The following is a 72089-nucleotide window of genomic DNA, read 5'->3' on the forward strand; positions in this document are numbered from 1 at the left end:
AAACATCAAACTCACCAACATTGCAGCTGTACGAAAAGCTTGAATTATCCTCTTTCTATATGCAAGTGTTTGTTTTATAAAAATCCACCGTAGATATGTTATGAGCTACTTCCTGTCAAGAAATTCCTTGCAGGTGATTTTTGGAGTTTGGAAGTGCTCGTTGGATATCACTCAAAGGCCCTGCGTACCACCTGTTTTGAAATTCCTTAGGCTTCGTACACACATAAAGAACAACTGTGCTGTGCTCTGCCTGTGTTTCATGGCCGCCCCAATGCTTTTCCAATGGAAGTCACGTGGTTTGACCAAACACTTGTGTTTGATTGCCCCCCTCCCCATCACACACAACTGTTTGGTCAAACCAAGTGACTTCCATTGGAAAAGCATTGAGGCGGCCATGAAACACGGACAGCACAGAGCATGTTCGTCTGATATGTCTGTACGAAGCCACATAATGCAGGAGGCAGCAGGAGGTTGCTTTACTGATAACGAGCACTTCCAAACTCTGACACAGAAAAATAATCATCTGCAAGGAATTTCTTGACAGGAAGTAGCTCATAACATGCCTATGGTGGATTTTTATGAAACAAACACTTTGCAGATAGGAAGAGGATAATTTAAGCTTTCCGTACAGCTGCAATCTTGGTGAGTTTGACATACAATCAGATAGGACTATTCTGAAACCACCTTGCTGCCAAGATGGACGCGGTCTGCATATGGTCAATTATTCAGTGATTTCAAAGATGTGATCATTCGAGGAAAATAGCCGATCCACATGCTCACAATTCACTGCATTGCAATGCGTTAATTCAATTGTGAGCTTGTAGATCGGCTATTTTCCGCAAAGTTTTTTGGTGTAGACACAAAAAAGAGGGGACCAAGTACAGGGACCCTGGCCAACGAAGTACATTTACGTTTAAGAGGTTAAATGCAATGTCCTGGCAAACTCTCTATGAAGTCATGTAGAAATACAGTATATAAATATTACGTGTTGTATATTGACAGATGTATAGCTTGAATTGATGTGTAGACTATTGTTTACTTTGATCCACAATGAAAGTGAACCGTAGACAGCTCGCAATGATGATGATGATGATGAAGAAGGGCCCGTGAGGTGAAGACGCTGACAGAAGTATTAGGTTAAGAGGCCGATCACAGTGACTTAAGAGGGTGCTCCACTAGTAGCTTTAAGGAGACTAGCAGGGGTAAGAGGGTGCTCCGCTAGTAGCTTTAAGGAGACTAGCAGGGGTAAGAGGGTGCTCCGCTAGTAGCTTTAAGGAGACTATAGCATGGGTTTGGTACTCATGTTGGGATCAATGATCCAAGCTTCTCAGCCTTAAATCCTAATTGTGTCTATACTCTATACAAACACACTGCAGATCTGCTACGCTACTATACCCCACAGTTCCACCGGTCTGCTGCAGAGGTGTGTAATTATGACTTAAAAACAGACATCCTTTTATGTCTTGGAGGGATTGGGACCCACAGCCAGCTCTATTAGACCTGTTTCTTGGGTCAACTGTATAGCTCGAAAGACAACTGTTTTGAGTGTTGTCCCCCATATAGGTCTAATAGTTCACAATATTTTTCCCTCCAAATCTCCTGACCAAAGAACAGCAGATAGCTAGGATACATTATGTTATAACTTATGGGCCTTTGCTTTTTCCTTAAAATGTGCACCTCTTCCATAATTTAATAAAAATGAATTAAACTCAAAAAGTAATCTGTGTGTGTCTGAAAACATAGTGTGCATTCTGCATAATTATGGCCATGCATACTGTCTCTCTCTATGTGTGTGGGTGTGTGTGAGTGTGTGTGTGTGTGTGTGTGTGTGTGTGTGTGTGTGTGTGTGTGTGTGTGTGTGTGTGTGTGTGTGTGTGTGTGTGTGTGTGTGTGCGCGTGTGTGTGTGTGTGTGTGTGTGTGTGTAAGTCTGCCAGGTGACACTGTAATTGAATGAGACAGTGATCCTCTGTCCAGATTGGTCGGTCATTGTGATGGAAACTAAGAGATGACACCGCGCACACACACACACTGACAGCACACACACACACACACACACACACACACACACACACTGACAGCACAGACACAAACAGACGCAGAGTGGTTGTCCTGCAGTCCCAGTGGTTTTCAACCAGTGGTCTTTGAGGGGATTCCCATTGGTAACCCAATGGACCCTTTTTAAATCTTTAACTCTTGAGAGCGTCAAATGAAACCAAATGGACCCTTATGGGTCCATATTATTTCATTTTACGCTCTCAAGAGTTAAATTATTGTTAAACATCCGCTACTTAATTTACAAGAAGTCTACACAATTAGAGAATGTAGAATAATAATTCTTTTGATCAACGTTTGCCTGTTATCTCTCCTAGGCTACAACATCAATACAGCATGGAATTGTCGACAAAACTTAACCAACGATATTAAACAACATTCTTTAGTGTGGGGTATGCAAAGCTACATCTCATTAAATGGTGGTCCATGAAAAAGGTTGAAAACCACTGTCCTATCCTTTCACGGTAGACCTCCTTCATGCCTGAGGAAGGTCCCTAGTGACCGAAACGTTGCTTCATTAAATAAGACAATACTCTTGTTCCGAGCAGATACACAGTGTGCGGTGTACCTTATTGCTTTCTTTTACGGTAGACCTCCTTCAAATGAATGACACTTCCAAACTGAACCATATTAGACAAGAATCAACACTGCCATCTAATGGTCATATAAAGTAGGCCTACTGTGGGACCTTACCATTGCTCTCGTAGGCAGCAGGCCTGCAGCTATGATGTCCAGGTTAGTATGCCATATTAGATATTTTATCTGTCACCTCTCCGTTAAAAACTATTTTAAATTGTGTTATTTATTTTAGTATTTAGGTATTTTGTTCCAATTTTGTGTAACACTTTGTAACTTATTTTTAAAAAGGGGATGAGTCATGGGTGAGTCACGTCACTCAATCATAATAATTAGGCACAGGTGTGCCCTCAGTGATTTTTGGAGTAGCACCACAGGAGATGTCATTGTTCAAGGTAGGCTACCACGTGCGAAGACAAAGAAAATATATAATACAGAAATCAACAGAAAAGCTAACACTGCCAAGGAACCATTCTACTATTACAACAACAGAAAAGGCAAACAACCAAGGACTATTCAAAAGGTATGAAACTATAGTGTCCATTCACCACTGGTATGTTTGTGGAAAGTGTAGGCCTACTGTATATTGTTCTGGAAATTGTATGTGTATGTTTGTCTTTAAAGGTAGTGTAAGTGATTTTCTTTGGTTAAGTGTTAAAGTCTCCATGTCTCTCTAGCTTTTAAGAAGAAAATGCATTTTCAGAAACTGAAACTGGGCTATCAATTTTGTCCAATCAGGATAAAATACGTAGTACGTAGTCAGGATGAGGATACAGATTAAACAAGTGGAATTGTAAGTGATAACACAAAGAAATGAGCAGACACAATTTGAACTGGAACACTATAACATTTTAAGCTCAAACCTACTCTCTCCTGATTGGCTGACATTTTGTCACCTACCTGAAAATTAGCCTCGGCGGCTCGGCCCCAGCCTTACTCGTAGTCCGGCAGCCGGGGTTGTGGGACCATGGGAAATTTGGTATATAGTCTTTTTTTATGACCTAAAATGTTGTCTACAGTATACATTCATGAATCCACTTGCTGACTGGCTGTCAGTATTGAGCAATGTTTTATAGGGGTTTATATGTGACTATATACACCATTGACCTCCTATATAAGGCAAAAATGTCATTATGCTTTAAGTAGCATGTGACATGACAAACTACTAGGGCTTTCATGATTCTGAATCCATTCCAAGCATTAGTTTTGCACAAAAAAATGTGCATTAGTTTTGCACATTTGGGCAAGTGGCTATGGCTGTTTTTAGCCCAAGGAGTGTTTTTTGTGCAAAACTAATGCTTGAAATGGATTCAGAATCATAAAACCCCCCTAGTTTGATATGTCACATGCTACATAAAGCATAATGAAAATAATCTTAATATAGGATGTTAATGGTGTGGTCACATAAAAAAACCCTATTAAAAAACTTGCTCAAACTGCTCAAAACAGAGTCCGATGATGTGATTGCGGCCCTATGCTCCACCTAGGAGCCTACAGGAATAAGTCAAGTAAGTCAAGTCAAAAAACTTGCTCAATGCCGACAGCCGGTCAGCAAGTGGGTTCATGAATGTATGTATATAGACAATATTTTAGGCCAATAAAAAAAGACTATATACCAAATTTCCCACTTTAAACAAAAGAAGGTATTTAACCTTTAAGAAATACCTTTTTGTATTTACCAAAATTATCACTTAAGTTGACCAGTGTGTTGGTGTTATATATTTTATTTCCGTTTAGTCTACAGAATGACAGCACTGCTTGTATTAGTCAACTGAAGTGCCTTAGTTTAATAGTTTTTCCCTTCAGCTGTTTCTTTTTGTTTGTTTTGCAAGATTTATTGTATTCCCAAGAGAATAAATGAATAAACACAATGTTCCTTTATAAATATTGGGGAGGGTTGGATTGAGAACACACCATTTGGATGCTTCCACATGATAATGGATATTAACAATTGCAACTTCCAAGTCATGTCTTGAAGTTGCCTTTTTTATGGAGCGGTTGTATATTATACAACCGCTCCATAAAAAAGGCAATTCAGATTTACAATGATTCTACCCACCCTCTTCACTCGCTTAGATCAAAATTTGCTAAAAATATGGTTTACAGGACTTTGTTTGTGCCAACTGCTGTGGACATTTTAAATAAGAAAATGTTTAAATATTTCCACCACCTAATCCCCACAGCCCATGATCACTGTTGCTGTGTTAGTATTTTAATGCATCTGTGTACTATTTTGTGTCATGTTTTATTGTAAGTGTAAACTGATTGCAAGACAAATTACCATTTGTATGTGAATGTAATGGACAATAAAGTTTTCTTTATCTTTTATCCCACACCTCACACTTATGTCACACTGCATGATACTGGAGACCCTGGTTGACACGGTCTGCAGGTGCACGTGCACCCACCTCCACCAGTTACCAAAATTGCTGATCTACAAGCTCACAATGCGTTGCATTGCAAGCATGTAGATCAGCTGCTCATTGAAATCACTGATGTGCATGGATTACAAAAATAATAATCTGTACATACAGATCAGTTCAGCTATTGATTTGTTCCACATTACTGTGTTTGATATTTCTGTGTTCTCATGTCTCTCCTCTCTCTCTCACAGGCAACTCATTGTCTTCTGCCAGTCACTATTATCTGGTCCAACTTTAACTTCCATTCGCGGGTCCTCCTTGCTCCATCCCTATGCTGGATTGCTGGCAGATAAAAGCAAATAATTTATCATGGCCAAGTTGGCCAACCCCATGCCTTGCCCGGAGCGGATCACCCAACCATTCCTGAGACCGCATGGAGATGGTCTCGGATACGGATTGCTGCAATGTGAAAGCATTGAATTCAGTTGAATGAAGTGTACTCGGGTGAGGGAAGAATCCAGGCCAATGTGAATGGCCAGTGCCAGCGGAGACCAGTGAACAGTTGTGAACAGTTTGAAACTCAAGCCCTTGTACACTGTAAGTGCGTTCGGAAATACCCTCTAAGAGCACTGGAGCGCACCCCAGGTCCTTCAGATCGTTCAGAAATACAGAGTGGTCGGAGCATCAGCGTTACATACTCGGTTTGTAGTGTTTGTAAGACCCTTAACAAGTACCTTGTAATTCTTCTGCCTGACACTATATGCCCAGCCCTAGGACAGGTAAGAGTAAGAGTCCTCTATGCATAGTAAAGAGTTATTGTTAAAACACACCAGGTGTGTTGCCCCATATTTATTTTGGCCACTTGATAGAGTAGCTAGACTGCTAAGATGGGCAGGCATTTGGTTTGGAAACTATGACTTGGTTAGTCTTATTTTCCAGCTCCTTGCTTCTTGGCTTGTGGCCTGTTTTGTGTCTCTACAGCAAGAGTGCACATGTTACAATAATCAGTATGATGGAATACCAAGCATGAGTGAGAAAATATAGCAGTAAAGAGATTGATACTACTAGCAGTACACTGCCAAAGACATCAAGAGCTGCCAACCTGCAAATTGGTGCTGTCAGAACCAACACACGGTCACGAGACCGTCCCACATTAACGTGATAGGCCTACGTGGATGTACTCAAGAAAGATGCAAGAAGGCACCAATGAGCTGACCAGGTGTATGGAAAAACGGGATAACTGGAGGGCTTGTCAGAGGACCACCAGAGAGAGAGACAGTGACAGCTCGTTTTGCATGTGGAATCTGGGGTTGGGTTCCGCATCATTTACACGTCATATGTCGATACCTTTTTACCCATGCAGACACTTAAATTATTAATTATATTTAATTAATTCATTAATTATTTTATATATATATATATTATATACTTTAATTATATTAATTGCACTTAATAGGCCCTTAGTCGTAGCATACTTTGGGGGCTCAGCCGGGAATGAAATGTTCAGCTTCATTTTGTTACAACTTACGGAGAGAAGTATCATAATTAGGAGCTCAGCTGGGACTTAATTGTCCTGGGAATGCTTAATCAGAAGATTCACCGGTCACCTTTCAGTGCACCGTAACTGATTTAATGAGCCTTTTGCTGTTTCACTGTACAAATATACCCCTAGACCCTGAGCAGTAGCATAATTCTGGGCTTTTGGCTGGGACAGAAATGTTCAGCAGTTTCATTACAAGATTCACAGAATCAGAATTGTCTTTAATGTCACATCACAGGTTTACTGTGTAAAGTGTGTGAAATTTGTTTTTGTGCAAGGTCCATCGTTTTTGAGTGGTGTAAACCACTCCTACAACTGGCTTTTGTGTGCATAAAAAAATGACCATGGTTGCTATGTTCAAAATAATTTCTGACGTAATGAAATCACACCCGGGTGAACTGGATGACCGTAGCAACCGTGGTCATTTTCTCTGCGCAAAAAAAGCCAGTTGTGAAATCACATCCAGGTGTGATACATACATTTATCAAAAATGATAGCTTTTTTTACTTAACATATTTTGTGTGATTTCATTACGTCAGACATTACGTCAGACCACAGCTGATCATGCTATATAAAACCTTACACCACTCAGTTCACACGGGTGTGATTTTTTATATACAGTACACTATATGGTATGTCAGTGGGCCATATCTGAGTTTCACTGTACAAGCTGTTTGTACATGAACAGATGGACGGACACAAAATATTCATGTCAGTCTTGTGATTGTGAAGTAAACGGAGTACGTACCAGTGGAAAATGATTTATTATGTAATTTCGTGTTTGTATATTTTGCATGCTTTAGAATACGATTATTGTCAAGATTATTGCTTAATATTTTCTTGTGTTTGAGTTTCATTATAGTGTGATTTTGTGTTACCTTTATTGACTGAGTTGCATGCATTCATTATTCTTCCATGACTGGCACAACATGAGCTGATGACCTGCACCTGGGTTGGGTGTGGCCCACTAATCAGCAGCCCTATATGTGAGAGAGGTGTGTTTGGATGCAGAGAGAGAACTGCAGAAATGAGGAGAAGGTTGTTTGGGGAGGAACAAGGGGCAGCTACCACGGCTGGGGGCCAGGACGCAGCCGAGGGCCAGTGGTAGCCATGCCGTCGACGCTCGAAGGGCTGTAAGGGTTGAGTCGCCACGACCCCCATGGGGGGCTAGTGGTAGCCACTAGCCATGTCCTCTACGCTATAAGTGCCACGACCACAACCCCCCCCCCCCCCCCCCCCCCCCCCCAGAGTGTGTGCCCTTGCCGGGGGGAGGAGGGCTCCACGAGAGGAGACGGACAGAGAGCAGAGAGCCTACAGCACTACACGCAGTGCCATTATCAGAGGGGCTCAGCGTAAAACCTGGGCTTGCCTGTAGGTGCACGTTTTGTAGTGTTGCCATTTTGGGACCTATCTGTTGAAGTACCGTCGCTAGAGTTAATTTGTGTGGAAGAGATGAACTGGTGTCCTGCCTTTGTGTTACAGTGTCAACGAATGAAGTAGAAGCCTGGTTGTCTCCACATACTGACCCTCTGAAGCTAATTCCCCCTTGCTACCTTTGCACATGCATGTGACCGTAAATCAATGTTTTAACAGTCATTGATTGTTTTGTTTGTTAATTGTTTTGTTTGGTGAGGGTTTAGTTATTTTAGGATTTTATTAGGGTTTGAGTTTTGTTACTATTTTATTTTGGCTTATAGATGCCCCCCTGTATTTTAGCTAATAAAGTATTGTTTGCCCCCCTTAAATAAGCCTCTGTTTCAGTCTTTCCCTAATTTAAATTTTTGTTTCTTTTGCCTGGTAAAATCAATTTGAAGAATTTAAATTAGTGTTTAAGACGACCAGACTTCGATCTTAAAAAGGTGGTGTGGTCTGTTAATTGAGTTTTAAGCTAAGCTTTACCTTGATCACTTATATTTGATTTAATTTATAAGTATAGTGTTGGGTGTTTTAGCAGTGCCACATACGACTACACAAACCTTAAAAGACATGCATGGCTTAATCTTAAGGGCAAGCAAAAGGTAAACTAAGCAAGCACGATATCTTTTAGATTCGATCCCAGGAGAGCGGCACAGTCAAAATGAAATATGCTAGTGGTCCAGAGCTCAAAAGGTTGAGAAACACTGATCTGACTAAGCATACATGCATATGCATTTCTTAGTGTTACTCCCTTCTTGAGAAACACTGATCTGACTAAGCATATATGCATTTCTTAGTGTTATACTCCCTTCTTTCTGTGGAATTTCTTGACCTCCAACTTACACTGACATGTCGTCATATGTCAGCAGGTCTGTGATAATGCTGGCCGTTGGCCGGAGGCTCCAGGAAGTTGACAGGTCCACAAGTATAGGCCTACAGGATTAGGCATTTTATTTACCTTAAAGTGCAGTGCAAGTCGGCGACAAAGTACAAAAAATAAATAATACTTTAATGAAACATAACAGGAACAAACACCCCTCCTGTCAATACAAATATAAAAACTCTTTCAATCATTGTGTCTATAGGGCACGGGCTGGCCTGGCCTGTGACGAGGTCATTTAGTGCAGGGGTTCACAAACATACATTTTTAGCTTGTGACCTAAAAGAGAAATTAGATATTTGCCCGGGACTTAAACTAGTGAAAATGGCAGATCTACAAGCTCACTATGTGGCGCAAAGCGACAGGTTGTTAGCTTGTAGATCGGCTATATGGGGTGTTGCAGGCGCTTGTCGCCTTTCTCTCTGCAGGCCCGGCGGCAGGAGACAACGGTGCAGCCCATTGAGTCTTTGACTAGGGGTTCAAGGTGGACCCCTCCCCGGGCCATTGTCATGATTTGTCACAACAAGAGTTGGCTTTGTCCGTGGCGTAAACGTCTTTAAACAAATACTTTTTGAAAAGTCTATGGGGAAAATGAACAGGGAATTATTTCCTGGGCCCTCGTTGGGGGCGGGGCTGCGACGCTCTATTGTCAACCTGTATTAGCTACAGTGCTACATGCATGATGAATGGCAGACACACAGATCCGTTAACTATATTATTTATAGCCTAGTGCCCTGCAAAAGCCCCGTGTCATCCCGCACAATGACATTAGCCTATTAAGACGTAACTCGATTCGAATTTGTGTGCATGTAATATTGCAATAAATACTCTAACCGACTTAAAGGACAACTTTAGTTTTTTCCAACCAAGGTTCATGTTTTAGGTTGTTATTAGACAAAGTAAAAGATGAGTGTTATTATTTTTCCATTTGCTGCTTTCTTTCGTTTTATGGATTTTAGCTGTTTTTGACAGGGGGGCGGGGGCATGTATTTTCTTTTATAAAATGCGATTTTTTTTTTTTATTATTTTCTGGCCACAAAAGATAGCAGGATCTACTGAATGTGAAGGTATCCTACTGGGGGGAAGCCACACTGTGTGTCATAGGCTCAATATCTCAGTTTGACACATTCGATAGATTTCTTGGGGTCAATAATAATAAAAAAAGAAATCGCTATAAAATGTTGTGAAAAAATACATATTTAGCCCCATGTTCGAATGCCCCCGCCCCCCTGTCAAAAACACCTAAAATCCCTAAAACGAAAGAAAGCAGCAAATGGAAAAAAATTAACACTCATTTTTTACTTTGTCTAATAATAACCTAAAACATGAACCTTGGTTAAAAAAAACTAAAGTTGTCCTTAATATTTGTATATTTGTACGTCTAAATATTCTGATGAATTGAAAATGGTGGACCCTGTTGAAAACAAGTGATGCTTAATCATGGTCATGGATCGTAGTAGCCAGTTTTTGTATTGACTTGTGCTTTCGTTTGAAATGTACCCGGCATACTGTAAAATAAAAAAATCAATCAATCAATAAATCAATCAATCAAAGGACGTACGTGCTTGTTCCTGGAGCCACCCGACGGTTTATCTATTCTTTGATGCATTTTATTTTTGGTGGCAACACTGGCAACAACACGATAACGAGATAACGACATGCCTTATACTGAACATTAATAACCAGGACTCTGGTCGACTGTAGCTGAACTTACCAGATCGTTTATTTTACTTTCTTTTTCTATTTGTGATGAACCGTATAACTATAAATGACTGACTGGGGCTTATTTGTATAAGATCCGATTCCGATTGCAGCCAATAAGGAAGTCAAGTGACTTGACTATAGTTAGACAACTTTGAACTTACCCAATTTTACCTGAACGTGAAGGCTTAGTCAGGTTTTCCCTTTAGACAGTCTGAGGTGGTCTTCACTTCACTCAGAAGATCGGATACGAGAAGATTATAGACCCCCCCCCCCCCCCCCATCTCTCTCTCTCTCTCTCTCTCTGTGTCTCTCTCCCTCTCTCTCTCTCTCTCTCTCTCTCAACCAGCAGCACACTGACTGCGCTACTGTAGGCTATCTGTAGCAGCGGGTGGTCCAAATGTCAGGTCGCAGGGTGGGCTTCTACCTCAGCGAGAGGAAACGGCGGAGGATGAACCTGGATGCCTTTGCTGAGCTCTGTGCGTAAGTTTTAAACGGGGTCTTTCTTGTGTGTTCATTTAGCTTAAAAAATAACTTTTAACACAGCCGAACAAACTAACAACAATACGGTAGGTCTTGAAGCAACATAAGGATTGTGGTTCAGTAAATTGACACTAGCCTGGGGGAAGGTCGGGCAGGAAATACAGAAGGTTTTGTCAATAAATATTGTACCAGAACCAAAGTTCTTCCTGCTCGGTCTATATCCAGAGGGACACAAGATAAAGCGTAATGAACAAATGTTTATAGATATATGTCTTTTACAAGCTAAGAGAGTGATAGCATTGACCTGGAAGAGGCCAGACAAACCAAGTATTACACAGTGGTTCAGGGAATTGTCTTTATGTTTACCTTTGGAAAAGATTACATACATTCTTAAGGACAAACAAGAAATGTTTCAGGAGGTGTGGAGCCGTCTTATAAGATATATTAAGAACAATAATTTGTCACATTTAATGGATGGAGCTGAAGAGGAGTATAGTGCTGTTGTCGTTTTTCTTTTTTGGTCATTGTTGTTTTATTTTCTTTGTATGAGTAATTGTCTTGTTTTGTGTATATTTGTATTGTCATTTGTGTGGAAAAAGGAAAATCAATAAATACATTGTTGGAAGAAAAAAATTGACACTATAGCCAATTAACTGTGAATAGACTAATTATTGAATTGTGTACATTTGTTTATTTTTCCACAGATGCCATGGGGTGGAGATGGTTGAGGTAAGATGTATTTTTATGGCTGGGCTTCCAAACACATGGGCTGATTGTGAATACTATGAACCACCATTAAAATATAATTATTTGATGAGGCTGTGATTGTATAGTGTTGTTGAACAACACTATAAAATCACAACTGAATCATTTTCTAAGTGTAAACCTATATCTAGAGTTATTTAAAAAAACAGAATAATACACACACACACACACACACACACACGCACACACACACACACGCACACGCACATGCAGACATAGTGTGTCATGTACAGCTGACCACTGTGTCAGGGCCACCTGCCTGTAGCCACCATTTCTTTCTCCTCTGCAATTGCATGCAAGAGGCGCCTGGTGGGCGGTGGCTCAACCAGTTAGAGCACTTGCTTGCCACACTTGTACTGCCAACTTGACTATGGCACAATACTTACATAATCGCAATAACTTTGCATAATCGCCATAATCGTTACCACGCTAGATCACATGTCATAGGTTTGGTATTTGCTGTGCGCCCAGCCCGCCCGCCCATTTCTTTGGACGCAGTCCAAAGAAAGACAAAAGAAGACATATAGGACAAGGCAAAGAAGACTAGACTATAGGTCAACACTGTCTGTCAGTCACAACAGAAGGGAGTAGTAGAAACTAAACGCATGAACGCACGCACGCACGCACGCACGCACGCACGCACGCACGCACGCACTCTGTTATGATTAAACTGACTTTTATCTGACTGACCCAGTACATCCATACCTGTTTTTCATTGTGCATTTTTTGGTCAAAGTTGATCCCATGCCATATATGAGCATTTCCAGACGATGCGCTAATACAATGACTGAAGGGAAATGCACGATTTCATAGTAAATGCGACCTGCAGTCGCAATAACATAGCCTACTCGTTTTAATTGTATCTGTCAAGACGTGAGAATGTATGTGCGTTTCGTTGTCCCCAAAGAATAATGAATGATGATATGAATGCATAAATAATATATTCTACTGTATCCTACAAATGAGGAACACACCATGTCATTTCAATGGCATTTGATTACAAATACGGCCGGAATGCCCACTAGGAGTTTTTATCGCCCAGAGTCGGGTTAGGCAATCAGGCTGGAATATGAAAAGTCTGACTGATCTGTCTTGATCACATGACTATAGAGATAATGTGTAACGATTTGTGTGAAAAACAGCCTAACATCGGCCTGCATGCGGAGACTAACAACTTTGGGTGGGTGGAGTTACAATGTCACTGCTATAATCTAACTGCAGACTGTATTGAGAAACCAACCCCCTTGTCCCTCCTTGATTTTTGTTGAATGACTATGAATGGGTTTTGTGAAGTGTGAACTTAAGAAGCATGTTGTACCTTGTACTTCACTCAATAAAAATATAAAATGTCCCTAGGGTGGGGGCAGCTTTGAGGAACAGAGGATTGTTCCACAACTTCAGTTAAAAAAGTGATGTATATGGTTATGGTAAAAGCACAAGTGATGTATATGGTAAAAGCAGTTATGGTAAAATCACCAGTAATGAATGGGTATGGTACCAGTGTTGTATATGTTAGTATATGGTACCAGTGTTGTATATGTTGTACAGTATATGGTACCAGTGTTGTATATGTTGTACAGTATATGGTACCAGTGTTGTATATGTTGTACAGTATATGGTACCAGTGTTGTATATGTTGTACAGTATATGGTACCAGTGTTGTGTCAGGCACACGTGGAAAGGACTCAGGATGCAGACACAAAAAGTCACTGAAAACGGGTTTTAATCCACAAACTTCAAAAACAGGCAAAAAATCTAAACAGTAGAATGCAAAGGTCAATATCCAAAGGCAGTCAGCGAGGGCAGAAGTACCGGCAAGGGCTTGGCAAAAATCGTGGTCTAGAAAAAGCAAAACAGATATCAGTAAGGCAAAGGCAAGGCTTGAATAGGGCTTGGGTGCTTGGAAAGTCACAAGACAATCTGGCAAGGATTGCAGAGAGACTGAGACTTAAATACTGTGGGCATGATTGCAGGGGATAGAATGCAGGTGGTTCAGACACACCCACACTCCCACTCAGACTGTGACAGTGTTGTATATGTTGTACAGTATATGGTACCAGTGTTGTATATGTTGTACAGTATATGGTACCAGTGTTGTATATGTTGTACAGTATATGGTACCAGTGTTGTATATGTTGTACAGTATATGGTACCAGTGTTGTATATGTTGTGCAGTATATGGTACCAGTGTTGTATATGTTGTACAGTATATGGTACCAGTGTTGTATATGTTGTACAGTATATGGTACCAGTGTTGTATATGTTGTAGCCTATATGGTACCAGTGTTGTATATGTTGTACAGTATATGGTACCAGTGTTGTATATGTTGTACAGTATATGGTACCAGTGTTGTATATGTTGTACAGTATATGGTACCAGTGTTGTATATGTTGTACAGTATATGGTACCAGTGTTGTATATGTTGTACAGTATATGGTACCAGTGTTGTATATGTTGTACAGTATATGGTACCAGTGTTGTATATGTTGTACAGTATATGGTACCAGTGTTGTATATGTTGTACAGTATATGGTACCAGTGTTGTATATGTTGTACAGTATATGGTACCAGTGTTGTATATGTTGTACAGTATATGGTACCAGTGTTGTATATGTTGTACAGTATATGGTACCAGTGTTGTATATGTTGTACAGTATATGGTACCTGCAGTGTTGTATATGGTTGGTTATGGTAAAAGAACCAGTGATGAATGGGTATGTCTTTTGTCCCGTTCTGCAGATTGACCTCAGCCAGCCCCTGGTTTCCCAGGGACCCTTCGATGTCATCGTCCACAAGCTCTCTGATGTCATAATGGAGGCGGAGCATGACAGCCAATCACAGCGGCTCCTTGCCAACTTCCAGGTTGAAACAAGACAAACAAACAAACTAGTACATTTAAAAAATAATAATAATTGGGATGGTGGGAAATTGTTGTTTCGATTTCTTTTTTAATGGTTGGTACTGGTAGTAATGTATTTGATTCTGTTTCTGAAAAGTGCTAATCACAAGTGGTTTCTTACATTTCTTGTTGTTGAGGCCAAATCTAAAAACACCTAGAACAGCTGTCTGAAAAGCGTATATTATTTATAGCCTATATGGTCTCTGTCGGGTGGCAAACTGTTACCTTTCAGGATTCAAAAGTAGCAGAACTACAAGCTCAAGCTTTCAGGCTTGTAGATCTGCTACTTTTGAGGCTTTTGTGTGATAAAGTATAGGGCATTAATTTACAAAAACAAAACACACAAACATTTTCAATATGGTGTTAAGAGGTCTCTACCCAACAGCAACGATATGTAGTTTACATAACTATAAATTTAACTCTTAACCCATTTTGTGCGGGAACCCCTTTTGGTATGCTACCCATTCAGCTGCAGCCCTCACCCCCCAAAAAGTATTTGGAGAATGCGGGCATCGATCCCGCTACTTCTCGCATGCTAAGCGAGCGCTCTACCATTTGAGCTAATTCCCCTTGTACTGTCTTTGTGCTGCAGTGTGCTCACTAAGTGCGGGGCTGGCCGAATTCCCTCCCAACCCCCCCAAAAAACAAATGAAAAAACTCCACTCTTGGGGGCTATTATTAATGTAGTAGCCAGGGAGAAGATGGGGTTAAGCGTCTTGCTCAGGGACACTTTGACACGTAGACGTTGGACCTGCTGATTACCACCCACTCAGCTACTGCTATACCCTCCCCGTAGAAAATTTGTGGACAATGCAGGAATCGATCCCACTACCTCCCGCTAGTTACTCCCATGTAGCCTTGTTGGCGCAGTAGGCAGCGCGTCAGTCTCATAATCTGAAGGTCGTGAGTTCGAGCCTCACACGGGGCAGCTTTGTTTTGTCCTCAACAGTTTAATAATTATGTAATAACAGTGTAATAACCTACTATTGTAGTAATAATACAATAATAGTGTAGTAATAGGCTACTAACTCTACTAATAATCAATTTCTACTGAAATGTATTCATGTAAAATGGAAAATAGAGAGGCCCTATTATATCAATATAAAATGCCTTAGAACGAGTATACTCGTCTTGAGTACATGTTTTCATTTGATAGAATGAGTATACTTAGCATCAAATGTTTTAATAGCTAATAATGTGAAATATAGCATTCATGACTGTCAGAGTACCCATTGTATTGATTGAATAGCGTACTTTATTTACACATTTATTAACAGTATGGCAGTATAAAACAACCCCTGCTGAAAACGATAACAAATCCCAGGGAGCTTGTTTCCATCGTGGTCCATTATACTCAATTAATCAACAACACAGGATAGATAAAACCTTTTGGATATAACCTTATACAGTACATGGGTAGCATTATGTTATGCTTTAGCTATTGAAAACTAGCAGATCTACAAGCTCATAGCGCGCCACCGAGTGGCGCGCTATGAGCTTGTAGGTCTGCTATTTTTTTTAAATCGAAGAACGACTGACATAGAAACATAGCTTTTTCAGAAAACTGTCAGGATGTAGAAGACATTTTTAGAATCTGATCTCAGGTCAAAATGAGTTAATTTAACTCATGTAACTTGACATTTTTTAATTTTAACCACTGTTTTCTGTCTCTTTATACGTTGCAGAGCTATGTGTCAGCCCATCCCAGCACTGTTCTTCTGGACCCCCTGCCTGCTATGAGCCAGCTACTAGACCGGTTTACCTCCTACCGGATTATGAGCATGCTGCAGAACTCCCTTATAGGTACAGCTGATATGCCTTCTATTGTCTGCTAGGTATGTGCATACTGCATACAAGGAATTTGTCTTGGTGGGGTTAGTGCACTGCATGGAAAGACAGCAGTATGAAATATTTACACGATAAGTTAACCCCATTTTGACCTGAGATCAGGTTCTACAAATGTCTTCTACATCCTGACAGTTTTCTGAAAAAGCTATGTTTCTATGTCAGTCGTTCTTCGATTTTTCAAAAATAGCAGACCTACAAGCTATGAGCTTGTAGATCTGCTATTTTTCAATAGCTAAAGCATGACATAATGCTATATATTATATATTTGAAGCATGGAGGAAAAAAACCCTGAATTGATTTCAAAAGAGCAAAAAAAAAGAGCATTGACTATAGCAAAAATACAACATAAGGATTTCTCCTTTACTCAATGTTTTTTTATCCAGCAATGTTAATGGATTCCATGTGAGGGGATTTATTTAGTCTTTCTCTGTCTTTACGTGTGTGTGTGTGTGTGTGTGTGTGTGTGTGTGTGTGTGTGTGTGTGTGTGTGTGTGTGTGTGTGTGTGTGTGTGTGTGTGTGTGTGTGTGTGTGTGTGCGTGCGTACGCATAATGTTGCTGTATCGGGGGTGTGTGAGGCAGGGTGTCATAAATGCGGTATCATGTGAATGTGTGGGTGGGTGGAGTTGTTAAATGATTTATTGTGGGGTGTGTTACTGTACTTTGTATACAGTACACAGTATATTTGTCCAAAACCGTTCAGGAAATGGAAGATGATATACTGGATCATTTAAATACGAGAGATCCTGCAGAAATACACAACGATGTTTTAATGGTGTTTACTGTGTATGTCAGACTGGCGTGTCTGCTGTCCACCATACCTGGAGATCAACAGTGTTGGGGACATTTCATCTATCCAGGACGCCATGGACAGCAAAGGCCTCAGCTTCCCTCTCAGTCAGTAGCACACCTTCAGATGTTTATCAGGGCAACACTCGAACTTAGTACTGTAGCTTTGCAGGTTCCACCTATTAGTGCCATTAGATGTACGTACACATATAGCATTAACGATAAGGCTTGTAATCTCACTGGCACAGCCCGCTGTTAAGTTGTATTTGAATGTATGAAGTCATTCAATAGTCTCAGTATGTTTATTCTTTTTTTAGCGCGTGCCCACTTTGTGAGATTAAGCCACACCCTCTAAGAACTATGTTCTCTTTGTCTTCTTTCAGTCTGTAAAACCAGAGTGGCCCATGGCTCCCTTTCCCACGAGGTGAGTGCTGTGCACTTCTTTCCCTTACTAAGAGCAAGGAGGAGAATATCTCTGCTGTCGGCCAGAAACAAGCCATAGATATTTTTTTTAAATCGATGCCTCATTGGCCGCTGCAGTTCATTGGAGCGGCGTGTCTCCATTGAAGGCAGGAAGTCGAGCGGTAGTGCTGAAGGCATTTGCTGAAGGCACGCTGCGTCGCTGCCCATGTGACGTCACTCATGCGACTCCTCCATGTCTCTTGCTGCCACTCAAGTGACTACTGGCCAATCACAACGTGTCTTTTCCGGGACTTCTGCAACGCACGCGGAAGCTTGACTAGCTTTTAGCGGATCTGCTATTTTCAAAAGATTTGTATAGGCCTACATTTGAAAACTTGAAATTAGACATCCTACTATAAATGCACCACGTCTCTGTATGTGTGTATGTACTGTACGTACGTTTGTAATCCATGTAACTCCAGAACCATAAGTATCAAATCTACAAGCTCAAAGCGTGTCGCTTCGCGCCGCGTTTTGAGCTTGCGGATGATCTGCTACTTTTTTATTTTTTCAATTTACGTTTTATTGAATTTGAATCGAACATACATGTAAACGAAACGACTGACAATTGACAATACATACAACCCAAAACAAAACAAGACAAGACAATATACGTACAATACACACAAGGGGAGATATCTGCCGCTCTTCTCTATTGATGATCATAATACAAGTACCTCAAACAGGTGCATATACAGGTTAAACAGGTTTAACTGAATTTATACAAAATCAGGTCTTATGGTAGAAACATGAGTATAATCCATCTAGATCTGCTACCTTTGATGCTTTTGTGTGACGCCATCGATAATTCTGCCCGACAGCAACACAACTTCTTTTCAATGAATGTATTGAAGGTGTTTTCTTTGCCGTCACTGTGCCGTGCTGTAGATGTGTCTGATCTTCGGTGCAGGGAGCCTGGACGACGTGCGGCCGCCCTGTGTGCTGCAGAGCTTCGTCAACCACGGCGCCGTGCTCCACAAGGTGTTTGTGGTGGGAGACAAACACTACTGTGTGGACAGACCCTCGCTGAAGAACTTCCCCCCTGGACCCTGTGGTCAGTCCACCCACGTCTAAGCAGACACATGACTTATTTTTCTTATTTTCTTTCCTTTCCTCCTCCCCCCCTAAGGCATGTTCACACTGCAAATGGGAAGCTGTCACCTCTTTACATGAGCCCATTACTTGCTTTAAATTGATTGATCAAACGATAAGCCCTGGTTAATACGACATCCCCGCTATTTGTTTTATGTGTCTAAATCGCCGTATTTTAATAATTAAAAAGAAACTCCGTCTCTACCACGGAGCAGGGGGAGAGAGCTTCATCTTATGATGTCGAAACCGGAAATCGACACATTCGCTGGGCTGCTAGGGCTTCTGGGAAATTGAGTCCAATGCAAGTGAACGGGGGTTTTGTCTGACTACAATCGCCTCACACCACCCGCCATGTTGCGTAGTAAGATGGCGATTGGTGCGATGGAATGTAAACACACGGTGCAAGCTATCTTCGGCGGATTTTCGCCGATCAAAAGCCCAGATACTTCAGCGTATGATCTAAAGGTAATAAAACAATCTCGGCAGCGTAGAATATTTGATTAAAATGCTGGTAAATCGTATTATGGAGTCAAACCTGAGGCCAATTAGTTCTCAAACTATTTCGTCATTCAAAATTATTCAACACTTTTCAAACACCTTCAAGTTTTTCAGAAATAGCAGATGTGCAAGCTCGCTGCGTGGCACAAAGTGACGCGGTGTGAGCTTTTACACCTGCTGTTTTTGAATAGCCAACGCAGGAACGCAGAAAATCGAAAATGGCACAGATGCTTTCCCAGTTTGAATGGGTAAAACAAGAAATTAGAAATGACCGGTTAAAATGAGATTTGGCGGACGTTGCCACATGTTTCATTTTCTGCATCTTATGTTTCCAGACAGGATGACTATCTTCTTCAACAGCCATGAAGTGTCTAAGCCAGAGTCCAGCTCTCACCTCAACGCAGTCAGTATAGCATCAACCTGCAGTGTCATCTAACTCTAACCACATATAGTCGAGTCTGTAACATGCTACGTGCAACTATCAGTAGTAATGACCCAAACGGTTCCCAAACGTTTTAGCTCGAGACCCATGACATTTTTAATTCATGAAAAAACAGTCTGTCCTCCTCTCCTCCGCAGCTGGATGAGCGCATGCCCTGCCTGCCTCCTCCTAGCTCCGAAGCCGTGGCTGCTCTGGTCGGAGAGCTGCGGGCGCAGCTGGGCATGGCTCTGTTTGGAGTGGACATCATCGTCAACATCCACACGCACACCCTCACCATCATCGATATCAACTTCTTCCCAGGTAGGCACACACACCACCATCAACACAACACAACGTCACCATGCTGCAATGGACCACTCCTTCACTCTGTCTCCCACATACGCACGCACGCACGCACGCACGCACGTACGCACGCACGCACGCACGCACGCACGCACGCACGCACGCACGCACGCACGCACGCACGCACACACACACACACACACACACACACACACACACACACACTGACTACCTCTGTGCTCTCTCTTTAGGTTATGAGGGAGTCCCTCAGTTCTTCTCATCTCTGCTCGGTCACATTGAGTCGGTGCTGGACAGACAGACTGCTGATGGGCTCCAGGCAGCAACATGCTCTGAATAACATACATACTTTGAATACTACATTATTTTGCCATCATATCTATTGTTAAGTAACTTTGACACTCTCATGGCCAGCTGTCATTGTCAAGTCTTCACGCCGAAGTGCTCGGACACTACATTATGTGAAAAATGCGGTTGACGCGCACATTCTTCCTAGCCCCGCCCCCCAGCGTATCAGGTACGCTCATTCTTGTGCTTACAGAGGGTGTACAACTTATTTAAAACATTTGGTTTTAGTATACTGCGTTTATAGCGTATACTGGTAGACTACACCAGGGGTTCTCAACTCGTGGGTCGCGCCCCCCAGGGGGTTGCCAAATTATTTTGGGGGGTCCCCAAATTATTTAAAAAAAAATATATATATATATATATATTTTTGCAACTGAATGGCTGGGAAATGGTAATTAAGATTTTACATATAATACACATAGTACATGCTTAAACTGAACGGAAGTAAGCCTCCCCCCACTCACTCACACACACACACTTCTGTTTGCTGCTGAATCAGCAGAAAACTTATTTTTATGCAGAACCCATTCTGGACGGAAACCCCTTTTGGTGTTTTAAGCATTAGCCTATTTAAAACTTTAACTATTGAAAAAATAGCAGATAGCAGGAGTGAGTATATGGTGGAAACTAAAGCCAATAAAAAAGCTTTTACACACACACACACACACACACACACACACACACACACACACACACACACACACACACACACACACACACACACACACACATAGCCCAACTGTCACTGTTTGTTGTTAGTTGTATATTAAATTATTAAAATCTTTATTCATACAAGATATATTAGTGAACGAAAACCTGAACCTGTGAACCATGAATTAAATAGCTAATAAATAGCTCACATGTCATTGGAATGAGTTTGGATGCGCACAGCCCGTGACAGCCGCACATTTGCGGCTGTCACGGGCACAATAATAGACTCCCCTTCTTTGCTCTCCTAATGTAAATCCAAATAATCAAAGCCTGCTCGCTGCTTGTCAGAAATGAAAGTTTTTACAAATAAAATGTAAAGATATACATATTTTTGTGAACGGAAATGGCGAACAGAACAGATGACAGCTTCCCTTTCTCTGCCTTTTCTCGGCACATAGCATCCGGAGATTGTGGAATAGTTGTCTGGCTACGCGAGCCCATAGGCACTGTCAGACACAGAGCTTTGCATAGCTGTCATTCTGGGGACTAGAAACAACACTCAGCAGCAGATTTTGCAGGCAGATTATTGTGCCTTTTATTATGAAAATACTGAACCACTTATAAACCCTATTGTATTGTGGGTTCTATACTAGGGTCTTTTCAGATATATTTATTAATGTGGGGAAAGCTTTCGTTGTAGGAAACTTAAATTAACTATCATACAGGAGTATTCCAAACCTTTCTCTTGTGTGTATTATTTCAGAAAAGGGAAGTTTGATAGGGGTGTGCCGCCATTTATTTTGTTCCCCCTTTTTGGCCCATTGTTTTTGTTTAGTCAGGGAGTTCAGCCTTGTCATTTTTGTTTGTCGTAGTTTTAGTCTTATATCCACACAAAAGTATCAAAAATAGCAGACTTATATTTTTATATTTTTGAATTTGAATCCTGAAAAGTAACAGTTTTGAGAGGTTTCCACCCGTCAGAGTTTACTGGAGGCTAGGGTTCAAAGGGCCGCCATTTCAAATGGCCAAACCATTTTCACAACTTTTCAGCATTTTGACCTTTGACATTTTCGAGAGAGAGAGAGAGAGAAAGGTGAGAGTTGTTCAGTACATTTTATGTTTATTGATGAACAGGTAGCATAGAAGATTACAGCAGGCACAAAATACAGCACTCATGGTTGGCCAAGAATATTACAAATGATGTGTTGTTTTTGTTTACCTTTTACCCTTTTGTTCCTGTTTGGTTTTAATGTCCCCGTAGCCCACTAGTCCCCTGACGGCTAATACTCCTTCTTGCTGGTTTGGTTAAGATACATTTTGTTGATACATTTTATACCTCTATAGAAAAACAAATTACAAGTACATTCATTCTTCAGTTAATCTCAAGTGAACAAACATTCTATATTTTTTGGAAAATAACACGATGATGACCTACTGATTGTGTGTGTGTGTGTGTGTGTGTGTGTGTGTGTGTGTGTGTGTGTGTGTGCGTGTGTGTGCGTGTACTGTGTATGCGTGCATGCGTGCGCACTACGTGTGTGTCTGTGTGCGTGTGCCTGCGTGTTTGTCACTGGCCAGCGTTCCAACACTCAACTAGTGTTGTAAATAAGTATTTGTATAGAAGAAAAAAAACAAGATTATTTACTATTTAATGGATTTTGATTACATATTAAAATGCACGAATAAATCCATTGTAATGCATTGGGCTGGTTATTGCATACTACCATATGGTTATTTATGTGTAGTCTTATTGCAGTTTACTGAGCCTCCCATGGCATAACCCTGTTTATCTCTGGCACCTGTGACCAATTCTAACTACTGACCACTCGGGGGCACTGCTTTCTTTTTCTTGGCTTATACACACACACACACACACACACACAATGATCTGAAAATGTACATAAACCAACAACAACAACAGCCATGACAATGGTGACATAAACATGGTCATTAGGATAATTATAAATAATTATTACCAAACGACAGGAAATGGCTTTAAGTGTTTCCCTCATCCTTCTAGTAGTCCTCCTTGGCTTTGTTAAGATAAGAGTGCAAAACAGGCTGAAGATCTGAGGTGACACTTTCACACCTGTGGCAAACTATTGTTACATACTGTTACAACAGTGGTTCCCAAAGTTGGGTCCGGGGACCCCTGGGGGTCCTTGAGGGAGTTCCAGGGGGTCCCCAGCTAAATGATTGTTAGGCACCAAATGGACTGTGGGTCTGTTACCATCTGTAACTCAGTTTGTACACTCAGAATTACATTAACATTGATTTTACAATATAAATTGGGTGTCCCAGAGATAGAAATGCCATTAAATGGGGGTCCGTAGACTAATGCATGTCAAACTGGGGGTCCTTGAAATTAAACCGGTTGAGAATCACTGATAGAGCCGTGAAAATCTTCTCTTATGAGAGGTCCTGGCATATATTTTTCAAATGGGTGGTCCACGGGTTAATTAGTGTCTGTCAATTTGGGGGTCCTTGACAGTTTGGGAACCACTGTTACAAAACCCGGAAGAATCACTTTTTTACCCATTACGCATTGTGGGGAAGGCTTTCGCTGACAATAGTCGATCGACAAGCTCACAATGTGGCATTGCCAGCCACATTGTCAACGCACACAATAACACTAAACTGGAAATACACTAGTACAGGGCCCTGAGGGCCTCCGCTCACCCATATCAACACATAGTGGTTGAATGCTTTGACCAGAGTTCCCCAGGGTCTAAGTTCAGGTTCAAGGTCTGCTAGTGTTTTCCCTATATACCTACACCAAACCTCTTGGCCAAAATTGGCCAATCTACAAGCGACACGTTGTGAGCTTGTACATCGACTATTTGCGATGAACATTCGCCCCCTACACTTGATAGGGTTCAAGTGGTTAATTTGACTTGAATTAAGAGTCCACGCCGCCGGCTAAATTCCACTGCATTTAGTTGTCACCTCAGTTCTTCACAAACAGTCTGGTTTAACAGTTCTTCACAAACAGTCTGGTTTAACAGTTCTTCACAAACAGTCTGGTTTAACAGTGTGTGAGCCAGTTAAAAACTATCCTCCATCTATTCTATGGTTACACAATTGAAGAGAAAAGAGTGGGCGTTTTTTTTTCTTCTTTTGTTTTCTTTTTTTTCCAGTGTAAAAATCATCAACAATACGTTGCTAAATATTAAGAACTGCAGGAAAACAGAGAGTACACACAGTTCCCACATTATTGCACAAAATACTTATTGGAAATACACAATGTATAGCACTAAAAACTACATTCTATACATTTTTAAGGACTACTGTGTTCATTGTGAACTTTCACTTGAGTTTAAGAATGCTGTAGTAGTAGAATTCGTTCTAAAATGAATACTGTAGTACAGTGGTTCCCAAAGTGGGGTCCGGGTACCACTAGGGGTCCTCGAGGGAGTTCCAGGGGGTCCCCAGCTAAATGATAGTTAGGAACCAAATGGACCCTTATGGGTCTGTAACTCAGAGAGTGTACAAATGGAACCAAATGCACCATTATGCAGGGTCTGTAACTCAGAGTGTACAAATGGACCAAATGGACCCTAACAGGGTCCATTTGGTTCCATTTGTACACTCTCAGAGTTAAATTAACTTTGATTTTGGCATTCACTTCTAGTCATTTTTACTAGTTGACTAGTTGCCTAGTTTACTAGTCGACTAGTCGACTAGTTGTTTAACTACCTATTATGTAAAAAATAAAATAAATTAAAAAAATAAACCTTTTTTTTTTGGAAATAAATATTTGTACATTGAAAAACTGTGTCTACCTGATCTTGAGGCCTACAAAATCGGGGGAAAAAACTTTTTCTTATCAACTAGTCAACTAGTACCAACAAGGTCGACTAGTGGATTTACTAGTCGACTAGTAAACTAGTCGACTAGTTGCTTAATGCCCTAGGTCCCAGAGATATAAATGACATTAAATAGGGGACCGTAGCCTAATTCAGGTCAAACCCGGGGGCCCGTGAAATGAAAATGGTTGAAAATCACTGCTAGAGCCGCAAAAACCTTCTCTTGTGGGGGTCCTTGGCATATATTTTCAAATGGGGGTCCGCGGGCTAATTAGTGTCAATTTGGGGGTCCTTGACATGAAAATGTTTGGGAACCACTGCTGTAGTCGTCATATTGGAAATCACCGTTCTAAAATCAATACTGTAGTCGTCATATTGGAAATCACCGTTCTAAAATCAATACTGGAGTCGTCATATTGGTAATCACCGTTCTAAAATCAATACTGTAGCCGTCATATTGGTAATCACCGTTCTAAAATAAATACTGTAGCCGTCATATTGGTAATCACCGTTCTAAAATAAATACTGTAGTCGTCATATTGGTAATCACCGTTCTAAAATAAATACTGTAGTCGTCATATTGGTAATCACCGTTCTAAAATCAATACTGTAGCCGTCATATTGGTAATCACCGTTATAAAATCAATACTGTAGTCGTCATATTGGTAATCACCGTTCTAAAATAAATACTGTAGCCGTCATATTGGTAATCACCGTTCTAAAATAAATACTGTAGCCGTCATATTGGTAATCACCGTTCTAAAATCAATACTGTAGTCGTCATATTGGTAATCACCGTTCTAAAATCAATACTGTAGTCGTCATATTGGTAATCGCTGTTCTAAAATCAATACTGTAGTCATCATATTGGAAATCACCGTTCTAAAATAAATACTGTAGTCGTCATATTGGAAATCACCGTTCTAAAATCAATACTGTAGTCGTCATATTGGAAATCACTGTTCTAAAATCAATACTGTAGTCGTCATATTGGAAATCACCGTTCTAAAATAAATACTGTAGTCGTCATATTGGAAATCACCGTTCTAAAATCAATACTGTAGTCGTCATATTGGAAATCACTGTTCTAAAATCAATACTGTAGTCGTCATATTGGTAATCACTGTTCTAAAATCAATACTGTAGTCGTCATATTGGAAATCACCGTTCTAAAATCAATACTGTAGTCGTCATATTGGTAATCACCGTTCTAAAATCAATACTGTAGTCGTCATATTGGTAATCACCGTTCTAAAATCAATACTGTAGTCGTCATATTGGTAATCGCTGTTCTAAAATCAATACTGTAGTCATCATATTGGAAATCACCGTTCTAAAATCAATACTGTAGTCGTCATATTGGTAATCACCGTTCTAAAATCAATACTGTAGTCGTCATATTGGTAATCGCTGTTCTAAAATCAATACTGTAGTCGTCATATTGGTAATCGCTGTTCTAAAATCAATACTGTAGTCGTCATATTGGTAATCGCTGTTCTAAAATCAATACTGTAGTCGTCATATTGGTAATCACTGTTCTAAAATCAATACTGTAGTCGTCATATTGGAAATCACTGTTCTAAAATCAATACTGTAGTCGTCATATTGGTAATCACCGTTCTAAAATAAATACTGTAGTCGTCATATTGGTAATCACCGTTCTAAAATGACAACTCTGGTCAAAGTGCTGAATGCTTCGCGTCCCTATTGGTTCATGTGTGACCAAATTTATACCATACAAAAGTAGGCTACTTTGCAGTGACACCTCTTTTGCACACAATACAACCTCTATTAACCACAGCAAAGAAAAGGTCCACTTTGGGAGAAGCTTTCAAACCAATCCAAAGTAAATCCTAATTTACAGTATGCTGTTGTATGAAAATAGCAGCAGGTAACACTGTTGTACAACAAAGTATCAATTAGGCTTGAATTTAATTACATATATTATGGCTGAAGGAGCATAATACAGATTCACAGCTCTGAAGTAATGGAATTTGAGGACTATCAGTCCAGAATGTGTGAGTGTGTGTGTGTATGGCTTATCCTCTGCGAAGCTCCCTCAACTCTGCAGCAACTCTGCGCAGCTCTGCTTCGATCTCCAGTAGTTCCTACAGAACACACACACACACACACACACACACACACACACACACACACACACACACACACACACACACACACACACACACACACACACAGGTTAGTATTACTATACTTGTGAGGGCGTCCGTCAACATTAAAAGACAGTGATTTTATGAATGCTATTTTTATTGCCACTCATTGCCATAAGCCTAAAGCTGAAGAATAGCATACATGCAAGCACACAACTCGTCACGCTCAAACTCTAAATGTCTAATTCTAAACCTAATCCCAATCTGCATCTTTTCCTCATAAACCTTCCTGTAAACCTCTCTAAAAATCATAAAACAACCATTTCACAACGTCTATTTGTCAAATTCTACTATACTGGTATAGTTTGGTATACATAGTAATACACACACACACACACACAGTATACACACACACACGCGCGCGCACACACACAGTATACACACACACACGCGCGCGCACACACACGCACACGCCTACAGTAGGTCAGCCATCTTGATCAACGTACCTCCCCTTCATCTTCCTCTCGGTCCTCATCAGCGTCCTGGTCCTCCCCTCCGTCCTCCCTGACATATTCGTCCTCCTCGTCATCCTCCTGGTCCTCATCGTCTCCTCTGTACCTCTCCTTCTCAAACTGACGCGTGGCCTCGTCACTCGCCTTCTCCATCACTCTCTTCTGCGGGGGCTCCTTCAGGTCCGCCACCTCCTTCACCTATGGATTAAAGCAGTGCTTTTCAACCCGTGTTTTCACATCAAGGTCCATTATTTATTCGGCATTTGAGCGGCGTGGGCCCAAACACATGAACGCGCTGGTCCGTTGACTATCATTGTGCACGTTCACGATGACACGTGAACGCTGAATTCCTGCAATGATAGTCAACGGGAGCGCGTTCATGTGTTTGGGGCAAATCCATCCCAGAATGCACTCTGTTCCTACCCGGAAGGAGGAGTGAAATCGCCTCATGCGCTTTTGAGCAACTTAATGCAAGTGGATGGAGGAGAACTCGGGTGCCGTCTCTATTCATATATACTCTAAGCCTATGTCCCATCCAGAGCTTTATGGTCTGCGAGTCTACGACCAGCAAGAGAAGCAGGGGTGACCGTGCTTTTGCGGCTGCGGGCTGCGGGCCCCTGCAGGCTCTGGAACTCACTGCCCTTTACCATTAGATCTGCCCAGTCGATCAGAGTTTTTAAATCCCTACTTAAAGGGACACGTTAATGACGTTTAGAAGCTTTAGAACACTTTCCTGGGGGTCTTTATGTTTGTAATATGTGGTTTTAGATATTTTAGATTGTAGTAGTGAGCCCGGTGTCTCTGATGTCATGGACACTGGGCTCACTTCCTTCCTGGACTACATGTCTCAGTAAGACAGCCCTCCCCCTATCCACAAGGAGGAGCAGTGCACCAAAGAATTATGGGAATTGTCAAGGCAAGTTTTCCCGAGATTCCTTGCGAAGAATAGCAGAAGCAAAGCGGAAGCTTCCGGAAGGGGATGTTGCCAATCAGAGGCAATGTAAACTTTTGTTTTCTCATGCCAATAAAGCTCCCCTGGATGGATATTTTTAAGTCCCGGAAAAGACGCGCTGTGATTGGCCAGTAGTCACTTGAGTGGCAGCGAGATCACGTGGAGGAGTCGCATGAGTGACGTGACTTGGGCAGCGACGCAGTGTGCCTTCAGCACTTCCGCTTGACTTCCTGCCTTCAATGGAGACACATCGCTCCAATGAACTGCAGCGGCCAGTGAGGCATCTGTTTTTTTAATATCTATGTACTCACCTCCTTCACCGCCTTGGTCGACGCCTCCTTCTCCGTCTTCCCCTCTGACTTCTCCTCTGCTCTCTCTCCCTCCCCCCTTGTGGCGTCGGCTCCGCCATTCTCCTTCCTCTTCACCTCCACCTCCTGCGTCTCCTCCTCCTCCTCCCGGACACGTTTCATCTTCCCCAGCAGCTCCTCCAGCTCCTCCTGCTTCTCCGTGCGCTCCTTCTCCCTCTCCTCCCCCGCCAGCTGTGTCAGCTCGTGCTCCACCTTCGGTGAAAACAAGCCCAAAGGTGAAAACAAGTGGAAAGTCCATGTGAAAACCAGCCCAAAGAGGCGACGAGGCCATCATGTATAGCGACTATGAGAACTTTAAGCATATTATGCACTGCAGTACATTGGCTATTTGAAAATATAGCTCACAACATGTCGCATTGTAGATCTGCTATTTTCAAAAGAATCTTGTGGAGAAAGAACAGTTTAACAACACGAACATTTTAACAACACAAATTTGGTACGGGGGTCCCAGACTCCCTGGCACAAAATATTTTCTGATGGGGGTCCGCAGACAAAAATGTATTAATTGGGGGGGGGGGGGGTCCTTGACATGAAAATGTGTGAGAATCAATGATTTAAACATTTAGGAATAGAAAGCCAGCCCAAATAAGCAACTACACTTTAAACAAAAATCACAACCGTGGGAAGTGAGGGGCGCTCTTATCATCATACGTCATCTCATTCTCAACCAATGGCACATCGCCCACCCAATCACGCCGGCCAATCACAATTTGCGTCCTCACTTTCGTCTTCAATGTTTGTGTTTACACACCTTTGTCTTCAATGTTTGTGTTTAAACAATGTTTGTGTTTACACACTTTTGTCTTCAATGTTTGTGTTTACACACCTTTGTCTTCAATGTTTGTGTTCAAACAATGTTTGTGTTTACACACACTTTTGTCTTCAATGTTTGTGTTTACACAATGTTTGTGTTTACACACCTTTGTCTTCAATGTTTGTGTTTACACACCTTTGTCTTCAATGTTTGCGTTTACACAATGTTTGTGTTTACACACTTTTGTCTTCAATGTTTGTGCACAAACACTCAAAGCTGGACATAGGAGAGGCTTGCGCCCCTCAAAAACAAGCCCAAAGGCGCTTACAATAAGCAGACTTGGCAACACTGTCCACTGTATATAACTGCTTACTATTGCTCTTTTTGTTAATGTTTCATGTTGTATTTATTCCCTATATACATTACGATAGAATAGGTTTGATACTCATTTAATATGCATAGTCTGGTGTATGTGTTGTTATGTATGTCTTGTTTTGTTTGTCATGTCTATAAAAAAAACCTAATAAAATATAATAAAATAAAATAAAACACTGTCCACCTTCTCCTTCTCCTCCTCCAGCTCCGTCTCACTCCTCTTCCTCTCCTCCTCGCTCCTCTGCTGCTTCATGTCTGGGTCCTCCTCTGCCTAGAGAGATGCACGGGACAATGACCGCTTATCGCCTTAGAGCAGTGCTTTTCAACTGTTTTCATGTCAAGGTCCATTATTTATTGTGCACTGAGCCACGGACCACCATTAGACCCAAGACTTCGAATATTTTTTGTCGTTGGGTAAGATTTTGTCCACATTTCCATGTTCCACATGTTGATGTTGGTACCATAGCAGAGATAATGGGCAAACGCTTATCAAAATAAAAAATCTTCTACATTTTCTAATTCCAATTTTCTTGTAAATGATGTATGCGGATGTTTAACAATAATGTAACTCTTGAGAGCGTTCCCATATCCACTCTCCCATATCCATTAAGACCTGAGGCCGATTCTACAAATGCCTTCTAAATCAGTAGTTCTCACACTTTCGAGATTTTTAAAAAACTGTTCAACATATGTACAAGCTCGCACTGCGGCACTAAGTGATGCGCTGTGAGCTTGCTATTTTTGAGTAGCCAACGCAAAAATCAAAATGTACACATTTCCTGACATTAATGGGTTAATATATATATGATGAAATCATCCGTCATACATTGGACCTGAGTTGACACTGTAGGTGCAGGCTACTGTACTTGGACTGCTTTTTAAAAATGTCCTACTACACCAAATCTCTTCACCGAAAATAGCAGATCTACAACATCACATTAGCTTGTAGATCTATGCTATTTTTCTCCCTGCTCTTAATGGTTAATGATGGTTGTATAATTGTGCAGAGCAGGGGGAAAAAGATAAAATATGCACACTCATATTCTCACTCTACAATAATATTCGCTCAATCTATTCGGGAGTTATCTGTCAGTACAGTAATTGTGACATTAAATACTCATTATGATCTCATCCCTACCTCCATCTTCTCTCCACCCTCCACCTCCTCCTTGTCCTCCCTGCCGTGACCTCCTCCTCCTCCCCCTGGCTGGAGGTGCCTCTCCCTGGTGGCCTCGAGGCGCTTCCTCTTCAGCTCCTTGAGGAGCTCCTCCAGCTCCTTGTCGTTGCTCTCCTCCTCCGGCCTCCACCTCCCGTTCTGCCTGGCCTCCTCCTCCTCCGCCAGGAGCTCCGCCAGCTCCCTGGCTCTCTCCTTCCCCTCCTCCTCGTCAAGGCGCCTCCACCTCTTCTCCACCTCCAGCTCGCCTGCTTCGCCCGCGTCTTTCTTCACCTCCTGCTGCTGTGAATAAAGGAATGAATGAATGAATAAAGGAATGAATCTTTATTTTCGTGTCTTGCCGTAAAGACCCATCCATTACGGGAGTTTAAGACACCAAAAACATAATTTAACAAATTCACATTCACTTCCCACACAGAAACTACATAAGAAGATATTTGGTTAAAACATGAACAAAACAAATGAAAATACATCACATACAATATTTTTTCTTTGTCCGTATATGTCCCAAGCTTTCTCTAAATATTCTGCAAGTGTGAATATATTATGTTCAAAGATCCATGTGAGTCGCGCTGCGTCGCTTAACCACATCAGATCTATGTTTTTACACCTGTTAAATAACTTTTGACGTATAGCTCATGATACAACGGGCAATAGAAAACAAAATGGAACTCATTCTCAATGTTGTTTATATCACAGTAAGTGCAAATCCGTTGTTCTTCTATAACTGCTCTATACCTGTGTGCCTTCCTCCTTATCGTCGCCAGTCTTCACCTCCTGCTGTTGTGTGTCTTCCTCCTTATGGTCGCCAGTCTTCACCTCCTGCTGCTGTGTGTCTTCCTCTTTATCGTCGCCAGTCTTCACCTCCTGCTGCTGTGTGTCTTCCTCTTTATCGTCGCCAGTCTTCACCTCCTGCTGCTGTGTGTCTTCCTCCTTATTGTCGCTTGTCTTGGTTTCGGTCTCTCTCTCCTCCTCGTTCACCTCCTCATCGTTTTGCCGCTCGTCTGCGGTGTTGTATTCATACCTCGCACTCTCTCTTTCTCTCTCTGGAAGATTCACAGATTTATTATCCTATATAACATTATATTGTATCGTTGCTGTCGGGCAGAAACCGCTTATCCCCATATATTTCTTCGTTAATTAACAGCCTATTTGATCATACTGCAGCTGTGTCACACAAAGCACCAAAAGTAGCAGATCTGCAAGCTTGACACGTGGCACAAAGCAACAGGTTTCGAGCTTGTAGATCTGCTGCAATTTTCTTTTATCCTGAAAAGTAACAGCTTTGGACATTATGGCGTTTCCATTCCACCCGGCAGAGACCATATGTTATCTTAACATAATTATTGCTTATTGAACGTACTGTACATGTGGTGTATATGAAACAAATATATATCCTACAAAAAAGTCACATATTATTAAACACCATGGGAACCAAAAATGGATGGGAACCCGTCGCCGACGGCTGTTTGTCATAGCCGCCATACTTCCGCCTAGCGGAGCCGTCCTGAAAACAGTCGTTGCTTAAAGTCCCTATTGACTACACCCTGCGGTGCGAGGCTTCACTCAAGATTTAAACTGTTGAGATGAATAAAGGTGTTTGTTTCAACCAACCAATTGTATCTGTGTTGTTTGTAAAATGAAATTAATATGAAATAAATGTTAAAATGTATTGAACTGGGTCAAGAAGTAAATACCAACTCTGATTAACAACATAACTTGTATTCACATACACGGCGTTGTGTCATCAGCGTTGTGCAGCGTGTACATGTATTTGTGCATGCATGCGTGCGTGCGTGCGTGCGTGCGTGCGTGCGTGCGTGCGTGCGTGCGTGCGTGCGTGCACGTGCATACCGTCATCAGCCAGTTCCTGCAACTCTCTGAGCAGACCCTGATGTCTCTGCACCTCACCAAGCTCCTCTATAACACAACACATCACAAGATTCGTATTATACTATTGCTATATTATATTCTCTCAGGCTTATGGCAAATAGTTGCTTTGTTTTGTTTTGTTGTTTGTTGGTTGTTTTTGATGTAAGAAGACGTAGGCTACAATTCTTCTGTCGTGTCGTGTCGTGTCGTGTCGTGTCGTGTCGTGTCGTGTCGTGTCGTGTCGTGTCATGTCATGTCATGCTGTATACAGTGATTGATACCTGCCAGATGAGGGTCACAGTCATGAAGAGGTCCATCTCCATTCAGAGTCTCCTGAATGATGCATTCAACCTTGGAGAACAAGGTACACAGACACACAAGCATGCGCAGGCACGCACGCACGCACGCACACACACACACACACACACACACACACACACACACACACACACATTTGATTACAAAATTGATTAAGTCACGGTACTTTGAAATAATATTCCAATTCATTGATACAGAATATATATATTTTGATTCTGACCTTGGCATCATTTAGAGGTGAGGATACAGGCCGACTTCCCACTAGGATGAGAGAGAGAGACAGAGAGAGAGAGAGAGAGACAGAGAGAGAGAGAGACAGACAGAGAGAGAGAGACAGAGAGACCAAATGAGAACGAGCTAATATAAAACTCATGTTTTATATTTACATAACGGATGGAGCCCGCACACCACAGGTGAGAAAGACGTTCTTTATTGAGAATTATGACAACTTTTCATAGAATAGAATAGATCGAAAAGTTGTCATAAAAATGTCTTTAGCCCAGCACCCAGCCTGTCCATGTGCGTATTCTACGTCCGCACTTATATTTACATCTAACACCTCAGTCGGATGTAAACCTCCAAAACTTTTCAGGATAATTTCAAATTCAAAAGTAGCAAAACAAGTAGCAGATCTACAAGCTTATTGCTTTTGCATGATGCTGTGGTATGATCAAAAAGTATGCCGCTAATTTACGAACAAAAACACAAAACCTTGGAGCATGGAGATAGGAGGAAACATAAAATGTATATTTATAACGCATGCAGTGTATAAATGGAGCTGTTGTATAATGCATACTGCAGCAACCTGGCTTTATTCAGTAAGGTCTGCCCTGTCCTCTCATTAGGGTATAAGCTCAGTCACACGTCAAACAACAGCAAAGAAGATTATCTCTCTACCTTTATCACTCTCTCTCTCTCTCTCTACCCCTCTTCCTCTCCCTACCTCTCCCTATAGACCGATTCAGAAACGGGTCTCATGGTCACAGGCAACGTATTTCCTGTAGGCGGAGACGACATATCTGCGGTTTAAACCCGCACCTCTTCTACTACAGTGAATGGAAAAGTGACTGATGTTAGTCTGCCTCAAACGTTACTCTTTTACCTGCTTTTTACTAACACTAACATTACAAAGATGCCCAGAACATCGGGATGAACCTGTGTAGTTTATGGCAGCTCCAACAGTAGTGGCAACTGGGTTTTTTGCAAAGTAGACTTTGTGCTTCGTGTCACAGATTCTGGAGATCTGTGCATTGATGGTGTTGATGTCATTATCTTTGATATCCCCTCTGGGTAGCAGTGCAGATATGACTACTTTTGAGTTGGGAAAAGTCGAGCTGGCTTGTTCTATCACTTCTTTGATAGACTCAACCAGTTTGTGTTCTCTTCTGTGCGGTTTCAGACGGTGTGTGCCTGTGTGAAACTGTGAATTATTATGTGGCTGGGGAACCCCAGTTCATCTTCATTCAGTAGCTCCATGGCACGTTTGGTGTCCTGGCACTTGATGTGTTGAACTCTGAGATTTGGGAAGAGTTTTTTCCAATCCACGTATTTCCCATTTGAGTCCATGAGGATAGCAATGTGTCTGTTTTGTGGCTGTCCCATGCTGGGGGGGCAATTTGTGTGTTTTGTGGCTGTCCTGTGCTGGGGGGATCTGGCGCCCGGGTTGTTTGGGGTGGAGGTTCTAAACTTGATGTAGCTTCAGATTGTGGCTGTCCTGTGCTGGGGGGATCTGGCGCTGGGGTTGTTTGGGGTGGAGGTTCTACATTTGATGTAGCTTGAGATTGTGGATCTTGGCTTTCTGGATTTTCTGTTTCTTGGTTCAAATCATGTTGTTCGGTGGTAGGCCTTGGCAGGCCATCCTGATTTCTCTTCAGCATTCTCACCTCTTTTTGGAGTTTTTGTATGTCTTCAATGAGCTGACTTTGCTTCAACTTTGACGAGTGTTCTTTTTATTCCATTTGTTTCTGGAGTCTTTTTACCCGGTCATACCGTCATAGAGGAGAGATAGGTCTGTCTCCCTGCATACTTCCTCTGTGTCGTCCTTAAGGGCTTCTAATTCTATTTCCATCTCAACTTGCTTTTTCTTGGTTCTTCCATTTCTCGGATCCCCGTGTTCTTTTAGGCTTCTATTATTGCTCCCATCTCAACTTGCTTTTCTCTCTCCCTATACCCCCTTATCTCTCTCTCTCTCTCTCTCTCTTCCTCTCCCTATACCTCTCCCTATACCCCCTTATCTCTCTCTCTCTCTCTCTCTCTTCCTCTCCCTATACCTCTCCCTATACCCCCTTATCTCTCTCTCTCTCTCTCTCTGGGAGGCAGCTCTCCAGGGGTTTAGCTACTGGCAGAGCAGTCAGTCAGAAGGTGGCTTCCTCCCACCAGGGCATGCATGCCTGCCTGTACTAGCGCTATATATATATATATATATATATATATATATATATATATATATATATATATATATATATAAAATAGTGTGTGTGTGTGTGTGTGTGTTCACTTAAATACATAATACAATATGATCTACTCAGTTATAGATTCGCATGGTGTTTCCTATAAGCATGCACGCACGCACGCACGCACGCACGCACGCACGCACGCACGCACGCACGCACGCACGCACGCACGCACGCACGCACGCACACACACACACACACACACACACACACACACACAGCTGTGCCCTATAAACCCAAGCCACACCAAAGGGTCGGGTTGGGATTAAGGTATAAACACACCAATGCAACTCATTGCAACTCAATGAGTTGCATTGGTGTGTTTTATCTTAAAAACGGGTTTGTCCCAACCCGACCCTTTGGTGTGGTTTGGGCTTGACTGCCCTTAAAAAGATCCTGTGGTCAGTGGGATCAATAGGGCTAATTGGTAGGTCATTGATGAACCTGGCTAGGCCTTTGAGGCTGTGTGTGTGTGTGTGTGTTTGTGTGTGTGTGTGTGTGTGTGTGTGCGTGTGTGTGTGTGTGTGTGTGTGTGTGTGTGTGTGTGTGTGTGTGTGTGTGTGTGTGCGTGCGTGCAATAATAGTGATCATTAACTGGGATTTGACAGTGGATGCATGATTGATGCATCATGCATTGCCTCATCACCGCCCACTGCAGATATTGTCCATATGTATGTGGAAATGTTCAGATTTATGATTATTATGATGATTATTATTATTTTAACGTGATTAATTAGAACTCCACAAGAGGCAGACAGCTTGTTAACTCCCAAAACGACACATGACACACCAGGTCTCCATAGACCTGGCTCGGCTGCTTCTCTCGCACACAATCTGGCAACAGTGTTGGCACGGTATCTGCACGGGTTTCATGGTGAAAACCCAGCAGGCTACCGAACCGACACACAGTCACGCACGCGCGCGCGCACACACACACACACACACACACACACACACACACACACACACACACACACACACACAGCATTACAGCAGATAGGATCACTGCCTTGTCTTATGAGCCCACGTGCGCACTTTCGCTCACCTGTGTGGCTTCATAATCCGTAGCTATTTAGGATTCCATGTGACATTTCCCTACCGGCTACCGGCGGCCGTTGTAAAAGCAAACCGTATATACGCATCATCAATATTTTAGTAAGATGCCTCCTACAAATAACATGTCATGTGGCTAAATATATTAAACTGGGGGGGAAATAACTCGCCTTCATTATATCCATCCATCAATTCCATAGGCTAATAAGGATATCGACATGGGCTATAGCCTATTATGTAACATGAGCCCATGGCACCGTTTGTTTGTCAACGTCTCCTTTGATTTCCATTTTTTAAGATAAGCTGCTATACAGTATGTTAGATTTCAGACGTAGGCTATTTATTCATGGTTGGTAAGCCTATATGATCGTAAAATAATAAAAAGAAAACGTTAAAACCGTTGTCTTCTACGTCTGTTTATTCTCAAGTCGCTTTCAAATATATAAAATATGCGTTTATAGGCACAGCAAAAACAAATGTATCAGGTTACAATATAGTATCGATTCCCTGGTTAACACCAATAATGCGCCCCATATAGAAGACTTCAGATCACTCACTGGCATAAAGCTACGAATTCTTACCTCCGACAGCTGTGCAGAGTAGCAGCAGTGTAAATATTGGTCTTCCCATAGTAGCTAACGGGAACAGTCCGGTCCCGATGGAGGGTAACCTTGAAATAAACGGGCAAGTGTTTCCTCCTAGGATCCCCAGATTCCCCACACGCCCGCTGGCCGCTGCTGAGGGAATATACACAGGTCCGTACGCGGAGATTGAGGAGCGCTTGTTGTGAGCGTCTGTCAGTGTCAGCCGGTTGAGTTATAGAGGCGGCCGCCAGATCAGATCAGCCTAGAGCCACATCAGGCTACACACCCTGCCAGGTGCCCCTGCCTAGGGCAGTGGATTTTCACATCAAGGCCCATTATTTATTCGCCATGTGGGCCACGGACCACCATTATTGAGACCCAAAACGTTGAATATTTTGTTGTTGTTGGATAAGATTTTGTCCACAATTCCATGCTGGCTGTATTGATTGTATTATAACTGTGACAGGCACTGTAGTATAATAAAATGCATAGCTAAATATCTGAGCCACCTGTCATAAAGATGGCTCTGATCAACCAGGATAGCACCAGGTGCAGGTGGTCTTCCTGGGTGATAAACCCTCACAATGTGTTTATACAGCTGCCTAGCAACTTTTAGAGATAACCTGCAGATAGCCTTTAGACCAGGGGTGCCCAAAAGGTATAGATCACAATCTACCAGTAGATCACAAAGGCTGTGCAGGTAGATCACATGACATGTGCCTAAGGAATATTTAATTTAAATAGTGGCATCTGCCACTTGAATTAAGGTGACTTGATTGACATCAAAAGGGTAAGCTCAAACCCACAATGCAATAGGCCTATTTTGTTTTCAAGTGTTGTTGTGTACAAAAACATTGGTATAGCATTACAAATTAATACAACAAACCCCTACCTATTCCATTTCTCCCGCTCTATTTCACATTCCAAGTGCATTTGTCTTATATGTAATGCCAGCTCCGGTATTCCAAAGCCTCCTCGGCCTCAGATACATATTTAAACTATTTTCAGCAATGGTTTAATAGTTTTTTTTGGTGGGTAGATCTTGTTGAGCTGGTCATTTTCAAAGTAGCTCTCAAGTCCAAAAAGTGTGGGCACCCTTGCTTTAGACCTTCAGTTCTCACTTTGGTGAGACACTGGAGTGTCTAACCATGACTAACCATGTAGTTATATGATTCATAATACACCATATATGTATTAGGAGAGATAACAGGCAAATGTTGACCAAAATAACAATACTTCTACATTATCTAAATGTGTAGACTTCTTGTAAATGAACAGATCTGGAACCCCCCCCAAGGACCCCTGGTGGTGGTGCCCACACGGACCACTGGCCTAGGTAGACCCCTGGTGGTGCCCACACGGACCACTGGCCTAGGTAGACCCCTGGTGGTGGTGCCCACACGGACCACTGGCCTAGGTAGACCCCTGGTGGTGCCCACACGGACCACTGGCCTAGGTAGACCCCTGGTGGTGCCCACACGGACCACTGGCCTAGGTAGACCCCTGGTGGTGGTGCCCACACGGACCACTGGCCTAGGTAGACCCCTGGCGGTGCCCACACGGACCACTGGCCTAGGTAGACCCCTGGTGGTGGTGCCCACACGGACCACTGGCCTAGGTAGACCCCTGGTGGTGGTGCCCACACGGACCACTGGCCTAGGTAGACCCCTGGTGGTGGTGCCCACACGGACCACTGGCCTAGGTAGACCCCTGGTGGTGGTGCCCACACGGACCACTGGCCTAGGTAGACCCCTGGTGGTGGTGCCCACACGGACCACTGGCCTAGGGGGCGTCACCAGGCTTTCCACTAGGCTAATGTGTGTGTCTGCTGTTAATGGGCCTAAAACAATGTCTGATGTTCCGTCAGTGGTTCTCAAACTTTTTCATGTCAAGGTAAGGATCGAGGACCCCCAAAATGACCCCCTCTGAAAAATATGTTTTTGCCTGCAGTTTGTGCCCCCAGAAGCAAAGATTTGAGATAAAGATGTTTGCTTTAAATATATACGTTTGCACAAATCTTCACAATGTTTCAAAAATAGCAAATCTACTATAGCTTGGCTATAAATTGGTTTTCGTCAGTGTAAAAAGGTAGTCGACAATAAAAAAATTCGTCATAGTTTAGTCAAAATCTAAATCAGACCCCACCAAGAACCAGTTCTATGCATGTGTGTGTCTGTGACTGCTAACATAACATCAGCATCTCCTTTTTGTCTCCACTATAGGCCGAAGGCATGGGGAGAGAGAATGTGTTTGTAACAGAGTGGTCCTCTGTTACTTATGTTGCACGGCATATTGGCACTCTATTAACTTGCACAGTTGTATTTTGCAGTCATGATTTTATTGTTGAATACAGTTTCCTGTTTAGCTGCCGAGTTCCACCTGGGGAAATGCTTGGTGATTAACAAACATGAGGGGCAAGTGCAATGTAGATGCAATATGTTTGGGAAGTGCAATAGTGTGGAGTTCTATTGTTGAGGTTTGATTGAATGCCTAACAATTGCCTATGATGTGTTTCAGTAAGTTTTGGGCTGGACCATGTCAGGATAGCATGGGGGGTTAAGATGTGCTGTTGTGATTGCTTATTTATGTTGTAGTGTGAAGGACTTATAACTTGTGTAGTTCACAAACTTGTAACATTTGTATGGTTTAAGGTTATTTATGTATATGTATTTATTGTATGCTTATGTATGTATTTATGGTATGTTCTCATTTGAAGACACCCCTGCAGATGGGATAGTCCATTATCTCCAGCTGGGTATAAAGGGCTGCCATTTTGCAGGTGAACTGAGGTCTGTGCTGGGAGTAGAGAGCTTCCTGTATTCATGCCAGTTGGTAGTGCTCTTTGGTGAATAAACATACCATTGGTTAACCTTTACCAATGCCTGTTGTACTGTTTCTCCAGCCACTAACACGGTCATTCTTACAATTGGTGGCAGTGATGGGATCCCGTGCACAGTACAGAGGCTATGTAAAGAGTTGCGAGGAGGAAAGACGAGCAGGAGCCACCAGAGGCCGGAGAAGGTCACTAGCTGACCCAGGTGCCATGGCAGTGTTGAATCCAGAGGGAAGGCTGGAGGAGTGGGCTGAGAGGTGGAGGTCTGTTGTCCGGACACAGGCAGTCAGAGTCCAGCCCATGGAGGAAGAGCCAGCCAGAGACCAGCCTATGGAGGAAGAGCCAGCCAGAGACCAGCCCATGGAAGAAGAGCTCTCATGTTGGCAGCACCAGCTCCAGCAGTGCCACCTGCAAAGACTGACGGGGTGGCCATGGTGAGCAGACCCCAGAGTGAGCCACAAGCTGCTCCAACTGTCTCCATGTGTTTTAATCGACATGAATAACTATGAACTACAAGTGAATGCAATGAACTACAGTGAGTGTGCGAGGAGTCCCCAGTAGCCGCTACCAAGTGCCAGAAGATTGAGGACCTTGGAGAGGAGGGGTGAAATGTTGCGAGGAGTCCCCAGTAGCCGCTACCAAGTGCCAGAAGATTGAGGACCTTGGAGAGGAGGGGTGAAATGTTGCAAAGAAGAGTCCTGTTCCAAGTACCCAGAGGATTGAGGGGCATGGAGAGGAGGGTAATGTAACAGAGTGGTCCTCTGTTACTTATGTTGCACGGCATATTGGCACTCATTAACTTGCACAGTTGTATTTTGCAGTCATGATTTTATTGTTGAATACAGTTTCCTGTTTAGCTGAGATGGCCACTCAGCCAACGAGTTCCACCTGGGGAAATGCTTGGTGATTAACAAACATGAGGGGCAAGTGCAATGTGGGTTATAGAGCGTCGCAGTCCCGCCTCCTACCCTGGACCAGGAAATGAAACCCAATGCATTATTCTCATAGACATTTCTTAAAGTATTTATTTAAAGACGGTTACGCCGCGGACAAAGCCAACTCGAGTCGTGACAACTCATGACAACACAAACAATATTTTGGACCAAACAAATAATTAGAAAGAAGAAAAAAACGGCAGGTTACAACACTTTTTTTGTTTTTCTTCTTTGTAATTATTTGTTTGGTCCAAAATATTGTTTGTTATGAGTTGTCACGACTCGAGTTGGCTTTGTCCGCGGCGTAACCGTCTTTAAATAAATACTTTAAGAAATGTCTATGAGAATAATGCATTGGGTTTCATTTCCTGGTCCAGGGTAGGAGGCGGGACTGCGACGCTCTATAGATGCAATATGTTTGGGAAGTGCAATAATGTGGAGTTCTATTGTTGAGGTTTGATTGAATGCCTAACAATTGCCTATGATGTGTTTCAGTAAGTTTTGGGCTGGACCATGTCAGGATAGCATGGGGGGTTAAGATGTGCTGTTGTGATTGCTTATTGATGTTGTAGTGTGAAGGACTTATAACTTGTGTAGTTCACAAACTTGTAACATTTGTATGGTTTAAGGTTATTTATGTATTTATTGTATGCTTATGTATGTATTTATGGTATGTTCTCATTTGAAGACACCCCTGCAGATGGGATAGTCCATTATCTCCAGCTGGGTATAAAGGGCTGCCATTTTGCAGGTGAACTGAGGTCTGTGCTGAGAGTAGAGAGCTTCCTGTATTCATGCCAGTTGGTAGTGCTCTTTGGTGAATAAACATACTATTGGTTAACCTTTACCAATGCCTGTTGTACTGTTTCTCCAGCCACTAACACGGTCATTCTTACAGTGTTGAACTCCATTCAGTTCAGTGATCGGTTTTGATATCAATAAAGTTCCGTCCTTTTATTAATCTCCGTCCTGAGCGCTACTTTTTGATAGGATGGAGAACTCCATGTATGCCGCTCAGGGTGTTAACATTGTCATATTATAGCACCACCAGATGGAAAAAAAAAAACATGTTTACAATACTCCTACACATTTTGTCCAAACATCAAATGTTCCTGACCTGGTGGAGGCCTGTGCTCCAAGGGCTGTTTCTAGTTTACTATGTAAAAGTATCAAAATAACACTTTTTCTAGTCTGGAGGGTCCCTGGCAGAAAATGTTCAGATGGGGGTCCGTGGCCAAATACATTTTGGGGGGGGGTCCCTGGCATGAAAGGTTTTGAGAACCAGTGAGTTACAAACTACTGGTCCTCAGAGTTGGGACCACATTGGGCCTCCTGGTCCATTGCCTAAAATAGCCGATCTACAAGGTCATAACACGTCGCTTCACGGCACGTGCATTTGAGGATCTGGTTTGTTTTAAATCGTTAATATTTTTTACTTGAAAATAAAAATAAAAACAGGTATACCAGGATTAATGTGGTTATCATCTAATTTACAATACCAACCAACATATCAGAACTGCAGGTTTCTATGGTATTTCTTTTAGTGACAGGTCAGTGGAGAGTGACAGTACAGTGAGGGCAATAACACAGGTCACCAGCCAGGAACTGAATAAGGTACCGTACAGTAGTACGCGGCTACAGTTATTGTAGGACATTTTTGCTTGGTTGCGATGCATTCATGCCAGAGAGCCCTTTAACAGCTTCAAAATGTCCCATCATAAGGCTTTTGTGTCTTTCAAGTTAAGAGAATACTCCTGTGCGATCTTCTACTGCAGGGGTCCGTGTTCGCGGCTCCCACTTATGACTTGCAAGGCCTCTGAGAGGCTCCACGATGCAGATCTTTCTTTCAGGAAAGTCGCAACCGCTCCAACATTTGACAGCAATAGTGACAGTACAAGTACAGTTCATGTGGTCTTGGGAGTAGGTCTAGGCACTCGACTGGACTGGTTGGGTCCGATGTATCTCAGTGGAGTGTACGTCGGCTTCTCAATCACTTCCAGACCCAGATAGGGCTGCAAGGCTCGTGGGACACGCACCGTTCCCTCCTGCATGAGACAAAGAGAGAGGAGGGAGGAGGAGGAAGAAGAGTAGGGAGAGGAGGATCAGTTACATCGAGCATACGGATAGCCGATACCATCGCGTAGAAATGTTTATGCACCCAAGCATCTTACTTTAGTCTGGTGAGTCTCTAGGATAGCGATGATGGTTCTGGGGATGGCGCACGCTGTGGCGTTCACCTAGACAGGGACATTCATGGAGGTGTCAAAACCACTAAACCTGCGTTCAATTCAATTACATTTTATTTAAATGTCAAATCACAAGTTGTCTCAAGACACTTTACATGTAGAGCAGAGATCCCACCCTGAGCAAGACATTTTGCGACAGTGGTAACGAAAAACTCCCCCGGCTTAAAGGGCCACTTCACCCCTTTTGCAACCAGATCTTTTTTTAATGATGTTTGGGAGACAAGAAACACTTTCCCGGAGCTAACGCTCCGGTTCAGTCTCTATCCTTTTATTACTCTATGGCCTTACCGTGTGAGCATACTGCAGGCTGCCGTCCTCTCTCTCATACAGGATGTTGAGGCGTCTGCTCTGGTAGTCTGTGCAGTTGGAGGCACTGGAGATCTGAGATACCCGCACAGCGGCGCACACACACATAAACATAAACACACTCAGCTACAAAGAAATAGGAACATTATAAAAACTACTAATTTGTTATATGACAACTCAAAAGTAAATCATTGAATTGTTATTATGCGCGGTTCCCAAACCTATTTGTTACCTCCCGACCTAGCTGACGCACCCCCCCCCCCCCCCCCCCCCCCACATGGAAATATAAATGGCATGTGTCACCTCTCCATAATTGCCCCTCCCAGGCATCCAGGCTTCAATGTCAAACTTCCTGTGGGCCGGAGCACCCAGTTCCTGTGTTGGCATGTCCAGCACCCTGCCAGACAGAGACAAACAACAAGTATCACTTGGATTCAATATTCAAAAACACAGGTATGCAGTACTTTACAGTGATTCTCAAAGTCTTCTTCAAGGGGTCCTTGAAGGGGTTCAGACCCTTATGGATCTGTGAGTGTACATTACAAATGGAACCAAATGAACACGGATGATACTACAGTGTAGATCGGGGGGTCCCAGAGATCACAATGGAATCAAATAAGGGTCTGTAACCTAATGCATATCAAGCTAGGGGTCCTTGTTGTGAATCGCTTCTGACAGCTGTACGTAAAAGCCTTCTCTTATGGTGGTCCCTCCCTGGTATATCTTTTCAAATTGGGGGTTCTTGAGATGAAAACGTTTGAGAACCACTTGCTTAACACAATGATATAGATGGATGTAGCAATGAGAGAGAGAGAGCCAGAGCCAGAGAGAGAATGTTTGTGTGTTTGTCCACTACCAACCTGTAGTGTAGCTCCAGAGAGGAAAATATCTCCTTTTGGAGAGAGACAAACTCCTCTAGCAGCCGAGTGCTCTCCTCTCCCGTCTCATCTGCCGTCACCCCAAACATCTCCACCTAGATAGACAGACACACACACACCCACCCACACACACACACAAACAAACATGTCCATTTTGTCACTCAGGAAAATTAACACAGGGGATTTTTAACTGTGTACTTTGGTCATCTATAAATGCACCACGTCTCTGTCTGTGTGTACGGCTGTAATGCACGTAACTTGACAACCGTTCGGCCCCACCGACTTCAAATTCGACACACACGTTCCACACCCCCACCGGGAGTGCAGTGACCGGTGTCGAGTCGGTCGGACCCACGGTGGTCCAGAACCGCCACAAAAGGCCTCTGCCCGGGCTCTGGACAGGACACCTGCTCAGGCTTATGGAGATGGCCTGTTCTGACACTCCAAATGTGGGCATGCCTGACACAGAACTCCATATATAGGAATAAAGCACACAGAGAGACAGATACAGACATTTCCATATATGGGCATAAAAGGGACAGACAGATGGGTGGAACGGGTACTCTGACACAGGTACAACGGGTATTGCATAGCCGGGTGGGGCATGGATCTCCTCCAACTTCCATTGTTACCGACCTGGTGCACTACAGTCGGGCACCGGTCTAGTATTTAAAATCACACCTGTGTGAAGTGAGTGGTGCAACAGACTCTGTGTGGGGGTCCCCGGAAGTTCCAAACCCACAGGAACGTGCCCAGGGGGCCGGCCCGGTTCCGTCGAGCCTCCCCGCCTCCGAAATGGTTGAGAAATTACAGTTACCGTGTGGGGGTCCCTGTACTGTACTGTCACACCCAAAATCATCATATATACAGTTAATATGTGTGTGTGTGTGTGTGTGTGTTAGGCTGCACAACAGTGACACTTGGTGGTGAAAACCAACCAAAGGCTATTTTTGTGCTCGGACACAGCCAGCCAGCCAGGCAGCCAGCCAGGGACGGATCCAGGGACACACATAGCTTAAAAGCAAGGTGTCTACTTGTTAACCACAATGGTCAAGAAGAGGTGCACACACATCCACACATTTCAACAGGTGCAGGATCAAAAAGGATAGCTGAGAAAGAAAAGAGATCCGCACACCGTTTTCAAAGCTCCCAAAATAATTGAATGACAACGGAAAACAATACAACGTTTCGGTTTCAGGGGCCTTCGTCAGGTATCGATACCTAAGCATCCCAAAATAATTAAATTATTTTGGGAGCTTTTAAAACGGTGTGCGGATCTCTTCTTGTCTATTTGTTAACCAACAGTGTGGACACTCCATAATAGCTGTGTTTGGCATTACCTTGTTGAAGTGATGGATTCGGTACAGTCCCCAGGCTTCTCTGCCCGTGTCGGTCTCTGATCTGTAACATGTGCTGCTGCACACAGTCCTGTGGCAGGAAATGACACACCATGTGGTTGTTGTCGGGCAGAAACCTCTTATCTCCATACTTTGTGTTTTTTCACAGACAGGCTTTTTATATATTATTTATTCCGACTAATGTTGTCCCAATGACAATTTAATAGCTCTGGCGTTTGTCTTTTTAATGTATTGCCATTTTATTGCATGTACAGCAGTGACATTTAACTGGCCCTGAACACATTCCATATTCATGGATGGTTGGTTGAACAGGAAGACCATTTTGAACGTTTTTAATAACTTAACCAAAACGTGTTAATGGTTAAGAATTAAGGGTTGTGTGCTATAGTACAACATGAGGTCCATTGCTATGTACTATAAAGGTCCTAATAGGACGATAATGGACATAATTATGTCCATTTTGGTGACATACTGTACTGCTTCATACTATATTTGCACATTTTTTATTGAGAAAATAGTAAGTATTTCAATGTGTCGTGTGCACCCGGACCCTGGCATGGAAGACTCTTTGTGTGAAGAGTAGAGACTTCACCGATTTTCAGCCTATCTTCATATAATTGGTTCTCACTATAAATTGGACCAATTTTCTGTCTACTTTCGTCTTAGAAGAGGGGAGAGAGAGAGAGAGAGAGAGAGAGAGAGAGAGAGGGCACAAGCTCTCATGATGTGTTTCATGAACCATTAGTTGAGAGTTAGGGCATCATGACATTCATCCCAGGATGCTATTGGGTGGGGGCTGGGGGGTGCACAGGCAGATTAGACACACCAACGGACCGACATGCGGAAACAACGGTAGAACATGTGCTGCTCCGTGCTTGTGGTTAGGTTTCTGGTTTAAGGACTTCAGTGTTTTGTACCAAACTATTGTATGAGTACCGAACAAAGAATGTTTGCTTTCGCCATCTTGGTTGAAGAAGAGTCTGGGCAATTAAGTTTTAGTCTTAAAAAATGTCTCAATCTTATATTTAGTTTTAGTCAGGCTTAATCTAGTCGTATAGCTCTGAGGTCAACGATTAAAGTGTTGATTGATGATTCAACCTTGATGATTCAACTTTTGAGGGGATTAAGTCCACCCATCAAGCCCATTAGTGTCAACCTCAGACCAAGATGGTCTGATTTTGAATCTGAATGGCTTTGTGTTACTGCTATTGTCCTGGCTCTGTTCTAATTAAGAGCCATTTAGGAGTTTAGCATTTAAGGGTTTGTTTACTATCCTGTTCCCTGTAGGCCTATTGGATTGGTATTGTTTAAGCCGTGCAACCTTTGAGGTATAGGTTGTCGGTCTAATGACAGTCAGACCAATAGTATGTCTAAACTAAAGCCTGTACATGGTCCACTCAAACCTAGGTAGTCATAAATTGAGGGGGATGTTATGCAATGGACGGACTGCATTAAAAACTCATGCTGTGCTCTTTCCTGTTGATTTGCCTCTGTTTTGATATATTGCACTGATGAAACACCTGATATTCTTAATTTAGATTATTGTACTTTTACTTTTCATACTTAACTACATTACTTTTCTTAAAGGGATATTTCACTTTCAAAAAACATTTTGGACATTTTATCGTCTACTCAGGCTTATGTGAACACCCCCAGACAGTTTTTAAGTTGCTTGATTCAGTAATTACTAGATTAATTTTAGCTGCCAAGCCCATTATAACTTTAAACTCCATTTCAACCATGATAGATTCATCCAAAATACCCGTTCTTTTTTTCTGGTGACTCATACTGCCCCCCTAATACGTGAGGGGCCGTGTTTTTTCATTTACTGTTTTCATTTATGTTTAATAATTCTTTCACATTCGTTCACATAAGTAGACAATAAAATGTTATTTTTACCTTAGTACCAAGCACAAAGTAAATAATAAAGACTTAAACCATGAACTTTTATTTCCTTTTTCTGTCTGGTGGCCCCGACTTAAAAGTAATTTTACAATTGTGGCCCCCTGGCCAATCTACTGTATAGTTGAATACCCCTGCTGTACAGTAATTCCATTTAGAAATGTGCCATCATTCATACACTTCTAAGTGACTAAACTCCCAAACAGAAGAAGTGCTTTGTCACCTTACTGGCAGGTCCTTCCAGTTCACAGCATGGTCCATGAAGAACCCTGGAATGGAGAGGATATTATTACATATATACAGTCAAGCTTCAAATCAAAATCAAATCAAACCAAACTTTATTTATAGAGCACATTTACACAAATAGCATAGTAAAAACAACATAAAAGGAACACAAGTATTTAGACAGGTTAATTAGGTCAAACAACATTGAAAGCCAGGGAGAAGAGATGTGCTGTTTACTTTCTATGTAGTTTACCTTTAAGCCTTGCATGTGTAATGGAGACCAATGTTCCTTTGCCTAATTAGTAACTCTCCTCACCTGGTAGCCTCACCAGGGTATTTCATAGGTGATTAGTTTGGTCAAAGTCAGTTCAGTTCAAGCCAGCACACTGTCAAGAGCTCACTCACTGGCAGTGAGTCACTCCATGTTGAGTTAACCCTTTCTCTCAGGCCTTGGACAGGATAAGTCTGTAAGTTTGTGTTAATTGTTAAACTTTATGGCTCTTAAAGCATATCTTAGCTCTTAAAACAATATGCTTGTAAGTTGGTTTGATCATTTCTAAAAGGTTTTGTAATTTGATTCATTGAATGCAATTAGTACAGTGAGTACATGTTCTTTTTGTAAGCTTGTGTGATGCATAAAAAGGACTAATGTTTTGGGTTATGATTGTACTGTATTTGACACAAATGTCTGTGTTTTCTGTTTTTCTGTATTGCAGTTTTACAAATTTAAGTTATCACCAGTAAAGAACCTAAGCCAAGTCACTGCTTTTTGGAGCTTTATTGGGAACTTTGTTAGCTGTCTGCCAAGCCATACAGACTGTACACTAAACGTATAGTAAGGGCAGAACAGTAAAAAGACTTTAAGCACAGCGGGCTTCACAGAAAGACATGGCTCAACACTGCAGTTTATTCTCTTCATCATGTCACATTGAAAAGATGATGAAGAGCTCAAAACCAATCAGTACTGCTGCAGTAAAAGCACGTGCTAAAGCACAAGCTGCACTTGTCAAACTAGCCTATGCACACAAGGAAGCAGCAATGTTAAAACAACAAGCTAATCTACAAGCTAATCTGCTGTTGCTAAAATCAGAGGAAGCTGCAGAAATTGCATCAGCTGAAGCAGACGCACTACAATGTGTTCTAGAAGAAAATGAAGGAACCCACAGGAGCCAAATCAAAACTAAATTGCCGTCATTCAGCTCAGCTCAACGCACAAGTGAGTACGTGAAACAACAGTCTGAAATGCTTCAGCAGCAACAGTATGAATCACTGCAGCAGCAGCAGTATAAAGCAGTGGAGCAGCAACCTTATAAAACGCTGGAGCAGCAACAGCATGAAGCGCAGCAGCGACAACATGAAGCGCAGCAGCTACAACATGAAGCGCAGCAGCGACAACATGAAGCGCAGCAGCGACAGCATGAAGCGCAGCAGCGACAACATGAAGCGCAGCAGCGACAACATGAAGCGCAGCAGCGACAACATGAAGCGCAGCAGCGACAACAACATGAAGCGCAGCAGCGACAACATGAAGCGCAGCAGCGACAACAGTATGAAGCGCAGCAGCAGGACCAAGTGCTTCAGCGTCGCCAGGACGAAGTGCTTCAGCAGCAGTGTCGCCAGGACGAAGTGCTTCAGCAGCAACAGGACGAAGTGCTTCAGCGTCGCCAGGAAGAAGTGTTTCAGCAGCAGCGTCGCCAGGACGAAGTGCTTCAGCAGCAGCGTCGCCAGGACGAAGTGCTTCAGCAGCAGCGTCTCCAGGACGAAGTGCTTCAGCAGCAGCGTCGCCAGGACGAAGTGCTTCAGCGTCTCCAGGACGAAGTGCTTCAGCAGCAGCGTCGCCAGGACGAAGTGCTTCAGCGTCTCCAGGACGAAGTGCTTCAGCAGCAGCAGGACGAAGTGCTTCAGCAGCAGCAGGACGAAGTGCTTCAGCGTCGCCAGGACGAAGTGCTTCAGCAGCAGCAGGACGAAGTGCTTCAGCGTCTCCAGGACGAAGTGCTTCTGCAGCAGCGTCTCCAGGACGAAGTGCTTCAGCAGCAGAGTCTCCAGGAAGAAGTGCTTCAGCGTCTCCAGGACGAAGTGCTTCAGCAGCAGTTTCGCCAGGACGAAGTGCTTCAGCAGCAGCGTCGCCAGGACGAAGTGCTTCAGCGTCTCCAGGACGAAGTGCTTCAGCAGCAGCAGGACGAAGTGCTTCAGCAGCAGCAGGACGAAGTGCTTCAGCGTCGCCAGGACGAAGTGCTTCAGCAGCAGCAGGACGAAGTGCTTCAGCGTCGCCAGGACGAAGTGCTTCAGCAGCGACAGGATGAAGAGCAGCAGCAGCAGTCTGAAGCAGGCTATTGTAAATATTCACACCATGTTGCAAAACATCCCATACTTCACTCTTCATCAGTGCACCAGCTAACAATGGACAACGATGGAGAAGCTACGGTCAAACAAGGAAGGGAAGAAAGATTCTTAACGGAGCGCTTATCAACTGAGGAAGATCAGTGCGGGGAGCATGAGGAAGTCTTCATCCCACCACTAAGCAATTGCCCTACCACCATTCATGTTAATAAGAAGTTCAACTGCTCTAGTCCTAGTAGAGTCCAGGTCCTCTCTGATAGCTTCTGGAAGCAGGAATACCTGGAGACTCTACAGCCTAGGATGAAATGGCAGGCTGAAAAGCCCAATCTGCAAGTTGGAGATGTCATGCTGTTGGGGGACTCTCAGGTGACGGGGGGTGGGTGGCCTACAGGACTCTTCGTCAAGGCTGATCCCGGTCACGACAAAAAGTGTGTTTCAGAAATTGTTCTTCAAAAAGAGACTGTATAGTGGTATAACCAATTATACCATGCGGGGAGTGTGCTGTTTACTTTCTATGTAGTTTACCTTTAAGCCTTGCATGTGTAATGGAGACCAATGTTCCTTTGCCTAATTAGTAACTCTCCTCACCTGGTAGCCTCACCAGGGTATTTCATAGGTGATTAGTTTGGTCAAAGTCAGTTCAGTTCAAGCCAGCACACTGTCAAGAGCTCACTCACTGGCAGTGAGTCACTCCATGTTGAGTTAACCCTTTCTCTCAGGCCTTGGACAGGATAAGTCTGTAAGTTTGTGTTAATTGTTAAACTTTATGGCTCTTAAAGCATATCTTAGCTCTTAAAACAATATGCTTGTAAGTTGGTTTGATCATTTCTAAAAGGTTTTGTAATTTGATTCATTGAATGCAATTAGTACAGTGAGTACATGTTCTTTTTGTAAGCTTGTGTGATGCATAAAAAGGACTAATGTTTTGGGTTATGATTGTACTGTATTTGACACAAATGTCTGTGTTTTCTGTTTTTCTGTATTGCAGTTTTACAAATTTAAGTTATCACCAGTAAAGAACCTAAGCCAAGTCACTGCTTTTTGGAGCTTTATTGGGAACTTTGTTAGCTGTCTGCCAAGCCATACAGACTGTACACTAAACGTATAGTAAGGGCAGAACAAGAGATGTGTTTTAAGCAAAGACTTAAAAGCCTCTAAGGAGCGGGCAGACAGTTCCAGAGTTTGGGGCCGGCCACTGAAAAAGCACGGTCGCCTCTGGACCTGTAATTAGAATTGGGCACGGTCAGGAGCCGCTGGTCAGCTGACCTCAGGGCCCTGGCTGGGGTGTATGGGTCCATGAGGACCGATAAATACAGGGGGGGGCAAACCATTTAGGGCTTTAAAAACAAATAATAAAATCTTAAAATCAATGGAGTGAGGCAAGGATGGGAGTGATATGATCACGCCTCCTCGTTTTGCACAAGCTGCAGACGTCTGAGGGCAGACTGGTCCATGCCTATATATAGCGCATTACAATAATCTGCAAAGCAAGTACAGTAGGTCTGAAGATCAACCAGAAGAAGACAGAACTGATGGTGCTCAACATCCCAAACCCCACACCAGTACACATAGAAGGAATAAACCTACCCACAACAGAACATTTCACATACTTAGGCAGCGTAGTAAGTCATGATGGAGGCGCAGGTAGTGACATCACAAGCAGGCTCAGCAAGGCCAGAAACACCTTACAGAGGCTTAACAATGTCTGGAAGTCGGCCCAGTACAGCACCAACACCAAACTTAGACTGTACCAGAGCTGTGTCCTGTCTACCCTGCTATACGGTTCTGAATGTTGGAGAACGACAGAAAATGATCTCCACAAACTGTCAACCTTCCACACCAAAAGCTTAAGGAAAATCCAACGAATATTCTGGCCCAAAACCATCTCCAACCAACACCTTCTTGATCTGTGCAAACAAGAAAACATGGATACCATCCTTATGAGAAGGCGGTGGAAATGGATTGGGCATGTAATACGTAGAGAACAAGACAACGTCACCAAAACTGCACTTCACTGGACACCAGAGTGCAAACGCAAAAGAGGCCGACCCAAGAACACATGGCGTAGGACAGTGGAGGGAGAGTTGAAGACCCTGCATCACACCTGGGGATCTAAAAAGACGCTGGCCCAGGACAGACTGAAGTGGAGATCTTTTGTTGCTGCCCTACATGCCAGCCGGCATAAAGGGCAGTACAATAATCGAGCCTTGATGAAATAAAGGCGTGGATGACCCTCTCGAGGTCAGGTCGGGAAAGGTAGCCCTTGATCCTGGACACGAGCCTAAGTTGATAAAAACTAGTTTTGACCACAGAGCTGATCCGTTTATTAAATTTAAGATTATTGTCAAACATCACACCCAGATTTTTTTTACTGATGAGTGGATATTAGCACTGAGGGGTCCTGGGGGTGGCAAGGGAAGGGGCTGACTGTTGGCCAAAAATAATAACCTCAGTCTTACTCTCGTTGAGCCTCACTTGCCACCCTACTGTGATGAGTGCATACAGTATACTGCAGCCTTACCTGCCACTCCTACCTCTCCAGTTCCAGCCAGGTTGAGGTCAGGGAAGCGGGTGGGGTCCAGGGAGTACACTTGAGAGCGATGAGCATTGGGCTGCATACCACAGCCCTCCTGGAAGGGGACGACCGAGAGAAAGAGGAAAAGGGGAAGGGTGTGTATATCACTGTATATCATTCAGTATTTAAGTCCGACGTCATTTTGTAGTGCTACGTTACGTCCGGGTCCAAGTGGCACCAGCTCCCGTCCGCAACTCATTGTAAATAGAATATCTAAACGCGTGAATATTTTTACAATGACGTTATTTTTCAGAAAGGAAGCCATTGAGGGTTAAAATGGGTCTTAATGCTTCCAACTCGAGTAGAATTATTAATGTTTTGTACAATTAGTCCATGACAAAAAAAATATATGATGTGGAGACAATAAAGACTATTATTATTATTGAAGGTGGTAACAGTCATATTTATTTAGAATGTTTGCAGGCTTGAGTATGTTGAATCTAGTTTGCATTAATGAGGATTTAGTTGACACAATGAAATAAAATGGCAATAGTATTCCGTGTGGGGCAGACGGCCTGTCACAGCCAGATTTGGGAGAGCAGCGCAGCTGTGTTGTTGCGAGAAAAGCGGTAAAATGAGACTTTCGTGGTCTCAGATTTAGTCCGACGGAGCGTCACAGTATAACTCTATGGGGACACAAAAGCGACACAAAAGTAGGACCCGGAAGTATCTCAGGAGGGGGCGCTCACGTCACAGCTAAAATACTGAATTGCTGCCGTGCAGAAACCTATTCTCTCCACATTCTAATCTAAACTTGTTGTGGGGGGTTTTTTCCTCGTAAATTAATACCCTACTTGGCCTAATACTTGACCATACTACAGTGTCATCCAAAAGCAACAAAAATAGCAGAACTGCAAGTAAAGCTCGAACATGCAGCGTGAAGTGACGCGTTTCTAGCTTGTTGTGTATCCTACGATATCCAGGTATGTCAACCCAACTACTTTGAGGTCAAGGTCAAATGGGAGAGAAATGTTCTTTGTTTTTCCTCTTTTTTTTAAAGATTTTCTTTTTGGGATTTCATGCCTTTATTGATAGGACAGTAGAGTGACATGAAATGAGGAGAGATTGGAAGTGGCACGCAGCATAGCAGCTTAGGGTGCCCGGTCCACAACGCCGGAAGCCCGGGCCGAGAGCAAAGTTCTGGTACTCACGAAAACGGCTCCTTTCAAAATGTCTGGCACCACCATGGGGATGAAGCCCTGTAGATGTGGCAAGACAAACAAGAGGCCTGATGTTGTGCAGTCAGTAAGTAGAGGAAAATGACTACACACGTTCATATCTATAGACTTCATCGTCGTCTTTGCCACACACAAGACTTACCCGCCGTTGTAACATGTCCAAGGCAAAGTTCTGCAGAGCGGTCTGCAATCTGGCTCCCACTCCCCTCAGATAATACGACCGGTGGCCAGAAATATGGGCCAGATGCCTGGAAGATAAAACAAGCCAATGGTTTATACACACCAGCACAAGGACAATCAGTATAAAAGTTGTTCTGGACAGTAGAAAAATGCACAGAAAATGTTCCATTAAAGGGGAAAACCACCCATTTTCAACATTTTACTATGTCATTAATATACCTTAGAGCTGTTGTGTGGAAATAATAAAAAGGTCCCCCCATTTTGTTTCCTAGAACTGTAATTATGAAAAAACCCATTAACATGGTGAAACACATCTTGATGATCTCATCAAGATGTGTTTCACCATGTTAATGATTATTTTCAGACATCTAGTTCTAGGAAACACAGAATGGGGGGACTTTTTTATTATTTCCACACAACAGCTCTAAGGTATATTAATGACATAGTAAAATGTTGATAATGAGTGGAATGCCCCTTTAAGGTCATGACAGGAGGTGCTGTCAAATAATGTATTTGGTCATTTCTTTCCTACATCCTGGGATTTGTTTAATACACAAGTATTGTTTTACATGCAAGAGCAGAGAGGAAATTAAAATTAGCTACAATATTAGACAGGGCAAATACCAGCTTGAGAAGACCAGAGAGAGTGCTCTGACTGTATGTCATCTACAAAGTTAAACACAAACCTCATTCCAAATAAAATATCTGAGGGTGGAGGAGAACAATTTTATCGGTGGCATAAATGTATACTTATTTATGTGAAGATTACATACACAACACAATAGCTACACAAAATCATTAGAACTTTACAAGACAATGGACAGCAGATATTGTGAAGAATGTTTAAATGGAAAAGTCTCACCTTTGCCTTAAAATGCCCAGTTTCTCCCCTAGCTCTACGTGGCCTCTGGGTTTGAACTCAAAGACTGTAGCAAAACGAAGAGAAAATGGAGGTCAACATGTAGCCGTGAATGTGTTACAAATTAGGTGACAAGATGACGAATCCATTTATACAGTATGTGCATTTCACACAAATAAGCTGTTGCCGTCGGGCAGAAATCTCTTATCTCCATGGTCTAACCTTTTGTGTCATCAATTAACGTCCTACTTGATCATATACAGCGCCACACAAAGTCAGATCCCCAAGCTTGAAATGCAAGCTTGGGTGATCTGCTACTTTTGCTATTTTTGAGGGGCGCATTGCCCCTCCTATATATAGGTTTTATGTTAAAAACGCCATTGATATTGAAGGGAAAATTTACATCATATTGTTCCTCATTACGTCATATTGTTCCTCATTACGTCATATTGTTCCTCATTACGTCATATTGTTCCTCATTACGTCATATTGTCTCTTTATTGTTGATGGCATTTCATGTTTGTGTTGGCACCGTTTGTTTTACATCACCATTACATCACCTAATCAACGAGTTAGACTTTAATATATTAGCGCCCCTCACTTCACACGGGTGTGATTTTTAAATTTGAATCCTGAAGAGTAACGTAAAGTAAAGTTTTGGACATATGAGGTTTCCACCCGACAGAGAACCAGGTTCACGTCACCTGGTTTCTCCCCAACCAGCTCCAACACTCTGGCTTGGCTCTCCTCTCCGATTGGCTGGAATAGGAAATGGGGAGATTTAATAACCTTGGAACGACCACACCGTTTTCAACGACTACAGCCTAATTTATAATTTGGCATACGGCCTTGTTGTTCGCCTGTGCGTGCGTGAATGCTCACCACATCAGGGTGTGTGGTGTTGGGCAGTCTGAGAGCTTGTCTGTAGTGCTCCTGTTCCAGCTCAGTCTCTTTGGGGTACAGGTCATTGAGCCGGACGCGGATGTCTCGACCATTCTTCCGAGCCTGGTTGTACTCCGGCAGCTGAGTGACAAATCATCATTATGACGAAAGTACGATTTTGACATTTTACTTTTACGATTAATTGCCACTCAAATGATTGCGATTAACAATTAATTTAATTGTGTTGGAACATTATGAATAAAAAGGCTTCATAAAACAAAAGGCAGAATAAAAGGCACAGGTCCGATATGACAAATAAGCACATAATAAAAACATTAAATAAACATTAAAAGTGGAAATAGCCAATCTACAAGCTGAAAACACGTCACATCGTGATGCGTATTCCACTATTTTAGATTTTATTTTTATATGAACATTGTATGTAATGATAATTAAACAAAACATAATTGCGATTATCTCAAATAATTGAGATTAGGCGATTATAAGAACGTTAAGACTAATTGACTCAAGAGACGATGTGATGATTAAGTCAAAGTTTAGCTTACGTTAGCCAGGGTTTTCTTGTCATTGTGGTCCTGTGGAGATAGATACAAGATGAAATGTCAACTACATAAGATATGTTATTTTATATTAATACGAAGAACTAAATAATAGAAACTCCATTGTGTCATTGATCACCTAATCTAATGGTGGGCAGCCGGTCATATCTTATTTAAACAAACCAACATACAGTAAAGGTGGCCTTACACTAGCCGATAATCGGGCATTTTTGATGCTCGGGGGGTGCCCGACCGCTCAAAGCGCGATCGGCCCGATCAACATCAAGAATGTTTGATATTTGCTCTGCCCCGCTCCGATTATCCTGTAGTGTGTGGTGCTATCAGATTTCAGATTGAAAAAAATCGGCTAGTGTAAGGCCACCTTAAGTGAATACATTGTATCTGCACATTACTGAAATTTCAATTTAATTACTTTTAAGACATTGTTAATACCTTTGACCATTACTACACCAAAAGTAATCAACAAAATATAGACTACTATAAAGAATTGTCAAATATTACCTAAGAGAGGCAACACATTTGAAAATAGCCGATGTACAAGCACATAGCTTGTAGTTTAGCTATTTTCACAATATTTATCTATGGAATCAAGTCAAGCTAACTCCTACAATTCCAAGTGCTTGTCAGGGTGGGGTGGGCAGGGGGGGAGGTCCCCCAGTTCAAATATAATTGTTTTGGGGGATCACAGGCAAAGAAAAAAGGCAAAATCAGTTTAGGGATAAGGGGTAAGGCACTGGCGAAAATAGGGCCCTTGGGCCCTGAGAGCTCCCTCCAAGTGATCTTTATGGCCATCTGATCTGAGCAATTACCAGCTGGGTGAGACTTGAAACTTGTATTTCTCCCGTGGGATTAATAAAGACCTACCTTTAATGGTGCTGAAATCTGAACCAAGATGCTACTGAAATCAATTAGCCCTTCACTAAGTCCCTCCCCAATCCATCCTTGTCCAATAGGCACGTTAGCAGCGAAGAAAGCTTGACCTGCATAGCAACCGTTGCTAAACTATTTGGATTGGCATTGGACAATCGCTTTTTGGGGTGGGATTTAGTGAAGGGCTAATTGCAATCACATTTTGTCCCTGTCGGGTGGAAACCTCATTATGTCCAAAACTGGTACTTTTCAGGATTCAAATTCAAAAACAGCAAAAGCAGAAGATCGACAAGCTCGGGGGAAAAAAACAACGTCGTCGCTGTAGCATGAACAAGTCAAAAAGTTAGAATATGGAGATAGGAGGTTTCTGCCCCAACAGCTCCAGTACTCCCCTCTTCAATATCATCAGTGTACTTTTGGTATTGATTACTGACCACTAGGGCTCTGACTGAGTCACTGATATGCTTCTTCTGCTGCTCCAGCTCACAGATGTCCCTCCTCACCGCCTGCAGCTGCTGCCACACCTTGGCCTGAGAGAGAGAGAGAGAGAGAGAGAGAGAGACGAGTGAAATTATTTGAAATGCAAAACCAGACACACAGATATGGACTGGATATAATGATTGATATCATCATTATCTGTGTGTCTGGTTTTGTATGCCAATTCTTTATAATGCACATATGCAAATAGAGCCCAGTAAAATCCTCAGTGTTAATTAATTGTCACTCACTCATACAGGTACATGGCTAGCAGTGGAATGTTGGTGTGGCCAGAGCCATCCAACAGAAGAGTTGCGATATAGAGGGAGAAAACAGCCCGGTCACGTGGTTCATGTACTCGCGCGGTTGTCCCTATTTGATCCCTATTTGAAGCCTTCAAATAGGGACAAACCAATAGAAGTCTATGTAGAAGAGCAGTGGCGTGCACATATATTTAGAGGGGCAGGTGCTAAAAAAAGGGCACCTTGTGCAGCGTGTGGAACCAGCCGGTTGCCTTAATAGTGTGAGATTTATAGATTTTGGGTCATAAATAATATATTAGAAGCTTTTTATAAAGAATTGATCAATGTCACAATGGTCCACATACTGTACACTGTACAATTCTTTAATTATTATTAAAAAAAAATTAAAGGGCACATTGCTGTCCAGAGGGAAAAGGGCAGGTGCTCTAGCACCACCTAGTGTCTATCTGGGCACGCCACTGTAGAAGAGCCGCCATTGGACTGGCCCCATGAAGTGAACAGAGTTTGCATAACTCTGTCTTACTCTATGGCTCTGGGTGTGGCTAACCATGGTTCACATGACCGCTGTCTGTCATGATATGACCGTCGTGTTTCAGGGCTCGTGTGGCATGCCCTGCTGACTGTGCTGACAATAACAATTACAATACTGGAAATGCGCTCTGCCAACTTGAACCTTGGTAAATGGTGTATTTATATAGTGCCTTTATCCAAGGCGCTTTACAGAGATTGTGCATTACATTCACCCATTCATACACCGATGGCGGCGGAAACCATGCAAAGCACCAACCTGCACATCGGGAGCAATTAGGGGTTCAGTCTTGCTCAAGGACACTTCGCCTCACAACGGACTCCCTTAAATGTTTTAAATCTATTTTAAAACTCTATTTGTTTCAAAAAGCATTCTTGTTCTTCGCATTCTTGCTCTGGGGGAGCCCGGGGTTCGAAGTGGCAACCTAGGGTTACCATCCGGTCACTCTAACAGCAGCCCTCGTACAAGGTTTCTTTGACTATGCATGCACCTCCTGGTACCACAGCACCTCAAAGGCCCTTAAAACTAGGCTCCAGACTTCCAAAAACAAACTGGTCAGGCTCCTACTTCGCCTCACCCCCCAAACCCACATCACCCCTGCCCACTTTGACAGGCTGGCTGGAATGGCTTAGGGTCGACGACAGAGTACAGCATCTTGCAATGGGTCTGGTCCACAAGATTCGATACACCACCAAGATACCCATATACCTGTCTAGATACTTCCTTAATGTTAACGAAGTCCACACCCACAACACCAGAGGGAGTGCAACGAACCATGTACAGCCCAGATTCGGCACTAAATTATTTTCGCTCCTATGCCACCAAAATGTGGAACGCCCTACCAACAGTCATTAAGACATGCGAATCCCTTGACTCCTTCAAAACCGCTCTCAAAGGGCACCTACGGATGGCTGCAATTCGAAACTGACCCCCGTAAAATCTGAATCCCCCCCCCCCCCCCCTTTTTCCCTCACTGTATGTTTCTTTTCCCTTTTTACCTCCATTATGATGAATTCCTGTTCTGTTCTTTGTCTATATAGAAGTGTCTATTTGTACGTCTCTAAATGTTTTGATGAATTGAACATGGTGGACCCTCTTGTAAACAAGTGTAATGCTTAATTGGGTCGTCCACTCACAGTTAACAGTCTTTGTATTGAGTTTGTGCTTGAAATGTACTGTAATTCTGCAAACTGTTAATAAATATTTCAATCAATCAATCAATCAATCAATCAAAACTCTACCGCTGACCCACTGCCGCCCGTAATAACAAGACAATACTGGATGTGATAAAAAATATATATATACAATTTCAATATTTTTTCCAACAGTACAGGCAACCCGCTTTAGCACCAATGGTTCAGCAATATTCAGAATATGGGGCAGAATAATTGAGTAGCCAAAACAAAAAACACTGGCTCATATTGGGGTCCAGGGACCCTCAGGATTTTGGGCCTGAGGGGGTATGGGGTTCCCAATGGATGGACCCTTACCCTTTTTTCCCCCGGGGTCCTACCTTGAAATTAAAACGTGTAAGAAAGGAGCCCTGCTGCCTGACACATAAAACAAGCACCTTACCATCTCCCTGACATCATCCCCTCGTAGGTCCCCCTTCCGGTTCTCCACGTTCGCTATGACCTGCTCGGGGTTGTCACACACCTCTGACATGTCTATGCGGGGCTTGTCACTGTAGCCTGCCTGGATGTGCTCATACAGACTGCTGCGGATGCTATGGTGGTGAGACAGGCGATGCGGGGTGGACAGCAGCACCCGATCTGTCCCCTGCTGCTGCCTCGCATGTCGGCTGCAGGTCACCACCGGTCTGTATGCACGCAGTGTGGTTGTGACACCGAGCCGAGCGATCATCACACTCATGCACGTCGCCATGTTGTGTGGATTGTTGTGGATGCTCTCCTTGACTTCTTCATTTGCCTGCCTGCGTTGTACCAGTAATAAAGCCGCGTACCTCCACCTAGTGGAAGTATATAGTATTCAATATTCTTGAGAAAGAAATGTTGCTATTTGTCCCAAAGTGATTGAAAAGAAAAAAAATCACACCCGTGTGAACTGAGTGGTGTAAGGTATTATATAGCTGTATATCAGCTGTGGTCTGACGTAATGTCTGACGATGAAATCACACCCGTGTGAACTGAGTGACCATAGCAACCATGCTATTTTTTGAGTGGTGTAAACCACTCCTACAACTGGCTTTTGTGTGCAGAAAAAAATGAGCATGGTTGCTATGTTCAAAATAATTTCTGACGTAATTAAATCACACCCGGGTGAACTGGATGACCGTAGCAACCATGGTCATTTTCTCTGCACAAAAAAAGCCAGTTGTGAAATCACATCCAGGTGTGATTTCATTACGTCAGATCAGAGCTGATCAGGCTATATAATACCTTACCTTATATAATACCTCACATCGGACAAAAACTCCAGCTGAATCAACTTCATGGTCACAAATCATCACATCAGAAGACGAGTCTACCTAGCCAAAGATCTTTAACGTCAGACATTACGTCAGACCACAGCTGATCATGCTATATAAAACCTTACACCACTCAGTTCACACGGGTGTGATTTTTTTGGTACGAACAGACACGTAAACTAACAAAGCTGAAATCACACCCGGGTGAACTGGGTGACCATAGCAACCATGCTCATTTTTTGGTACGAACAGACAGACACGTAAACTAACAAAGCCAGTTGTAGGAGTGGTTTACACCACTCAAAAATGCTGACCAGTTTGTTTTGGGAAGTCTGTTGTGGTACCAAGAGGTGCATACATAGTCGAAGAAACCTTGTACGAGGGCTCCTGTTAGGGTCTTCAAGGTGTTTTTGTTGACCAGTGAGGAGATCCTGTAAAGGAATCTTGTTCTTTTTTGATTACGTTGGTGGCCATTTTATCACCGGAAAGATTAGCCTCCAGGATGGAACCTAGGTAGGTAATTTCATCTTTTCGTGTGATAATATTGTCACCCACTCTAACCAAGAAGCCATCTGCCTTGCTGAGATTACTATTTGATCCAAAGAGAATGCATTCAGTTTTTCCAAGGTGTAAAGAGTTTGTTATCAGCGAGCCAGGTGCAGATTCTACCGAGTTCAGAGCTGAGGGCCTTTTCAACAGCTGCAGTTTGTTCCAGTCCGAGACCAGCAGTGCTGAGTCATCTGCGAACAGGAACAAGTTGCAGTCACAAGCTGATGTAAAAATGTAATTATGCTTTGAGTAGCATGTGACGGGTCACACTAGGGCAGTGTTAGGCAAAAGGCGGCCTGTTGGCCAGAACTGGCCCACCAGAGATTACTGGTCCGTCAGTGACAGTTACATATTGGCTAGTATACTCATAGTGGGGTCTGGGGACCCCCAGTGTTCCTCCTTGAAGGTCTTCAATCCACAGCTAAATTAATGATAGTTTTGAACTAAATTGACCCTAAAAGGTCTGTACAAATTGATACTCTTGTAGTCACAGAGTGTACAAGAATGTGCACATTTGTACACTCAGTTACAGTATGGTGGTCCATGAGCTAAATTTGCATATCAAACTGGGGTTCCTTGAATTTAAAACGTTTGAGAACCCCTGTGCCAACACTGCCAAATAGAGAATCTACCCCTGCTTGAAAAAATATTTTATCCATGTTCAGAGTGAATTGATTGATTGCATGCTTTATTAGTCAAACATACCGCACAAGGTACAGTCATGACATACTTATTCCATAATAAAATCACAGTGTGAAGTGAGGGGCTCTCTTATCATTGTACATCAACAGGAACCTGTTGTGTTTATACTGTTTCTATCCATGTCTAAAAAGAGACCTTGAACTCCTCTAGGCCTACTATGAAAAAACTGTTTATCTCCATTCAAAAGGGCGTCTGTCTGTTGTGTATGTTCTTTTTGAACCTTTTAATGAACAAAACCCACTACATTCAAGGATGAGGCTTGCAGAAAATGATTACCCCACGCATTTCTATCTGTGCGTGTGTGGTAACGTAAAATATAGTCCATATGGCCATAATGCTATATTTGCTAATTAGACTAGATACATTTGGTCACTGTGCTAGTGTGATGGTTAGTGGGTTAGGAGACGGTCGGTCTAGACTCAGAGCAATCACTCAGCCTGAGTACCTTGCTTTGTTCTAAACTCTTAGAGGCTTGGTGAGGTGTTGGAGACATTTAGCATTCTTTTGTCTCAAGAAACCTTTTGTGAGACAACTTGTTTACCATGATGCTTTTGACGAGGTTTCTGACTACAAGTTTGCTATTTAGACTAGAGAGTTCATTCATCTCTAGTTTAGTATAGTTTTGTTGTTAGTTGTGTGTGAAAATACACCACACGTGTAACATTAGATTACACACGCAGTTCTATCAGTATATCAGAATGAGAATATCTTTATTGTCATTGTACAAGACAACGAAATTGATTGGCAATCCAGTTCAAGTGCATTAAAAGATCACATCAATACTCTATGTAAAAACATAGCCTACATAAGACATTTTGCACGAAAAACACTCCTTGGGCTTAAATTCGGCCATAGCCACCTGCCCAAATGTGATGAGTTTGACCCGCCATATAACCCACTATAAAAACAATTGCTCGATGCGGACAGCCGGTCAGCAGGTGGATTCATGAATGTATATAGACAATATTTTAGGCCAATAAAAAATAATGTCTCATTTCAATTAAGTTTTTAAATGTTTAAAAATCTTTTGAAAATGGCAGATCCAAGCTCACAATGTGTCGCATCGTGATGTATTGTGACCTTGTAGATCGTCTATTTTCAAATGTTATCCATTCATTGTCAATGGCACTTAATGTTTGTGTTTGGGATACACACACCAAAAGCTGGACATAGGAGCCCTCAAAAATCACACCCGTGTGAAGTGAGGGGCGCTCTTATCATCATACACCATCTCATTTTCTGGCCAATCACAATTTGCGTCCTCACTTTTGTCTTCAATGATTGTGTTTACACACTTTTGTTTTCAATGTTTGCGTTTACAGTCACAGACCCTCAAAGCTGGACATAGGAGGTCCTCAAAAAAAGAAAAGAAAAGAAAAACTCAATTGGGCAGATGTACAGTAATTGAGTAAATGTAGGCCTATACTAGTTACTTTACAGTTTACACCACTGATTATATTTGTCCAAGGACCCCTGAATTCACACTCCAGATCGGCGTGTGGCGGTAATGCACCAGGAGGCCGTCAAGCAACCAAAACTAAGCAATAAAACAAGAACGAGGCGGAAGCTGGGAGCTCGAGCTCGCTGCTGCTGTCCTATGCTATGGTCCTATGCTGCTGTCTGACGGTAACGCGGTGCTACTGCTAGTTCCTTCCAGAGATCCAGACATGACGAGTTCGGCCGACTGAACTCACACACACAGCCGTCTGTTTCTGCCCCGCGGGCTTTGTTTTAACCACCGTACTGCGCTAATTTATATTTTTTTTGTTCATGAAGTTTACGTTTTACTAGGCCACTGATGAATGAGTTTCGGTTGGCCCAGGAGGAGGGCATCGGTGTGTACAGGAGTTGACTCACTGTGAGTGTGAGAGAGAGAGAGCTAGGAGGTTAGCGTGTTGTTATTGTGCTCGAAGGCCGGGGATCCTCTTGGACTTCAGGCCGGGGACTGAGCGCATCTCTGTCCCAGTCAGTCAGATCACCGATTCCTGTCGAACGGAGCACGCCAGCCATCAAGGTGGAAACCAGGAGGAGAGCAAAGGTAACGTGTAGTCGTGTACTAGTCTGTAGCCAGCATAAATAAACGTTAACCCACACGCTACAGCACCATTTTATGCCTGGTGTGTTTTTACTGTTTTAGTTTGAGATGTACGTATATGTGGCGACAATACTGTCTCTGAATGGCTCTACATGTCAGTCGTTTATTTGGTAAATGTATTTTTTTTGTCTGTTTTCTGTCAAGTTTGGTATGCATTTTAGGCCAATTGGTCTTCAACATTTTTCATGCCAAGGACCCCTTAGCTGATAGAGAGATGAAGCATGGTCCCCCCCCCCCCCCTTTTCATAGATTTCATAGATGGCTAGCTTCATAGACTTGTGTATTTTCAGATATTTAACAACTTAAACCGTCAATACTTTGTAAACTTGAACCTCTTTTTTCCCTCAACATCAAACCTCATCATTGTGAGCTTGTAGGTCTGCTATTTTTTGGCTAAAATTATCCCTAGAATGGAGATGCTATAGGGTTCAAATGTTTTTTGTATTTTTTAAACGTTCTGTTTAATGTAAAATAAAATATCCCATTACACAGATTTGGAGGCCCCACTGTAGTAACTCTGACTGAGGACCCCAAATGGGTCCTGAACCCCCTGTTGAAGACCTCTGCTTTAGGCCATGAATCTCCATAACGGAGTGTACAAATCAATGGACCCATCAGGTTCCATTTGTACGAATGGACTCCGATACAAATGTCAACACACAAAGAAAAATCACACTTGTGTGAACTGAGCGGTGCAGGCTGTGTATGTGTACTGTACTCTGTGCTGTTAATACCTGCGCAAGCAGAGCGCGCAAGTACTGTAATCGGCTGACGTAACTAAGGTACGTTTGGTGATTGGCTGGGTATGTATGTCGGGGTAAGGCGCGATTCATAATCTTATTTTAGAGCCTAATAAAAGTCTGTTCGGCTCTGTAGAGCCTACAATGTGACGTCATTTGAGGTTCGGGGGGGCGAGTACCGCCCTAAAGTCGGCTCTTCGGTGCTACTAAACATTTCTGATGAGCCGAAATAATTTCGGCACTACAGCGGTAAAATAGGAGTATGAATCGGCCCTAAGAATGGTGGTCCTTTATTGGCTGTTGATGGTGACGTAACTAAGGTGCGTTTCCCAAACCTTTTTGGCCATGCACCCCCTGTTTAATACCTCCTGACCTAACTGACACCCCCCCCCCCCCCCCCCCCCCCCCATGGAAATATAAATTGCATAAGATATATAGAGACATACATTTCCTATTTATCCACATATATGCACATATATGAACCTGAATATGGCATATATAAGCAGCATAGGCTATATTCTGCATATACTTGCCATATATTGGCATAAATGTCAATATATTTAAAATAAAACCATAGCACCACCATTAGCCTTTTCATGTCGCGCAGACCCCCTACATTCTAGGGCCTAGAAGGTGCCCGTGCACCACAAGGGGTGTACGCACCAGTTTGTGAACCACTGGGCCTATCATACGATCAATAACTAAAGGATTTAGAACAGCAGTTGTAAATAGACATTACTTAGTACTAGCAGTAGCAGTACTTGTGTGCTCTGCTTGCGCACAAGTATGGCCTACTTGTGTGCAAGGCGCAAGTTGGCACCTTGACAGAGTGCATTTCTAGTTGTTATAGTTATAGTGGTCAGTGTGAATCTCAACAGCTGTACTGTAGCCCTTTAGGCTGCTCAACAGTGCCACTTTAGGTCATCCAGCGGTATTGCATCTATCCGTACTATTGTAGTAACGTACAAAATACATACGATAGTCTTGATCCAGGGCGCAAAAAAAAGCCACAGCACCATGATTTAAGTGTGTTTAGTTCAATAGTAGATGTAGCTGCAGTGTGTACTGTCTCTCTGAATGGCTCTGCAAAGGTCATTCACTTATTGGTAAACATGGAAATGGCAGGATTTTCACTATTCTAATTTAAAGTTCTTATCTGTATTATGCTGCACATTAACTAGGGCTGGATAGGTCTACTGTCTGTTCCTGATTAGAGTCTGCTGGCGATAGGGACAGCAGACTCTGGTTCGTACACAATAGTTTGTACACGGTACGCACATCTGTGCATTTTCATATTATATTCATATTAATTTAGTGGTTCTCAAATTGGGGTCTACGCACGGCAGTGGTTCTCAACCTTTTCAGGCTGTGACCCCCCCCAAAAGAATCCTATTTGAACTGGGGACCCGCCACCCTGACATTGACAAGCCCTGACATAAATTATTTTGGTTTGACTCGATGGTTCCACAGCTAAATAATATTGTGAAAATAGCAGATCTACAAGCTCACAGCACCTCGCGAGGCATTATGAGCTTGGAGAGCAACTATTTTCAAAATGTATTTGACAATTTGTCCAATATTTGACCAGTTTTTATATTATAGTTTGTGGATTACTTTTGATGCAGTAATAGTCTTCTTTTTATTTCCCAGCTAAACAATGAGTCCCCAGCTAAACAATTAATATTTATTTGGAAAACAAATGGACACAGAACACTGTCTGTAACTCTTGAGAGTATGCAAATGGAACCAAATGAACCCTCATGAGTTATGGGTGTTTGTGGAATAATCATGATGGTCTCTAAAAGGTGTGAGAACCACTGTATAAATGTGTATATCGTTGCTGTCGAGCCGAAACCGCTTATCTCCATATTCTAACGTTTTGCGCTTTTGTTTTGTTTTGTTTGTAACACAAAAGCAACAGAAGTAGCAGATCGCGTCATGTTTTGACCTTGTCGATCTTCTACTTTTTCTGTTTGAATTTGAATCCTGAAAACAGTTTTCGTCATACATACACAGTCTGAGCCAGGTTTCCACCCGACTGACAGAGAGGATAATGTTTGCTTTCTCAGATGAACGCGGTGCGGGCGGGCACCGTCACATGGCGCCCGCAGCCGTGGCAGGACGGGGATGGGGGAGGAGGGGAGCCCCTGTCCGACAGCGACTCTGAAGAGGAGGACTTCCCTGACGACAGCACCACCCCGCTGGGAGACTACATCACGCATGGTACCGTTACTAACATATGTTTTTTTGTGGGGTGGGGATACAAAGTGATACAGGGTTCTAAAAACATTAAAGGCAACCAAACAATTACATGGGACCCTACTAGGCTAAAAGGTAAATGAGGGGAAAAAAACATGTGAAGTGAGTAAGTGCTCTTATCATCATACATCACCTCATTCTGGCCAATCACAATTTGCGTCCTCTCCTCACTTTTGTCTTCAAGGTTTGTGTTTACACACTTTTGTCTTCAATGTTTGTTTACACAAACCCTCAAAGCTGGACATAGGAGATTAGGAGGGGCTAGTGCCCCTCAAAAAGCCCAAGAAAAGCATGGGCCAAGTCGCCCATGCTGCAGAGGTTGGTTGTGGGGACAAGAAGAAGGTTGGTGTTAGAAGAGCAGAGGCTTCGAGTGGAGGATGTTGGGGTGAGGAGTTATTTGAGGTGGGGTGGGGGGCATCCTATTATACATTTGAAAACCTCAACGTAATATTAGCACAGAGCAAGACTGCTGCTCGCTAACGCCAGGGCTCCACCGGACGCGTTGCGTCTCCGGCGTGTGTGTCAAAAAACGCACCGGTTCAATTTGAATGCACGCGTTAATGTCACGCAACGCGGGCAGTGGAGCCACCCTTCATTGATTAAAAAGGGAACATTCCCTGACGGTGACGGAGACGCGACGCTGACGCGCCCGGTGGAGCCCCGGTGTTAGGCGGACACCAACAAACGCCACGGCGCACAGACAATCTCCTGGGACCCCGGCCCACACACACACACACACACACGTACCATTACAGAAAGGGTCTGATATCATACTCCTCATCAGACCTTTTGGAGCTAGAGTCTGCAATGTGTTTATCCAAAACAGTCCGTTCTTAAAAGCATGTTGTTGATGTCTCCCCCTCTGCATCGAAGCTGTACCAGTTCAATGCCTGTGTATCTGAGAGTAGAAATATTGTTTCCAGTTTTACAGAAGTACAGTATACAACCACAGGACTGAGCATCACTGATTGTACCACGATGCTCAGCAATGCTTGTTAAAATGTTTTTAACAGTCTCAAGTACCGTATATCACATTGGCTGTTGAACATGAAATAATGCCTTTGATTGTATACTTTTTCCCTGTATGTTAGTTCAATCACAGAGGGGGAGGCATTAACTAATGTATGCATATGTTATCTCCTTGATGGGTTATGTCCTGGTTGTTCTACCTTCCAGAAAAGGTTCTAGACCAGTGGTTATTCATATCATGGACCTCAAAATTAAGTTATACAGTATATACCGTGCTTCGCTGCGGAAATCCCAACTGAAAAGATGTTCAAGTAGCCGATGCGTCTAGGTTTAAAGTGGTTAAACTGATAAATGCTGTATTGCTGAGGACCCCTTGGAACCCCTTCGACGACACCTTGGGCTCCCCAGACCTCACTCATGTCCACCTCATGAATGTCAGCCTCTGGACCTTGCAGTTCTTCTCTTTACCATGTGTCTGTCCTCTCAACCTGTTTGTGTCTATATCTGCTACCTTCCCTCCACCTCTCCGTCTTGCTCCTGTATCTGATCATTGCTCTCCTATATCTCAGGGTTGAAACAACTCCTGGATGCCCAGCAGTTATGTGACGTCACTCTACTAGTGGAGGGGAAGAAGTTCATGTGTCACAGGTAAGCCAACCCTCGACTCGCACACAGAGCCGTATTTGGAGAGACTCAAGGGCCATCCGCACCAATAATAACCATACAAATATAATTATAGTTACTGTACAAAGCCAGCTCAGTGGCCTTGTGAGTCAGTTTGTCCGCCGTTAGATTGGAGGCGGGGATAAATCCCTGGGCCGAGCCCTACCAAAGACTACAATAATGGTACCCAGCATCAGGAGTTGGATTGGGGGTACGTGCCTGCTGTGACATTTTGGAGTCATGTCCAGGGGATGTACTCGCACATCAAGCCGTCTCATGCTACAGAAACAGGAGATAGACTCCTGACCTATGGGCCTCATGGCTCTGAAACAGCCCTACATCATGTGATCATTATAGTGATGTCAATTTCCACTAGAGCTGTGAATCTTAACTGGCTCATGATTCGTTTAAAGTTCACCATACGCGTTGATTCTTCGATGCATCTACATTACTGCTGATGGCTACTTTTTCATCAGTTAATACAAGCCGTAAACTTCCTGGGAAAAAAGAAAGACGCAACGACGCGCCACTGTCATTGACATCAGTTGAGGTGTGAACTCCGCCATCCACTATTGGAGTGATGTCGTATAGGTCAGGATTCATTGTCAACATAGTTGCGAACAAAGTGAGCACTAACTATAGAAGCTGGCCAAAAGTGTGTGTGTGTGTGTGTGTGTGTGTGTGTGTGTGTGTGTGTGTGTGTGTGTGTGTGTGTGTGTGTGTGTGTGTGTGTGTGTGTGTGTGTGTGTGTGTGTGTGTGTGTGTGTGTGTGTGTGTGTGTGTGTGTGTGTGTGTGTGTGTGTGTGTGTGTGTGTGTGTGTGTGTGTGTGTGTGTGTGTGTGTGTGTGTGTGTGTGTGTGTGTGTGTGTGTGTGTGTGTGTGTGGATGGCTCTGAAGTGCACCGTTAACTCATTAACCCCTCCTCTCCCTTCATCCCATGGCCACAGAGTGCTCTTAGCAGCAGTCAGTCCCTACTTCCGGGCGATGTTCACTAGTCCCCTGGTGGAGTCTCGCCTCACTGAGATCCGATTGGAGGAGGTGACGCCGTCCGTCATGGAGACGGTGATCCAGTTTGTCTACACGGGAGAGGCGGGGCTGTCTCTGGACACGGCCGAGGACCTGTTTGTTGCAGCCAATCGGCTTCAAGTCATGCCCCTCCAGGTCCTATGCTCTAGGTATGTGCAGTGGTGGAAAAAGTACTCGCATTCTTTACTTAAGTAAAAGTATTAATATTGCAATGTAGAAATACTCTTGTTACAAGTAAATGGCCGGATTGAGTAAAAGTACAAAAGTATTGGTATAAAAATGTACTTGGAAGTACTAAAAGTATTCATTATGCAGAATGTTCCATTTCATGTTTTCTAATGTATAAGAATCTTTTGAAAATGGCAGATCTACAAGCTCACAATGTGACGCATTCGCATTGTGAGCTTGAGTCAAATTGTAACGCCTCAACTTCCAAGTGCTTGTCAGGGTGGGGGTCCCCAGTTGAAATATTGGCTCCCAAGCAGAACTGCAGACTAATTCCCTTTTTTCCACTGCAGTGAGTCTGAAAACTAACTTCATCAGACTACCCCTAGATAGAATGTTGGCAGATGCTAGATTTGATGTGTACGTGGTATCCTAGTTTCTTAGAAGCACTACAGTGTTGTACAGTTGTCTTTGCACTCCCATCCTATATAACTATTTGTAGATTTTGTACCAATATGTCATTTGACTACTTGACTAGGAATCATGGCATTTACAGTTTTTGAGTGGTGCAAACCACTCCAATAACCAGCTTTGTCTGTATCTATGTGCCTGTATGTGTGTTCCTGTATGTGGGGCCACGTACAGGTGAGCATGGTTGCTATGGTTAGTGTGTGACGTCACTGCATCAGTTCACACGGGTGTGATTTTTTGCATTTTATGTCACTCTGTGACATGACTGTGTTAAAATTTAACTTAAATGCCTAAATTGTAAAAAAGCAGCCTGCCCTCACACTAAAGTTAAATCCACTAAATCCTTTTCGTTGGCAGCTAGTCATAGTCATTTCTGGCCTGTTGAGAACTCTAGGTTTCGCCGGCTACCGGGTGCGGCTGCGCTAATAACTTTTTGCCGGCCCGTCTAGAGTTTGAGTTTGTCATTCAAAAGGGAGACATCGAAGAGGAAGGACGGGTGGGGTAGGATCAACATCTTTAATGTCAGCTCCATATATGGAGATCTAAGGGTTTGAGGTCAAATGTAGAGTTGCTGGCCGGCTCCATAAATGCAGATCTAGGTGATGGTTCCAGTCTTCTCCATGTATGGCTATCCAGGGTTTGATGAGGTCAGTGTCGTGATCTTCATATTATGGAGACTGCCATATATGGAGCATGCCTCGAGGCGTGAGGGACTGACGACCATATATGGTGGGGTGAAGTGTCACGAGGCGTGAAGGACTATATATGGAGGCATGGCGGACGGACTGACTGGTTTTGCAGGTTTTCATAGTAATCTGCGACCATAATCGTTACTATTTTTTGAGGGGCGCTAGCCCCTCCTATATTCAGCTATTAGTGTAGATTGTCGTCTTACACAAACATTAAATTCCCATTGACAATGAATGGAGAATTTTACATCAAGGTCTGAGCAAATAGGCAGTGTGTCTATTTTCTTGAGCTCTCTTGAGCTCTCCTTGTGAGTTATATTGAAGCTGTGCATCTCCTTCACAAAAGCTGTTAAAACTAGAGCTGGGACTCGATTAAAATTTTTAATCTAATTAATCAGAGGCTTTGTAGTTAATTAATCTCGATTAATCGCATTTTAATCGCATATCATTATTTGACCCGAGAACAGTGAGAAAGCTAT

General features: G+C 42.9%; 3 protein-coding genes across 5 annotated transcripts in view; 2 read left to right on the plus strand and 1 right to left on the minus strand.

Annotated features, from left to right (window-relative positions):
- Positions 1-10920: 10920 nt before the first annotated feature.
- LOC306931951 (inositol-tetrakisphosphate 1-kinase-like) lies at positions 10921-31325 on the plus strand. Of its 3 annotated transcripts, none has more exons than XM_079513656.1 (9): positions 10921-11037; positions 14518-14640; positions 16363-16480; positions 17319-17420; positions 17696-17736; positions 18663-18828; positions 19700-19767; positions 19944-20106; positions 31197-31325. In XM_079513656.1, exons 2-9 carry the CDS (start codon positions 14590-14592, stop codon positions 31241-31243), a joined length of 756 nt encoding a protein of 251 aa, XP_079369782.1. In that variant the 5' UTR covers positions 10921-11037; positions 14518-14589; the 3' UTR covers positions 31244-31325. The 3 variants fall into 3 exon arrangements, with proteins under 3 accessions (XP_079369782.1, XP_079369781.1, XP_079369783.1); XM_079513655.1 differs by lacking the exon at positions 31197-31325 and adding an exon at positions 20340-21183; XM_079513657.1 differs by lacking the exons at positions 17319-17420; positions 31197-31325 and adding an exon at positions 20340-21183.
- Positions 31326-42110: 10785 nt separating this feature from the next.
- Positions 42111-60786, minus strand: sars2 (seryl-tRNA synthetase 2, mitochondrial). The gene is made up of 16 exons (XM_079514459.1): positions 60430-60786; positions 58020-58115; positions 56701-56730; positions 56135-56275; positions 55957-56011; positions 55256-55319; positions 54356-54461; positions 54187-54234; positions 52982-53090; positions 48119-48164; positions 45976-46063; positions 44618-44730; positions 44061-44154; positions 43740-43832; positions 43377-43442; positions 42111-43250 (listed from the first exon to the last, which is right to left on the minus strand). The coding sequence occupies exons 1-16, from the start codon at positions 60736-60738 to the stop codon at positions 43110-43112; spliced, it is 1599 nt and encodes a 532-aa protein (XP_079370585.1). The 5' UTR covers positions 60739-60786; the 3' UTR covers positions 42111-43109.
- A 3280-nt stretch (positions 60787-64066) lies between these two features.
- The window catches only part of LOC306932422 (kelch-like protein 12), a 16626-nt gene continuing 8603 nt past the window's right edge, over positions 64067-72089 (plus strand). The window contains exons 1-4 of the mRNA XM_079514233.1: positions 64067-64571; positions 67438-67591; positions 69166-69244; positions 70207-70434. Coding sequence (XP_079370359.1) covers positions 67438-67591; positions 69166-69244; positions 70207-70434 — 461 coding nt within the window. The 5' untranslated portion in view covers positions 64067-64571. The remainder of the gene's footprint in view (positions 64572-67437; positions 67592-69165; positions 69245-70206; positions 70435-72089) is intronic.

Source organism: Electrona antarctica, assembly GCF_951216825.1.
Source record: "Electrona antarctica genome assembly, chromosome: 11".
Taxonomy (NCBI): domain Eukaryota; kingdom Metazoa; phylum Chordata; class Actinopteri; order Myctophiformes; family Myctophidae; genus Electrona; species Electrona antarctica.

What these genes read in the sequence shown, in the direction of transcription:
- LOC306931951 (XM_079513655.1), top strand. Translation starts at nt 14,590, where the DNA reads ATGGAGGCGGAGCATGACAGCCAATCACAGCGGCTCCTTGCCAACTTC. An exon ending in CTTCCCCCCTGGACCCTGTG is followed by an intron (nt 18,829 to 19,699) that starts GTCAGTCCACCC and finishes TTATGTTTCCAG; the next exon opens with ACAGGATGACTATCTTCTTC. An exon ending in CCAGCTCTCACCTCAACGCA is followed by an intron (nt 19,768 to 19,943) that starts GTCAGTATAGCA and finishes TCTCCTCCGCAG; the next exon opens with CTGGATGAGCGCATGCCCTG.
- sars2 (XM_079514459.1), bottom strand. Translation starts at nt 60,738, where the DNA reads ATGGCGACGTGCATGAGTGTGATGATCGCTCGGCTCGGTGTCACAACC. An exon ending in GGGATGATGTCAGGGAGATG is followed by an intron (nt 58,116 to 60,429) that starts GTAAGGTGCTTG and finishes TCTCTCTCTCAG; the next exon opens with GCCAAGGTGTGGCAGCAGCT. An exon ending in GCTGGTTGGGGAGAAACCAG is followed by an intron (nt 55,320 to 55,956) that starts GTGACGTGAACC and finishes GTTTTGCTACAG; the next exon opens with TCTTTGAGTTCAAACCCAGA.